The sequence below is a fragment of the Taudactylus pleione genome, unplaced genomic scaffold (assembly GCF_031769625.1).
Source record: "Taudactylus pleione unplaced genomic scaffold, aTauple2 ptg000199l, whole genome shotgun sequence".
NCBI classification, from domain to species: domain Eukaryota; kingdom Metazoa; phylum Chordata; class Amphibia; order Anura; family Myobatrachidae; genus Taudactylus; species Taudactylus pleione.
Window position 1 is genome coordinate 3,411,681 of NW_028284601.1, and position 60,948 is coordinate 3,472,628.

The 60,948-nt window shown below is 48.4% G+C and overlaps 1 protein-coding gene across 1 annotated transcript; it reads left to right on the forward strand.

Annotated features, from left to right (window-relative positions):
- Positions 1–23,248: 23,248 nt before the first annotated feature.
- Positions 23,249–60,713, forward strand: ECH1 (enoyl-CoA hydratase 1). Its single transcript, XM_088477164.1, has 10 exons — positions 23,249–23,375; positions 25,159–25,321; positions 26,589–26,677; positions 27,625–27,749; positions 28,560–28,608; positions 28,684–28,748; positions 45,016–45,086; positions 55,107–55,178; positions 59,314–59,464; positions 59,550–60,713. Exons 1-10 carry the CDS (start codon positions 23,339–23,341, stop codon positions 59,652–59,654), a joined length of 927 nt encoding a protein of 308 aa, XP_088333290.1. The 5' UTR covers positions 23,249–23,338; the 3' UTR covers positions 59,655–60,713.
- Positions 60,714–60,948: the final 235 nt, after the last annotated feature.

Sequence of the window (60,948 nt, forward strand, 5' to 3'; positions counted from 1 at the left end):
GGGGGGCTGCAGGAGCAGCCCCCTAAAGCTTTTTTCAACTTAGTTACATTTTTTTTTTTACTAGAGTTTTTTTCTCGAGAGCGCCAGCAATGGGCTGCCTGTACAGACGCCCACGCTGCCGCTCCTCCCTGCTGGCGCCGCGACGCCAGCACTGAACTGGGGATCGCGGCGGGGGAAGCCAGAGTCTGTACTAGCCGGACTCTGGTTTCCCCCGGGTCTGCTGCCGGAAGACGCCGGGGAGATTAAGGTAAGCCGCGCACCGCCGCTAATCAGTTCCTTGTAAATGCAGTCCCATGCCCCCGGTCTAGGGGACAGACCGGTGGCGGCGGGAACCCCCTCCAGCGGAGGCATACCCCGCCAGACCACTAGACCACCAGGGTAAATTAAGCGGCAAGCGGGATGCCGGCAACCCGGGGGTTAAATATGCTAGCCAGGGGAGGAAGCCTTCCCTGTCTAGCGGCTCCGCCCCTCAGCTCAACGCGCCTTTCAGCTCGTAGTCTGGCGTCGCTGAGCTGCAGCTACTCGGCCACTCCTCTGAGGTCTCCAGCAGCCATTTTCTTTAAGTGGCAGCGCAGAGCTTCAGGGAGCACGCGGACCGGTCCCCCTGTGTACCTCTCCCCCGACAAGGACAGTGTACACAGCACTATAGCCCTCCCAGACACTGAATCTGGGAGGTTGATTGTAGTGGAAAGGTGCAGTGAGTATATCTTCCTGCATGGTATGTGACTTTTTGCTAGTGCTGCCTGTCTGTGTCTTTTTTCTACTTACTGTCAGCCTATACCTATCCCTTTCCTTCTCCTACAAGCCCTATAGGTGTGCGGGGGAAGGGTGTATCTACAGACCTCACCTATATAAATCACGTATTTGTGAGGTCCGTCACATACAGTTGTGTGCTACACAGTACCATATTGTGGGCTGTTGTTCAGCACACTGGTGAGTGCGCACGTTTTCTTCCTAAGTCATGTCTGAGGAGGAGATTGAGCACTCCGGGGCTCCGGTATTGTTCTCCTGCAGGCGCTCTTCTGCAGGAGTGGATAGGGAGGATTTGTCACAGGACGGCCTGTGCGGACGGTGCCAGGCGCTCCCTGGTATGTCTAAACCTCCCATGTCGCAGGAGCCACCATGGGCGATGTTTTCCCAGGTGCTGGTGTTCATCGCGGACCGTCTGTCGGTCCCGACTGCCGCCCCTACTAGGGCGTTGCCCCAGCCTGCCATCCCCCATTCCCTGGGTGTCCCACAATTATTGCAGACTCCCCCGGGGTCTCAGCCTGTTGGTCCCTATGTGGGGTTGCCAATGTATATTCAGTCCACCCCTGTGGCACAGCAGGCTGTGGTGCCGTTTCAGGCTCCTGTGGCAGCTCCTCCACCCTGGGTGGTTGCGCTTTCCCACACTGTCCAAGATTTGGCGGCAGCATCTTCGGCTTTTCAGTCGATGTTGCGCAGTGACGTGCCCTCCAGGGCGTCTAAACGCTCAGTCATGGCGCAGGCTGCGCATCTTTCGGATTCTGAGGGGTCCTCGGATGATGGTGAGGTGCAGGATGACTCATCCTCAGATGCCTCAGTCCAGGAGGTAGACACTAAGTCTTCCATCAATGTGCGGGCTCTGGTTAAGGCGGTGCGGGCCATTCTTCTGATTGAGGATGAGGCACCCGCTCCCAAGTCGAGGTATCCTAGTTTTAAAAAAAGCTAAGGTTACTTCTGCAGCGTTCCCCTTGTCTGATCAGTTGACTGATCACATGGCGGTGGCCTGGCAGACTCCCAGTAAGCGTTTTCTGCCACAGAAATGCTTGGCGTCCAATTATCCATTCCCGGAAGCGCATTGTAAGAAATGGGAAACTCCGCCTGCAGTCGATTCCCATGTAACACGCCTCATCAGGAGTGCTACTTTGCCATTGCCGTCTATATCCTCGCTGAAGGATCCTACGGACAGGAAGGTGGAGACTTGTCTAAAGTCTATTTATTCTCTCTCAGGGGCTGTAGCCCGGCCGTCCATGGCCATCTCCTGGGTGACCAAGGCCATTGAGGGGTGGGCCAACTCCTTGGAGGACACGTTTACGGATGAAGCTCCGGACGTCCAGAGGGCGTTGTTAGGACAGATGAGAGATGCTGCCTCCTACATTGGAGAAGCATCGTTGGATGCTAGCCTGTTGACCTCTAGGGTTTCGGCGGCAGCAGTGTCTGCTCGTAGATCCTTGTGGTTGCGGTCTTGGAGAGCAGACGCGGATTCAAAGAAAGGCTTGGAGGCCTTACCTTTTAATGGAGAATTACTATTTGGTCCGGACCTGGACAAAATAGTAGATACCCTGGCAGAATCCAAGTCAGCCTTCCTCCCTTCAGCTACTACACCTGCTAAGGTCCGGAGCTCGGCCTTTCGCTCCTTTCGGGTTCAGGGCAAGGCAAAGGGTCAGTCCTTCCCGAGGCAGTCCGCACCCAAGACCGCCTCAAAGCCAAAGAAGCAAGCCTGGAGTGCTAGGCGCCCTTCTTCCAAGCAAGAAGATAAACCTTCTGCGTGATGGGACGGGCCTCCCTCTGGGGGACCCCAGAGTGGGAGGCCGACTTCTTCAATTCGCCCAGTGCTGGCACAATACCACCACAGATGCCTGGGTGCGAGAAGTGGTCTCCCAGGGGTACGCCCTGTCTTTTCGGCACAGGCCGCCTGGCCAGTTTTTTTGCACAAGTCCTTCTCAGGACAAAACCAAGGCCTTGCAGGTTCAGGAAGCCATAGAGGCCTTGCTGACGGCAGGGGTCATTATACCTGTACCACAGTCTCAACGTGGGATGGGGTATTACTCTACGCTGTTTCTGGTGCAGAAACCCAATGGCTCTCATCGCCCCATCCTCAATTTGAAGTCCCTGAACAAGTTTCTCAGGGTTCCCAAATTCAGGATGGAAACTTTGCGTTCCATCATTCTGGTGATGGAACCAGGGGACTATATGGTCTCCCTGGATATCCAGGACGCCTACCTCCATGTGCCTATAGCAACATCGCACCAACGGTTTCTGCGGTTTGCTATTCTCCACAACCACTACCAATTCAGGGCTCTACCCTTTGGTCTCTCCACGGCACCAAGGGTATTTACCAAGGTGATGGCGGTCATGGCGGCTCATCTTCGGAGCCAGGGAATACGGTTGCTACCGTAACTAGACGACCTCCTCTTGCTGGCAAGCTCCCCGGAGGTACTGATCCAGCATCTCCACCTGACGGTCGCTTGTCTACAGGCGCACGGCTGGTTGATCAACTGGAAGAAGTCCTCCCTCATCCCATCACAGCGGATGGTTCATTTGGGGGCCCTGCTGGACTCTCGTCAGCAACGGATTTTTCTAACTCCAGAGAAGGTCTCCTCCTTACAGCTGCGGATTCACAGTTGTCTGAGCAGTGGCAGAGTGTCGGTGCACTCAGCGATGAGAGTTTTGGGGTCCATGGTGTCGGCATTCGACATGGTGGAGTTTGCCCAGTTCCATTCCAGGCCCCTGCAGGGGCTGATTCTTTCGGAATGGAACGGATTGCCACACAGGATCCGCTCTCAGATGCTGGTGTTGTCCTCGGAGGTGCGTCTGTCCCTAGCCTGGTGGCTGCAGACGGCTCATCTCCTAGAGGGGCGCCCCTTTTGGATCCCGGAATGGGTTCTGCTCACGACAGATGCCAGTCTCCGGGGTTGGGGGGCGGTGACAGGCTCCTTGTCACTTCAGGGTCGTAGGTCGGCGGAGGAAGCGATTCTTCCCATCAACATCCTGGAACTGCGGGCACTATACAGAGCCCTGCTGTTGTCCGGCACCGCTCTTCACGGAAGGGCCGTTCAGGTGCAGTCAGACAACGCCACCATGGTGGCGTACATCAATCACCAGGGAGGGACTCACAGTCGAGCTGCGATGTCGGAGGTGTCCCGCGTCCTGGCTTGGGCGGAGCGCTAACTTCCAGTTCTCTCGTCAGTTTTCATCCCAGGAGTCCTCAATTGGGAGGCAGACTTCCTCAGCCGTTACGACGTGCATCCCGGGGAATGGTCGCTTCATCCAGAGGTATTCCAACTACTCGTGGACAAGTGGGGGCTGCCAGAGCTGGACCTGATGGCGTCCCGTCACAATCACAAGCTGCCTGTGTACGGGTCAAGGACAAGGGACGCAGGCGCAAGTCTGATAGACGCGCTGTCGGTGAAATGGCTGTTTCAACTGGCTTACTTGTTCCCTCCGATATCTTTGCTGCCTCGGGTCCTGCGCAAGTTCAAACAGGACGGAGGCACACTGATCCTGGTGGCCCCAGCATGGCCCAGAAGGCCGTGGTACTCCGATCTGCGGAGCCTGTCCATCGACGCTCCGTACCTCCTACCACAACGGCGGGACCTGTTGTCTCAGGGGCCCTGTCTTCACCCGGATCTGGGTCGACTATCTTTGACGGCGTGGCTCTTGAGACAGCCGTCCTGAGGTCTCGGGGCTTTTCTAGCTCCGTTATTACCACCATGTTGAGGGCGCGCAAGCCTGCTTCCGCGAGGATCTACCACAGAGTGTGGCACACTTACTTTCAGTGGTGCGAGGCCAGAAACTATGATCCCCAGGTGTTCCGGGTTTCGCGTATTCTGGCTTTCCTTCAGTCGGGTTTGGACTTAGGATTACGTCTTTCTTCGCTGAAGGTGCACGTGTCTGCTCTGTCGGTGTGGTTCCAGCGCAGGATCGCTGCTATGCCGGACGTACACACCTTTTTCCAGGGAGTTTTGAGAATCCAGCCTCCCTTTGTGCCACCTGTGGCCCCGTGGGATTTGGCGGTGGTTCTTCGGGCCTTACAGGGTCCGCCTTTTGAGCCCTTGGAGTCAGTGGAGCTCAAGTGGCTAACTTTTAAAACTGTTTTCCTCTTGGCAATTGCTTCTGCCAGGAGGGTTTCAGATTTGGGGGCGCTTTCTTGTCGTCCCCCTTTTCTGATTTTTCATCAGGACAGAGCGGTGCTTCGCACTAGTCCTGATTTCCTGCCTAAGGTGGTTTCCAGGTTCCACATTAATAAGGAAATTGTTGTACCAGCCTTTCAGTCGCCTGATCTTTCGGCTGGGGAGGCTTCCTTAGACGTTGTCCGTGCACTCCAGGTTTATGTGGACCGGACTAGTTCTGTGAGGAAGTCGGATTCTTTGTTTATCCTCTTTGGTTTTCACAAGAGGGGTTGGCCTGCCAACAAACAGACTCTAGCCCGTTGGCTTCGTTCTGTTATTATTGAGGCTTATATGCAGGAGGGTTTACCTGTTCCAGCCTCTGTTAAGGCTCATTCCACTCGGTCTGTGGGCCCTTCTTGGGCTGCTAGCCGTGACGCCTCTGCTGTTCAGCTCTGTAAGGCGGCCACCTGGTCTTCCATTCAGACCTTTTTGAGGTTCTATGCGTTTGACACCTTTGCCTCTCAGGATGCATCCTTTGGGCGCCGGGTTCTCCTATCAGCACAGGAGCGTCCCCACCCTTAGTTGGACTGCTTTGGGACATCCCCAAGGTCACCCTGTGGACCCCTATGGACCCTGAAGTAAAAAACAAGAGATATGGTAAGAACTTACCTTTGTTATCTCTGTTTCTACGAAGTCCATAGGGTCCACAGGGCACCCGCCCTGACGCACCTGCCTTCATATGGGCTCTGTGACTGGTCGCCGGTTTTCGGTCTCCCATTTCTGTGAGTATGGTTCTTGTGTGTTCCAGTCTTCCTTCTCTCTGTTTCGTCTCCTCCTCCGGCCTGGGCTGCTTACCAACTGAGGTGCCTGTGGCTCGGGGGCGGGGTATAGGGGAGGTTGGACCCTAGTGCATCCTGGGAGCAGCTAAAAGCTTTAACTCCGTGGTGCCCAAGGATCCAGCTATACCCCAAGGTCACCCTGTGGACCCTATGGACTTCGTAGAAACAGAGATAACAAAGGTAAGTTCTTACCATATCTCTTGTTATTCTTTCAGGAGCAGTTTCCAGGCCAGCTATGGCTATCTTCTGGGTGGCCAAGGCTATGGAGTTCTGGGCAGACTCCCTAGAGTAGTCTTTTCTGTCACATGCTACCACAGATCAGGTGGGTAACCCCGTGATTCAGCTACATATATCAACGAGGCTGCTTTTGGATGTCAGCTTCTTATCCTCTAGGATTTTGGCTGCTGTGTCAGCTCGCCGTTCCTTATGGCTGCGCCCTTGGAAAGCCGACGCGGACTCCGGATTAGAGTGTCTACCCTACAATTGTAAAATCTTGTTTGGTCCTGACCTGGACAAGATTGTGGATATGTTGGCAGCAGCTAAGTCTGTGTCTGCCTTCAGGATCCCGTACCTTGACCTTTTGGCCCCAAGGTAAGCCCTTTCCTAGACAGTCAGCCCAAGAAACAGGCCAGGAGTACCAGACAAGTATTCAGCCTGACCGGATGGGGAGCCCAAGGTGGGAGGCTGACTTCAGTTCGCCCAGTGCTGGTGTCAAACCACCACAGACACTTGGGTAAGAGTAGTGGTCTCTCACGGGTACGCCCTTGCTGTCCGCAGAAGGCCTCCCCAGCAATTCTTCAGCACAAGCCCTCTTGTCAAACAAAGACAAGGCAATACAAATCCAGAAAGCCATACAAACCTTGCTTCAAGCAGCAGTTGTCATCCTGGTCTCATTTCCTCAGAGAGGAACAGGTTATTACTCCAATCTCTTTCTGCTCCAGAAACCGAACGGATCCTATCGGCCTATCCTCAATCTCAAGTCGCTGAACAGATTCCTCAGGGTACCCTACGCTCAATTATACTGACAATGGAAACGGGGGATTTCATGGTATCGCTGGATATTGAGAATGCATATTCCAATTGATTCATCTCGCCAGCGTTTCCTCCATTTTGCTGTACAGCAACAACATTTTCCATTTTGGGCTCTGTTTGGTATCTCCACAGCTCCTCTGGTGTTTACCAAAGTTATGGCTTACATGGCATCCCATCTACTGCATTCTGGCTTCGCCTGTTGCCTTATCTGGACGACCTCTTGTTGGCAGGGTCTCCAGAAGTACTTCACCTTCTGCAGCTGACAATTTTGGTGCTTCAGACTCAACGGGTGGTTGATCAATTGGACAAATCCTCCTTGACTCCATCCCAGAGGATGCTCCATCTGGATGCTCTGTTGGATTCCCAACAGCAGAGAATCTTTCTGACCGCAGAAAAGATCTCCAATTTGCTGATGCGAGTACGCAGATACCTCCCCAGTCGCCGAGTGTCAATCCACTCAGCAATGCGAGTACTGGGGTCCATGGTAACGAAGATCGACGTGGTGGAATATGCCCAGTTTCTTTCCAGGCCTCTGCAGAAATTGATCCTCTCCAGGTGGAGCGGATTACCCCATCAGATAAAAGCACAAACTATGGTTCTATTTCCGGAGTTGCGTCTGCCTCTTACCTGGTGGCTGCAGACGTGTAGCTCACCAAGGGGTGCCCCTTTTGGATTCTGGAATGGATCCTCCTGACGACGGACGCCAGTCTCTGGGGTTGGGGCGCAGTGAGGTCCACACATTTCAGGGGTGGTGGACAGTAGAGGAGTCTGCTCTACCAATCGACATATTGGAGCTTTGGACGGTCTTCAGGGCCCTACAGCAAGCCAAACTCATACTTCACGGAAAGCCTGTGCAAGTTCAGTCAGACAACGCCATGATAGTTGCTTACATCAGTCGTCCAAGGAGGAACTCTTAAGTCAGGTGGCAATGACAGGTGTCACGCATTCTGCCATGGGCAGAAGGTCATCTCCCAGGCATAGCGGCAGTGTTAATTCCAGGAGTTCGCAATTGGCAAGCAGACTTCCTCAGCCATCACGACGTGCATCCAGGGGAATGGTCTCTTCACCAAGAGGTGTTTCAGCTAGGCTAGCTAGTGGACAAGTGGGGCCTTCCAGGCGTGGATCTCATGGCCCCCCAACACAATCACAAACTGCCAGTCTACAGGTCCAGAACAAGAGATACCGAAGCGATCCTGGTGGACGCTGTGTTGGTACAGTGGACCTTCCAGTTTGCGTACTGGTTCCCTCCAGGCTCCCTGCTTCCTCAAGTCCTTCAGAAGTTCAAACAAGGAGGTGGCACAGGCCTCCTGGTGGCTCCAGCGTGGCCCAGACGGCACTGGTAGTGGTATCTGTGGAGTCTCTCCATCGACACTCCGTTGCTGTTGCCTCAACATCCGGACCTGTTGTCTCAAGGTCTTTACCTGGACCTGGGTCGTCTGTCTGTGACGGCGTGGCTTGAGAACTCTCTCCTAAGGTCTAATGCAGTGGCGGCCAAACTCTGTCCTCGAGATCTACCAACAGTTCACGTTTTCCAGGTCCCCCAGCAGGTGCACAGGTGTAGTCATTACTCACTGACACATTTTGAAAGATCCACAGGTGGAGCTAATTCTCTCACTTGTGATTCTCAGAGGAGACCTGGAAAACGTGAACTGTTGGTAGATCTCAAGGACCGAGTTTGGCCACCCCATGTCTAACTTTTTCTAGCTCTGTTTGTAGATACTATGATCAGAGCATGGAAACCAGCCTCTGCCAGGGTTTACCACAGAGTGTGGCATACCTACTTCCAATGGTGCCATCCTAGAGGTTATGATCCCCGGACATTTCGGATTTTCAGAGTGTTGGCCTTCCTTCAAGCGGGTTTGGATCTTTGGTCTCCGTTTGGCCTCGGCTGTGTCCGTATGGTTCCAGAAGAAAATTGCTCCTCTACCTGATATCCAGACTTTCCTCCAAGGTGTTCTTTGGATTCAGCCTCCCTTTGTTCCTCCTGTGGCTCCTTTTGGGATTTGGCTTTTGGTATTTAGGGCCCTCCAATTGAACCCCTGGCTTCAGTGGATTTCAAATGCCTTACAGCTAAGACTGTGTTTTTCTTCTGGCTATAGCTTCTGCCAGAAGAGTGTCGGATATGGGGGCACTCTCCTGTCGCTCCCCATTTCTGATATTTCACCAGGACAGGGCAGTGCTTTGGACTTGCCATGGTATAGGGAGAGACCCTGCGCATCCTGGGAGAGAAAAATTTACTGTGTGGTGCCCGGATGTCCTTGCCATCGCCTAAACCCCCCAAGGTCTCCCTATGGACTTCGAAGAAAGAGACATAACAAAGGTAAGTTTCTCTACCATATCTCTCATTTTATTTTAGATTAATTCTACAAAGTAAGCCTAAAATGTTTACCTTGCAAATGTAACCTCAGAACTGGCAGGCTACGGGATGGGTATGGGATCTCGGTGGCATGCAAACACTCCCCGGTGCCTAACCCTAACCTCTCCCCCCCGACCTTTTAAGTTGTCTTCCAGTGAAGATGCAGTTCCTCCCTCTACTGATGCCTGGTATAGTAATTCAGGAAGAACTTACTGGCGCAGTGCATAGCATTTTATGCTCTCGTCTCCCTCTTGCAGATAGACATCAGTTTGTTTTTTTATTTTATAATTTTGCACTGATATTTTGTAGTGTACATGGTTACTGCTTCAATATAATTTGTAGTAAAGCAGACTTGCCAGGGGGGAAGTGTCTGCCATTTATATACAGCAATGGCCAAAAGTTTTGAGAATGACAGAAGTATTGATTTTCACAAAGTTTGCTGCTTCAGTGTTTTTAGACCTTTTTGTCAGATGTTACTATGGTATACTGAAGTAAAATTACAAGCATTTCACAAGTGTCAAAGGCTTTTCTTGACCATTATATTAAGTTTATGCAGAGAGTCAATATTTGCAGTGTTGACCCTTCTTTTTCAAGATCTCTGCAATTTGCCCTAGCATGCTGTCAATCAACTTCAGGGCCACATACTGGCAGATGGCCGCCCATTCTTGCCTAATAAATGCTTGGAGTTTGTCAGAATTTGTGGGTTTTTGTTTGTCCACCTGCCTCTTGAGGATTGACCACAAGTTCTCAATTGGATAATGGTCTAAAATTTCGATGTTTTGTTCCCCGAGCCACTTAGTTATCACTTTTGCCTTATGGCAAGGTCTTCCATCATGCTGGAAAAGTCATTGTTCGTCACCAAACTGTTCTTGGATGGTTGGGAGAAGTTGCTCTTTGAGGATGTTTTGGTACCGTTCTATATTCATGGCTGTGTTCTTAGCCAAGGGAGTGGGATCACTCACAATTTTGCCTGAGAAGCAACCCTACACATGAATGGTCTCAGGATGCTTTTACTGTAAGCATGACCTCAGTGCAGAGTTTGGCGGAATACCTCTACAGTCTTGAAGCAAATGCTGCAAAAAGAGAGACCCTTACCTAGTAAATCTACTAAACGTGCTGTTTTATCTTCACAGACCAGCCAGCTATCAGATTCTGATTTATCATCTGGGAAAAGATGCAGACCTCTCTCTGACTCCCCTTCGGGAGACGAGGAATCCCCCTCTATATTGAATATACTTGCACATGTGAAAGCTGTACAATCTTCTTCAAATAGGAGCAGGTTCTGTCTCTTCTAAGGCAAAACTGACATCTTTTAAATGACAAAAGGTAATTTTACCAGTGTTTCCTCACTATGATCAACTATCTGATCATATGGGTGAGGCGTGGAATATGCCCAGTAAAAGATTTCAGCTGCATAAGCGTTTAAGCTCCTAATACTCTCTTCCTGATACTGATTGCACTAAATGCCCCAGAAATGGATTCCCACATGACACGTCTAGTCAAAAATGCTACCTTACCTATCCATACTGCAGCCTCCTTGGAGGAGACTACAGATAGAAGGATGGAAGCTTGTCTAAAATCTATATACTATTACAGCAGCTATTACTCATCCTGCTAGGGCAAAAGCCATTGACAGTTGGGCAGAAGCCCTAGAAGAGACATTTCTCTCTGATGCTTTGAGGGAACAGCTGTCCTACATACTGTATCTCGCATTAGAGATGCAGCCTCCTATTTGGGTGAAGCAGCTATGGATACTGTTCTCCTAGCCTCCCAAACATCTGCCACTTCTGTAGTAGCCCGCCGTATTGTTTGGCTCCGCTCATGGAAGGGAGATGCGGACTCTAAAAAGGCTTTGGAGTCTCTGCCTTATTCAGGGGATATCCTGTTTGGCCCAGAATTGGACAAAATTGTGACTACCTTGGCAGCTTCCAAGACGGCGTTCCTGCCCTCTGCATGTAATGCGAAGCTTCAGACTTCATCCTTTTGTCCTCAAGGAAAAGCTAAAGGCCAGGCCTTTTTAAAGGCATCAAATAAGGCTTCCAAGCCTAGGACCAAACAGACCTGGGCTACTAGATGCCCACCTACCAAATCTGAGGACAATCCTTCAGTCTGATGAGGCGGGCCTCTCTGGGACTCCCAGGGTGGGTGTCCAACTTCAATTCACCCAGTTCTGGCATCAGACCACAACAGAAGCTTGGGTAAGAGAAGTAGTCTCCCACGAATATACCCTCTTCTTCCTGAGGGGACCCCCCCCAGCGGTTCTTTTGCACAGGCCCTCCTGCTCCAAAAGGCCATTCAGTCCTTACTGCCCTCAGGAGTAATAATTCCGGTCCCCTCCACGCAGCGAGGGAAGGGCTATTATTCTACCCTTTTCCTAGTTCAGAAGCCCAACGGATCTCATTGGCCTATCCTCAAGTCTCTGAACAAGTTTATTAAGGTGCCCAGGTTCAGTATGGAAAAGCTACGCCCTTATTATCCTGGCTATGGAGCCTGGGGACTTTATGGTGTCTTTGGACATTCAGGACACTTACCTACATGTACCTATAGCGCCTTCTCATCAACAATATCTCCAGTTTGCTATACTACAGCAACATTACCAATTTCAGGCTCTGCCATTTGGCCTTTCCACGGCTCCAAGGGTCTTTACCAAGATCATGGCAATTATGGCGGCCTATCTTCGTCAAGGTATCAGACTGCTCCCATATTTATAATCCCATTTTTTGAAAAAAATTAAATATAAATTTACACAATTGTTTATAGAAGTGAAGGAACGGCGCCTTCAGTGTGTCAATCTCATAGCAAATGTCCATACAGTCTTTGCAGTCCCAAGGTGATCTCCACGATAAACATCCCACGTTGTGTTTATCTCAAAGAAAATCAAAAAATAAAGAACATAGTGTAACCTGATAAATACAATAATAGTGCATATATATGCAGTGGTGTTCTCATTCAATAGATACCGTATATACTCGAGTATAAGCCGAGTTTTTCAGCACAAAAAATGTGCTGAAAAAGTACCCCCTCAGCTTATACTCGAGTCAAGTGTAGCGCTGACCGGACGGAGTTCGGTCAGCGCTACACACTGCCAAACACACAGCCGCCGGAGCCGGCAGCTGCATGTTTGGTGTAATCAGCAGCCGCTGAGAGTCTCAGACTCTCAGCGGCTGCTGCTGCTCCCACTGCGGGAGCCATCTTCCGGCTCCCGCAGTGGGTGATGGGAGACACGTCGTCGACGTCTCTCCCATGCAAAGCGGCCGGAGGAGCGGACAGCGCCTGGACCAGGAGTTTCAGGTAAGTGATTTTTTTTTTTTCTATTCTTGTCACGTCTCTCTACTGGGGGGGGATTACCACTGGGGGAACTACCAGGGGGGGATTACTACAGGGGGCACTACCAGTGGGGGATTACTACAGGGGGCACTAAAAGGGGGGATTACCACTGGGGGTACTACCAGGGGGGGATTACTACTGGAGGCACTGAAAGGGGGGATTACCACTGGGGGCACTACCAGGAGGGATTACTACTGGGGGCACTACCAGCTGCTGCCATTTCCCACACTAGGCTTATACTCGAGTCAATAAGTTTTCCCAGTTTTTTGTGGTAAAAGTAGGTACCTCGGCTTATATTCGGGTCGGCTTATACTCGAGTATATACGGTAAGTGATTGGTGTGACCAAATGACACTGTAGACAGCACTCCTCACATGCTCTTAATAACTGTGTTCAAAAGCACCAGTACCCATTCAGATAAAAAAAGCCTCGTACCAGCTGTATTCTTTCTATGGGTCAGCACCAAAGAGATCTTTCTCTGTGAGTTTTCATTATGTTCCAATTCATAAAACCATGAAGTATATGTCAAAGAGAAACAGAAAAAAAGGCCTCCAATAGTGTAATACGTTTTAAACATATACACTTTAATTACATACACAAAAAAGACTTGTACAATATAAAAGTAATCAATAAACTTATCTGTCCCAATGTAGTGGACAGATAAGCTTATTGGGACAGATAAGTTTATTGATTACTTTTATATTGTACGAGTCTTTTTTTGTGTATGTAATTAAAGTGTATATGTTTAAAACGTATTACACTATTGGAGGCCTTTTTTTCTGTTTCTCTTTCACATATACTTCAAGCGCGGGGTATGGAATGTCTTTCTTGAAGTTCCGCAAAAGATTGAGGAGTGAACCCACCTAAAATATGCCGAAAAAACTGGTAACTCCAGCTGAGGTCCAGATTGATGCCATGCGCGAAGACTGGCCCAGGGGAAATGAGGGGTGCTGCCATATAGGTGTTTGGGGGGATTGAACTTTGAGGCCAGAGAGTCCCATACAGACAAAGTAAGGGCAACTGGGGAGATCGATAATGCTAAAAAGGATCTGTGTTGGTATGATATTGCGTCCGCCTCGCTCATCTCGCCCTCCAGGTCCACCCAGCGTCTGGTACCCTAGGGGGGAGTGCCAGGCCACCAATTCACTGAGGCGAAGGTGGCCTGGTTTAAGATGGATGGCAGATCCAGGCCACCTTCGGAGGATCGCTGAAAAAGAATTTCCCGACGTAGGCGTGGAGTTCCAATTGAATTTGCCAAAGGAGGTTTGTAGGAAAGCAAGCACATCGGTGGGGACTGCAACTGCAAGGGTTTGGAAGAGAAAGCAATTTAGGGAGGACATTCATCTTGATTGCATGTATGCATCCTGTCCAAGATATATAGTATTTGTGCCATCTAGATATGTCATCCGATATGGCCCTAAATAGGGGGGGAGTTGGCATTGTATAGACATTCGTAGGACTTGATAAGGTGAATACCAAGGTATTTCACGGAATCTTTTCTCCAAGTGAAATGGAAGTTTAGTTTTAAAAGAGCTATAGTTGACTTTGGGATATGTAGAGACAGCGCCTCGGATTAATCGTGGTTGACTTTATACCCGTAGAAGAGGTATAGGTTGACAGTTCTTCGGAAGGGAAATTTAGGGGTTGGACAGAGTGAGGAGGACGTCATCGGCAAAGAGGGAAATTTTATAATGAGACCTTCCGACAGTGACGCCAGATATATCAGAGTTAGCCCGGATCCGACAGGCAAGAGGTTCGATAACTAAGGCGAAAATAAGTGGAGAAAGCAGACACCCTTGTCTAGTCCCATTCGAGATGCTAAAGTGAGTCCAATGGGAGTCCCCCTGCTAGAACAGAGGTAGAAGGATTGTGGTATAGGGCCCGTACAGCCTGTAAAAAAATTGCCTCCAAAGCCAAAATGCTGAAGTGTGTCTAGCATAAAGGGCCAGGAAACCCTATCAAAGGCCTTTTCTGCATCTAGAGCTAGGAGAGGGCAGTTTGACTACATTAATGTGGTGGATTAAATCTACAGTACGTCTGGTGTTGTCTAGGGCCTGACGAGATGGCACAAAAACCACCTGGTCTGGGTGAATAAGTGAAGGGAGAGTAGAATTCAACCTGATAGCAAGAATATTGGCAAACAGCTTAAAGGTCTGTATTTAATAAAGAGATTGGGCTATAATTAGTTAATAGGGAGGCTTAGTGCATTTAAGGTCGCGAGATCAATTTTAGGTAAGGCACAGGAAGCTAAATACTCTGTTATGGAAGGGGAGGAATCGGATGGGTGGCTGGAAAATTCAGGAGCATTATAGAGCTGACTAGTATTCCTTGAAAAGAGAATTAATTTTGGGAGGGTTATAATGAATGCTGCCTGCAGCATCTTTAATTGCTGATATGGTCGAAGCAGCTTTACTAGCCTTTAGAATGGTAGTGAGAAGGGAGTCAGCCTTATTGCCTTTCTCGAAGAAATGTTGGTTTAACCACCATAAGAACTTTTCAATCTTCTCAGCTAAAATTGCATTGAGGGCCGATTTTGCTATTGTGAGTTGTCTATAAATAGCATCCGTGGGGGTACCTTTATGTTGGGATTCCAATGAATGAACCTGATCTGTGAGATTTTGTGGATGTACTCGTATTTTGTGTTCTTTGTTTATGTGTGAGGCATAGCTAATAATATGATCGCGAAGAACAGATTTGTGAGCTTCCCACACTATGGGGGAACAACCGGATGTCGGGATATTTAAAGAGAAATAATCTTTCAAAATCGTTTTCATCTTAGATTGGAATTGGGGGATTTTTAAGAGAGTTTCGTTGAGGCGCCAAGGTGGTCGGGAGATCGGGGTGTCCAAAAAATTGAATGACGAGGTAATAATAAAGTGATCGGACCAGGAATTAGGGAGAATAGCGGCATTAGTAAGATGTTGAGAAACAGGGGACCACAAAAAACAGATCAGTCCTAGAATATGAACGATGCAGAGCTGAGTAGAAGGTATAGTCCCTAGAGGTGGGGTTAAGGGCCCGCCCGATATCAATAAGATCGGCGCCTTTTACATGAGTAACAAGGGCGTCGGAAAAAGGTCAATTACTGTGATGAAGCTGGGAGCAAGTTCGATCAACAATTGGATCCATAACACAATCAAAATCTAGAAATAAATATCCCTCTTGCCGTTTACAAAGCACATTAAAAAAAGATTTGAAAAACCGTTGCTGGCCAGTGTTAGCATATACTGTAGCAATAGTAACATCGAGGTGACCCAGCCTGCCAGTTAAAATAATCTAGCGACCATCTGAGTCGGAATACACAGAGCGCTGAACAAAGGGCAACCTGTTATGAATCAAGATAGCAACCCCTGTTATGTTTAGAGTTACTAGAGGAGTACAACGCTTCTAGATAGCAGCGATGGATGACCAGGGTGTTGAAAATGAGTTTCTTCAAGTAAGACAATATCAGTCTTAAGGGTCCGAAGGGAGCGGAATAAGTGAGAGCGTTTCTGCAGAGTGTTTAGATCCCGAACACTCATGGAAGCTATGGTCAATGGCATATTAGCGTCATCAAACTGATAGATGATTAAATAGAGTGCATGTATAATACCCGGCACACCTAGAGAGAAAGGAATGAAAAGGGGGAAATCAAACAAGAGGGGAGGAAACAATGAAATAGACTGCTCCCATATTTAGACGACTTCTTGCTGTTCGCCAGCTCCCCAGAAATTCTTCACCGCCATCTACATTGCCTTTTTACAAATACACAGTTGGCTGATCAATTGGAAAAACTCTTCCTTGACACCTTCTCAAAGAGTGGTACATCTGGGAGCCCTCCTGGACTCTCATGTGCAGAGAATCTTTCTAATGGCAGATAAAACTTTGGTGTTACAGCAACGGGTGCGCAGACTACTACACAGTCGCCAAGTGTCAATTAACTCTGCAATGCAGACCTTGGTGTCCACCTTTGATATGGCTCAGTTTCACTCCAAGCCCCTACAACACCTGATCCTCTCCAGGTGTAATGGGCTGCGTCATCCGCTCAGATCCCAGATGATGAGCCTCTCCCCAGAGGTTCGCCTATCTCTGGCCTGGTGGCTACAGAAGTTCCACATGAACGAGGGATGCCCCTTTTGGATCCTGGACTGGGTACTCCTAACCACGGACGCAATCCGCTGCGGTTGGGGCGTGGTGATCGGCCAGCACTATTTCCAGGGCTGCTGGACTCCAGCTGAGGCGGTCTTACAATCAACGTCCTAGAACTCTGAGCCATCTAAAGTGCTCTCACTCTGGCTCAGGATATCCTTCAGAGCAGGCTAGTACAAGTACAGTCAGACAACGCCACGGCAGTGGCCTACCTCAATCACCAGGGAGGCACTCGAAGTGAGGCAGCAATGGCAGAACTCTCCCGTATTCTCAGATGGACCAAACGCCATCTCATAGCCATCTCCGCAGTGTTCATCCCAGGAATTCTCAATTGGGAAGCAGATTTCCTAAGCCGTCATAACGTGCATGCAGGAGAGTGGTCTCTACATCCAGAAGTCTTTCAGCTCCTGGTGGACAACTGGGGTCTATTGGATGTGGACCTCATGGCCTCAAGACACAACCACAAACTTCCAGTGTATGGAGCCAGGACAGGGACCACAACGCGGCCTTCGTGGACCTGCAATTTTACGTGCCTCTTCCCTCCAATATCCCTTCTTCCTTGAGTTCTTCGGAAGTTCAAACAGGAAAGGGCCACAGTCCTGTTGGTAGCTCCGGCTTCGCCCAGAAGCCATTGGTACTCCGACCTTCAAAGTCTCTCCATAGACTTTCCTCTTCCAGACCTGTTGTCTCAGGGTCCCTGTCTACATCAGCACCTGGCCTGCCTATTATTAACGGATTGGCTCTTGAGACCTCCTTCCAAAGGTCTAAGGAATTTTCTAGCTCTGTGGTCCAGACAATGATCAGTGCTCGTAAACCGGCTTCTGCCAGGATTTATTACCAGGTATGGCATACATATTTCCAGTGGTGTGCCCCTAGAAACTATGAATCTCTGAAAGTGCACCTCTCTGCTCTGTCCATCTGGTTCCAGCGCAAAATTGCTGCTCTACCGGATGTTCACACTTTCCTGCAGGGTGTTCTACATATACAACCTCCCTTTGTCTCTCCTGTGGCTCTGTGGGATTTGTCAGTGGTTCTCCATGCACTTCAGGAACCTCCATTCTAACCCCTGGAATCAGTGGATGTCAAGTAGCTCACTGCTAAGACTGTGTTTCTTCTGGCTATAGCATCTGCCCATAAGGTATCGGATTTAGGGGCGCTTTCATGTTGCTCCCCCTTTTAATTTTTCATCAGGACAGGGCTGTTCTTAGAACCTAGCCCAGGCTTCCTTCCCAAATTGGTTTCTCGTTTCCACATTAATGAGGAAATTGTGGTTCCGGCCTTTCATTCACCAAACCTCTCGGTAGGTGAGGCTTCTTTGGATGTGGTCCATGGTCTGAGGATCTACATGGACCGTACTAGTTCCATCAGGAAATCGAACTCCCTCTTCATCTTATGTGGATTGCATAAGAAGGGATGGCCAGATGAATTTGCATGACTTTCTCACAGGCTTACACGCAGTCTGAATACACAAATAAATGTTCAGGATAAGCGCTCCCCTTGTTAGAAGTCAAATTAGTGTCACTTTCATGCAGAATCAGGTGCTTATTACCACAGTCTCAAAATTCACAGATGTGGGATCTTCCTGGTCCTGATACTTTATATAATGTATGGAACAAACACGCAGTCTGGCCTTCTTGTACCAGCTACAGTATCTGCTCGCTCTGTGGATCCCTCGTGGGCAGCCCGGTGTGGCGCTTCTGTTGAACAACTATGCAAGGCGGCTACGTGGTCTTCTGTCCACACCTTTTTAGGTTCTATGCCTTTGATACATTTGCCTCTCGGGATGCTTACTTCGGGCGCAGGGTTCTTCTCTCAGCTCAGGAGCATTCCCGTCCTTGAACAACTGCTTTGGGACATCCCCATTGTCTCCCTGTGGAGCCCTATGGACCCTGAAGAAAAAAAGGGGAATTATGGTAAAACTTGCCTTTGTTAACTCTCTTTCTTCAAAGTCCATAGGGTCCACAGGGCACACGCCCTGACACACCTGGCTTCTATGGGTTCTTCTCTTGGTTACTTGTTTCCTTCTCTGTGTGAGAGTGTGATTCTTCAGTGTACCAGTCTTTCTTCTCTCCTATGCTAATTCTGACTTGGGCTTGTTAACAAAAATGAGTTGCCCTCAGGCTGAGGACGGGGTATAGGGGGAAGGACCGGAGCATCCTGGGATTGAAAATCTTTGCTGTTGTTGGTGTCTGGTCCTTCAAGTCACACCTACACCCCTGTGGGCCCTATGGACTACGAAGAAAGAGAGTTAACAAAGATAAGTTTTACTCTCCTTTTGTGTGGCCCCTACATTCATTACACTGTTCCTTATTGCACGCCTCTGTTCTATAACCTGTTGTGTGGAAACCTACCTTGGAGTTCAGTAACATGTCTTTCAGGAACAAAGCAGGTGGGTGGTTGTGACATGGGTTTTACTAGAGCTGCCACCACAAAGAATATTAGAATAGCTCTCTTGCGATCGGCAGACACTTAAATCACACATAACAGTTCACAACTATTACGCAAATGTAACATGGGCTTCTCCAGGCACGAGAATTCATAGAGCACAAAGGTACACTGATACATTTTTAGGATTTATTGAGAAAATGTCTCCAGGGTAAGTTACAAGGAAAAAACAGGTATATAAACAAGACATGCACACAATTTCAAATAAAAGGATAAGAAGTTAACCCTAAATTACCTTACTCTGAATTGTCAGGCGATCTGTGTTGAGGGAGAGCACAGGAGACAGAAGATGGGGAGCACTCCTAGCACGAAAAGCTACTCCCTTGTAGAGTGTGTTGCAGGTCCTTATGGTTCCACAACTAGCCTCTCTCCCAGCAGCCCCCACACTTTACAGGCTCAAATGGACTGGCCCCTATTGTTCTCCCAAGGACATGTTCTATGTATTAGAACGGCTACAGGAACCTACTCCTCATATAACTCTGGGCTTTAAAGATATTTTATTGTAGGAAAGCTAATAAACTAAGGTGAAAAAATTACACTCTAGCAGCCAGTTTGTAGGGCTTGAACAGGGGCCCCCTACGGTGAAAAGCAAACACTCTTTCCATGAAGCTTTTGTCTTCAAAGGACCACCTGGCCCTCATGGTTCAGTCAGTAGCTGACACGAAGTAGACACAGTTTTGAACTACCAATTCATATCAAACAGACATAAATGAAATATATATTTTAGGAGAACTATAATAATACACATCACGCTCACACCCTGGGTAAAGTGTGCTCAAAGTACCATGAGCACACTTTACCCAGGGCACACAGAATGCACACTGTCATGACACGTGACTTTGAGGGATCGCCATAACCCATGGCAATGGTGGAGACTCCTTTGCTGCGTACATGTAGAAATTGTTCTGCTGGTCTTTCCTTACAGGACGTGGTCCAGGATGGTCTTTGTATCTGGTGTTGCACAGGCACGCAGCGAGAGGTCCCATCTACAGCTTCCAGCCAGGAACCGATGTGGGTGGCCAATCTGTCGTAAGTAATGTCGCAGTTGGTGGATCGTCTTACATTTCACTCCTTTTGCCAGCAAGGGAATGCCAGGGCACAGTACTTTTCTAGGTTCCAGAGTTTTTCCTCTAAGACCGCCAAGCCTAGAAGCAAGCAGTCCTGGCCTACCAGACATCTGGCTGCAAAGCCAGTCAACAAGCCTACCGATTGACGAGGCGGGCCTCTCCCTGGGGGACCCCAGCGTTTGAGGCCGGCTTCTGCTTTTCTCCGATGCCTGGATGGTGACCAGGATGGACGCCTGGGTTTGCGGTGTAGTCTCGCAGGGCTACGCATTGACCTTTCCGGAAGCGTCCACAGGCCTTCCAGGGGATCTGGGAAAAGCAAAAGTGCTGCTGGAGTCCATACACTCTCTGCTAGCCTCCAGTCATTCTGTCTCCCCTCTCCAGGTATTCTGTGTCTGCATTTCTCTCTTCTCTAGTCATTATGGCTCCACTCTCCAGTCATTCTGTCTCCTCTCTCCAGTCATTATGTCTCCACTCTCCAGTCACTCTGTCTCCAAGTCCAGTCTCCCTTCTCCAATCATTCTGTGTCCACGTCTTCCCTGTCCAGTCATTGTGTGTCTCCTCTCCAGTTATTTAGTGAGTCTTCATGTCTCCCATCTTGTCATTCTGTGTCTCCATGTCTCCCCTATCCAGTCATTCCATGTCTCCATGCCTCCCTTCACAATTTGCTCTGTGTCTCCATGTCTCCCCTCTCCAGTCATTCAGTGTGTCTCCATGCCTCGCATCTCTCCACTCATTCTTCACATCTCCCTTCTACAGTCACTGTGTTTTCATGTCTTTTATCTCCAGCCATTCTGTGTGCCTCCTTTTCTCCCATCTCCAGTCGCTATGTGTGTCTCCACATCTCCCATCTCCAGTCATTCTATGGGGGGGGGGATTCAAATAGGTGCAAGTTTGCAAAAGGCGATAAATTTGCACACTTCACCCTCATACGCGCACCCTTGATACGCACTACTGGCAGTTAGAGTGTCCAAAAAGCAAACAGGGTAAATAGTATGAAAAAGTGAGGAGACTTTCCTGGACCCCCCAAAAAAGTTATAACTTTGGCCCTGATTCAGAGCCGGACGCTCTGACCAGAGCGCTCGCTCTGAATCAGGGCCCGCCTCCATAAATATGGAGCGTCCTCCTGGACGCTCGTATAGCTGTGGGTCACCACCCACAGCATATACGAGCGTGCAGGATGATGGTCGCGATGGTCTTGACCATCGCGACCATCGCCACTGCGAGCCGAAGTCTGCGGTTGAGTTTCTCAACCGCAAGGCCAGGAGTGATTTTGGCTCTAGTCCTTCGCTCGTCGTGTCTCGCGCATGCGCACGACGGAGCTCCCTCCGTCGTGCGCATGCACAGTGCAGACCATCGACCCACTTGCGAGCGGGTCTGAATCAGGCCCTTTGTTAGCAGAATCATGCAGGGTAGAAAACTGTTACTGATCATAAGGAAAGTACTGTACATTTTTAAAAGGTGTCTGGCTGAATTGTGCATTGTTTAAAAAACAGTAAAATTATGTAAAAAGCTGTATATTTTCATTTAATTACAAAGAAATTAAACGGAAAATGCAAAAAAAGTAAATTTGTGAATTCACCTTGCAGGACCAAACTCGCACCTAATAACCCTTTCAGACATACTGAGATTCCCAGGACAGTGGCCTGCCTCGTCTGAAAGACACCTACCCGGGAGTATGTTTCCGGGTAGCCGACCCTGCAATTGACCATGGGGTCCCGCAGCCGGCCCCTGCAGTTTAGAGGAAGAGGCCAGGAAATCTACATCAGCCGACGGAGATCCTGGCTTCTTTCCTCCCCCGCAACGGCACGCCTCTGTTTCGGGAAACGGAGGGCATCGGTGCCCCCTCCCTGACCCCAAACGGCAGCAGACTGTCAATCACTGACAGTCTGCTGTCAGTTTATAGGCTCGCAGGCCCATTCTGCACATGCGAATAACGGGTCTGGCGCTTGTTGCAAACATCGAGAATCTGCTTTCAGCAGTGCATGCTGAATTAGACCCTCATAGCGTGCGCTTAAGCAATTCCTGAGTGAGGTCTGACCTGCCTTTACTGTGCATATGGGTCCGATGCTACTCGATGTTACTGATTGTTTCGCTATGTTGCCCAAGTACATACCTCCCAACTGTCCCGCATCCAGCGGGGCAGTCCTGTTTTTCTCAGACTGTCCTGCTGTCCCACCCGCGGGCCGCAGTGTCCCCCGGTGGAGGGGAAGTTGGGTGGAACACAAACCGCTGCTCTGCATAGCAGAGCAGCGGGTGTGCAGGAGGAGAACAGGTGCCGTGCTGGGCACGCCCTCAAAGTGACGTAAACAGGGGAAGCCGTGAGGCTCCGTCCTGTTTTTCATAGACTCCACCCCCTTTTACAGAAGCCCCCCCTTTTCTGACACACGCACCTTCAGCGCACGACCTGTCCCTCCACAGGATTCCTAAATGTTGGGATGTATGCAAGTATACGGATACGGATGTGAGTAAGGGGAAGTGGGCATCCTTATGTTAGGCTGCAATCACAATACGAATGAAGACATTTACATATCGCCGCTGATATTAGCAACTGCGCTGCGTGCGTATAAGCAGAATAGCGATCCTTGCTGAATCAGGCCCAGAGTATCTCCATGTCTCTCATCTTCAGTCGCTAAGTGTGCCTCCATGTCTCGCATCTCCAGTCATTCTGTGTGTCTCCATGTCTAGTCACTGTGTCTCCATGTCTCCCATTTCCAGTCACTCTGTGTCTCCATGTCGCCCATCTCGTAACTCTGGGGTCTCTTTACAGCCTGTGAGATGGCAGTTAGGAGCTGATTGGCTGGCACCTTATCACTCTGTCTCCTTACACTGCTTAGTAAATAGTCTGTCTCCATGTCGCCCATCTCCAGTCCTTCTGTGTCTCCATGTCTTTCCTCTCCAGTAACTCCGTGTGTCTCCTCTCCAGTCATTCTGTGTGTCTCCATGTCTACAATCACTGTGTCTCCAATCTCTCTGTGTATGTCTCCGTGTCTAGTCACTGTGTCTCCATGTCTCCCAACTTAAGTCGCTCTGTCTCCATGTCGCCCATCTCCATTCATTCTCTGTGCCTCCATGTCTCCCATCTCGTAACTCTGTGTCTCATTGTCTCCCCTCTGCAGTCATTCTGTGTGTGTCCATGTTTTTCCTCTCCAGTAACTCCGTGTGTCTCCATGTCTGTCATCTCCAGTTATTCTGTGTGTCTCCATGCAATGGGAGGAATCATTTGCCAACCATAAAATGGCGACGCCCATTTACTGACCCGTCTTTCTCTTACATAGGAAGAAAGTGACATCTCATGGCTGCTTCAGTACTCAGGGGACTCCTGAGGCGAGGTGAGGCTGAATTGCCAGGGCTGTCAGTTTGTCCTCTCCTAACATCTATATAAATGGGTGATCATTACTGTCACATTAGAGGTCAGCTTTATAGAGGCTGTTTGCTATATTACCGTGTTCATGTTGACGTAACCCTGCAGCTGTCGTTGAACTACAAATCCCAGCATGCCTTGCAACAGTCAGCATGGCCAAATAGCGAAATTGTGGCAGGGCATGCTGGGATGTGTAGTTCAACAACAGCTGGGAGGCCGTCTATTACCCACCCCTACCTTGCAGTCTTATGTTATAGATCAGGTGATCGGGAACATTACTTTACCACAGTATTCTGGGGTATTTATTTTTTTCTTTTAAGAATGATCATACCATAAAGAGAATTGTGACATAGGGGGGAGATGTGAGAAGCTCAGAAGCGGTATCATTGCACGTTATGTGTGCGGATACTGCTTCTATCCTGATGTATGATCGGGGGTTTGGCGGCAAATGACAGGGGCGCTAGCCTTGGCCATGTATGAACGGTCAGATCGCCTGACCAGTCGGCCCGCTGTAGCTGTCGCTACTGACAGCTACAGCCTGGCGCTGCCCTATCCCCACAGCAGGGACAGCCGACTCCAGGGCTGCACGAGGGATCTCGCGATACTTGCGAGATCCCGCGCATGCTCAGTGGAGCCGGCCAGGACTGAGACACATGCTGATGCGCTGCGGTCTATAGCGGGTAGCACCGGAGGGAGGAGTTATCGCTGCCCTGCTCCGGCCGATGAGATGTTTATACATCTCATTGGTAGTGCTTCCTGCTTTGCGTCGGTAAAGAGGCGAATCAGGAATTGATATAGCGTCACATCAAGTGCCGCTATAATAAATCAACCCCATAAACTCTTGGAAAACTTGTACAACGGTAATATGTTTTATATTATGTTATTTGTGTGTGTATATAATATTATACAGCATACAGGGGTAGATATATTATAGCGGCTCTTAACGTGCCGCTATTTTGCTTCCTGCTTCACCTCTTTTCCGAGGTGAAGCAGGAAGCATTACCGATGAGATGTATGAACATCTCATCGGCCGGAGCGGGGTAGCGATAACCCCCCTCCGTCGCTACCCGCTAGAGACCGCAGCGCATCAGCCTAGTGCTGGTGCGATGTGTCTCAGTCCCGGCCGGCTCCACTGAGCATGCGCAGGATCTTGCAAGTATTGCGAGATCCCCGCTTGCAGCCCTGGAGTCGGCAGCCACCGCAGCAGGGACAGCGCTGTCCCTGCTGTGGGGATAGGGCAGCGCCAGGCTGTAGCTGTCGATAGCGATAGCTACAGTGGGCCGAACGGTCAGGCGAGCTGACCGTTCATACGTGGCCCAGACTATCTTGTAGATAGCAGTGCCGATAATGACAGGGGCGCATATATATATACATATATATTTTTTTTTTTTCTCATTTCACTTCACCAAATTAGACCATTTTGTGCAGATCCACCATATAAGATTCAGATAAATAAAAATACAGGTTGTAATGTAACAAAAGAGGTAAAAAGCCAAGGGGGGGTGAAAACTTGTGCACGGTATATATATATGTACATATGTGTGTGTGTGTATGTATATGTATGTCTGAGGGCATGCAGTCTGTTAGTCATGGAACGTTGTACCTTGTTTACTTTGCCTCTCGGCAGAGTCTGTCCTCTCCACCTCCCTCCCACACTGAACTTTACCCACTTCTTGATAAAATATAGAACCACAGAGTTTTAGATCTCTTCTGATGATTGAAACAGACTGACTTGTGTTTGTGATCTTTAGACCTCCTGAAGCTGACTCTGGGACAACGGAACATGGCGTCTGAGGCTGGACTGGCGTCCTATAACTATGAGACGCTGAAAGTAACAACACCAGCGGACCACGTCTTCCATGTGGAGATGCATCGTCCAGACAAGAGAAATGCAATGAACAGGGATTTCTGGAGGTAGGCAGGCAGGCAGGCATGCCATATACCATGACTAACTGATTCAGAATATATTCTACACAATAAGAGTATTACTACAAGCTGCCGAGCTAGGCTCTCTTACCTCTGTACCATTATCTGCTTTTATTATTGTGTTTGTTCCCAATTGGAATGAGCTGTGGAGTATACTGGATCTACATGTATGTGTGCTACTATTGATACGATTCACCCTTTAATGCTATACACCCATGTTGATACTAACCTGAAAACCTTTTCCTGTCTTAAAACGTTCACCCTCCATATCCTATTTACCTATAATGGGACTGACCAAAAACACCTTATACATAATGCATACTGAGAAACCATATACACCCTCCGTACAACATGTGCCAGAACTGAGACTGACGTAAAACGCCATCCTGCGTCTGATCCACAGTCAGATTGCGTGCACAGAAACCATTATGGATATTCGCCCGTATTCAAAGTCTGACGCATCTCTGCGGCCGCACCATCCGCTTGTGAGAGTAGTCGTCATCAGCACGCACTTGCACAAGTCCTATCCGTCTATAATCGGCTGGGTCTCTGCACGTGCGCCCACCTCGGAATAGCACACCATTCCATGTACACGCCAACAACTCGCTCCACTTAACGTACCTGTGAACGCTCAGATGCCAGTCAGGGACGCTCATTCAGCCACAAATGGACATGCATGTTGCTACTATGAATTGGCAGTAGATTGCAAACACCAGTGTGCGTAGCGTGGAAAATCGCAGATGCGGCTGCTTGCGTGCTACTCTGAATCAGGCTCCCTATGTATGCCCTCCATATAATGTATACGGAATACATAGAGACTGGTAGTCGGGATGCCAGTGTTCAGAAGACCAACAGTGGCATCACGATGCTCAGAACCCCGACAGGGGTTTGGTAAGTATCCCAACCCTCCACCCCCAGGATTACCCTTACCCAGCCGGTGGTGCCCCCGTCTTCTCCGCGGCCTAAACCCTCCATGCCCCGCTATACTTCCGTTCGGGATGCCGGCGTCAGCATCTCGGCTGATGTCAGAATTCCGGCGCCGGGATTTCGACCGCCTACATCCCGATCGCCGGCATCTTAACTGCATCCCGTGTATACCTATGCTGGTATTGACCAAATATGACTTTTGCCTCCCTACTAATTTCTAAGAGGTCATGGGACACGTGGCATTGCCATTGTTCTGTAATCTCACTGAAGGCCTGTTCTTAATCCCAAATCCTGTACATTAAAGCCAGTGTTCTCTGTTTCCACACAGGGAGATGGTCCTCTGCTTCCGTGCTCTCACAGAAGATCAAAATTGCCGAGCTGTTGTTATTTCTGGAGCTGGGAAAATGTTCACGTCAGGTGAGCACTGAATATTCTCATGACTAGTAATTCAGGAATCTTGTACTGTCGCCAGCACTCTAGTAAGTGCTGCAGGCCGTCACGTTGGTCTGTGGGGTAAGCAGTCATTATTTCGACACTGCTTGTGTCGGCGGCAGTTTCCCGGCACCAGTGTATGGACAAGGTTTAAAATCTGCTTCCTGCATTTTAACGGTTTCTCTAGTATGTTTACAGTCATTTTAGCGAACACTGTTATTGCACAAAGTAGCATTTAAACCTGCATATTGGTGCCGGGAAAGTGCCACCTACGTAATGACTGTCAACCTGCCGTATTCAGTCCATGGTATCATTACCAATTCAAGTGAATGAGAGGGGAAACTGCTGAAGACTGAATTCACAAGCTGAATATTCCTAAAACAAACCCCCATTTATAAATCTGGACAGTAAAAGCGCTATTCCAATCGCTATGTGTCACAACATACTTGGGTGCTGTGTCTCAGACTAATGGTAAATTTTCTACGTCCATTATTTCAGCCACAGAAATTCAGCATTTACCGCCTGCATCTAACTGCATTTTGCAGGAGGTACAGTATAAACTCTGTTCCTGTAGAATGCTGGCTGCAAATCTAGGGCTGGATTTTATGCAGTTTACATGGAGCAGTATATTTACTAAAGTGTTGGAGATGTTGCCCATAGCAACCAATCAGATACTAGCTATTATCTTCTAGAAGGTGCTAGATAAATGTTAAGTAGACTCTGGTTGCTATGGGCAACATCTCCAGTTCTAAAAACCTGCACTCTAGTAAATATACCCCTAAGCTTGAATCTTGCAGTGAGTGTTCAGACTGAATCCAAAGAAAGTTCTTTTCGTGTGTTTATCAGGCAGAGAGAGCTGTTCATTCTGCAGGTTTGTTGGTGATAAATTGGCTTGATGTTCATCCTTTACTGCCTGTGTGTCCTATTCACAGGAATCGATCTTCAGGACATGGCTGCTAACTTTTTACAGCCAGAGTCGGACGATGCTGCCAGAATCGCTTGGGACATACGCAAGAAGATTGTTGCGTATCAGGAATCCTTTTCTGTCATTGAGAAGGTTCGTGTTCTCGTCTAGTGGGTTCTGCATGAGGCTGGAACATGGAAAAGAAGCAGCCACTTTGAATTAATTATTGTGGTATATTGTTATTTTTTATATTCATGATGACAGTATGAAGGCACCCATGGTGGAGCTTTTGTTGGATTGAAAATTCCAGGACCAAATCAGTGGTATGAGCCCCATCTACATCCAGTTGCACCCAGTAATGAGAAGAGGTCTCTTTTTGTCTGGTTTCTCTCCTAGGGTCAGCCTCAGTTATCCAGTAGAGAGACAAGACACATTATACACTGGTGTTTGTAATATTGGGATAAGCCCCAATTAGTGGACTGAGCCTCTCTCTTCTGATTGGTAGCCCCCAGTAGCTGGATGAGTCCTTATCTGACTCTCACATCGGATCCCAGTAGTGGTAGCCCAATGGCGATCCCTATGAAATACATCTGCGTTTTTGGCTTTTGACTCTCACCCCCATGTAGAGGATTGAGCCCTATTTTGATTTATTTGTTTTAGAACATTGGTCCCCCCAACAATGTGTTAAACCCTGTTTTTAACTGGAATAAGCCCCCTTTTTTTTTATTAGTGTTTTCCTGTAGTAGGATAGCTTCTTGCTGATTGTATATTGTGTGCATAGTGCTGTAATTGTATATTGTGTGCATTGTGCTGTTTCTTTGTCAACTTTTCCATTGTTTAGGACGTCACCCAGCAGCACCTGAATCCCTTTGTGCCCTAGAACAGTTCATGTGAATTCAGAGTATAAATGTGTTACGGAATTAAGACGCACAGTTGTCACATTTTATGCTTCTTCACTTGCAGTGCACAAAGCCGGTGATTGCCGCAGTACACAATGGATGCATCGGAGGAGGTGAGACACCGGCAGGATCACCCTGGGGGTATCTCACTGCTGTGACTTTGTTACTAATGCTGTGTGTCCCAACAGGTGTGGATCTCGTCTGCGCCTGTGACATCCGTTACTGCACTCAGGATTCCTATTTTCAAATTAAGGTGACTACTCTCTGACAACTGAAATTTTTAGTGCTGTAAGAACCACAGCTCTTTAGGAAACAGGATTCCGTCTCTCTCCTGTTCTTGCAGCTAAACTCCTTTCATCAGATTAATCATATTATTATCATTTATTTATATGGCGCCACAAGTGTTCCACAGCGCCTTACAAAGTACATAAACAAATAGGTTGACCTGTGACTTACAGTACAATACAATACAGAACGAGGACAAGGATAATATACATTGTTACATTAGCGACCATAACACCCAGATAAACAACAGAGCATAAGCAACCAAGTGTTAGGTGGGGCATAAGAAGTAGATGAAAGTAAGGAGAAGCACAAGAGGGTAGAGGGCCCTGCTCTTAAGAGCTTACATTCTAAAGGGGAGGGGCAGACAAACAGGTGTGACACAGATGGGGTAGACGGAGGAAGGAGCATTTAGCAGCAAGTTAAGATGAGAGCTGGAAGGCTTTGATGAAGTAGTGGCTTTTGAGAGCCCGTTTAAAGGATTGTAGAGAGGTGGAGAGTCTGATGGGAAGAGGGAGAGAGAGTTCCAAAGGTGGGGAGCAGTGCGGGCAAAATCTTGGAGGCGGGAGTGGGAGGAAATATTCAGTTGGCATGAGAGGCGGCGTGCATTTGGTGAACGAAGAGGGCAGACATGAGAGTGAAGGGAGAAAAGGTCAGAGATGTAAATGGGAGAAGATTGGGTGAGTGCTTTGTAAGAGAGTGTGAGAACCTTGAATTGGTTTCTGAAAGGGAAGGGGAGCCAGTGGAGGGCTTGTAGGAGAGGGGAGGCAGATGCTGAGCGTTTGAGAGGAAGATGAGCCGAGCAGCAGCATTGAAGACAGACTGGAGAGGAGAGAGATGGGAGTTGGGGGAGGCCAGATAAGAGGAGGTTACAGTAGTCCAATCTGGAGATGACCAATGAGTGTATGAGGGTTTTAGTGGCATCCTGGGTGGGAAAAGGTCTAATCATGGAAATATTTTTAAGATGGAAACTACAGGACTGCGAGCGGTTCTGGATATGTGGTTTGAAAGAGAAGGAGGAGTCCAGGATAACTCCAAGACAGCGCACTTTGGGGCTAGAGTAGATAGTTGTGCCAACAATGATAAAGAAATAGTGGGAGGTGAGGTTATGTTGGAGGGTGGGAAAATGATCAGCTCAGTCTTGGACATATTAAGTTTAAGAAATTGCTGGGACATCCAGGAAGAGATAGCAGAGAGACAGTTGGAGATATGAGTGAGGAGAGAGGGGGGGGAGGAAAGGTAGATCTGAGTATTATCAGCACAGAGATGATGATGGAGGTAAAAGAGCTGATGAGTTCACCTAGAGAAGACATATAGAGGGAGAATAGGAGGGGTCCAAGAACAGAACCCTGGGGAACAGCTACTGTAAGAGGCTGGGGGGGGGGAAGAGATAGAGAGAGGAGTCATGAGAGTAGACAGAGATGGATGGGTCAGAGAGGTAGGAGGACAGCCAGGAGAGGGCAGTGTCACGTAGACCAAGGGAGTGAAGGATTTGCAGCAGGAGAGGGTGGTCCACAGTGTCAAAAGCAGCAGAGAAGTCAAGGAGTATGAGCAGAGAGTAGTGGCAAGGAGGTCATTGCTGACTCTTGTGAGGGCAGTTTCAGTAGAGTGGAGAGAACAGAAGCCAGACTGAAAAGGGTCAAGGAGGGAGTGGGAGGAAAGAAGGTGGTAAGGTGGTTGTAAACAACACGCTCCAGCTTGGAGGCAAAAGGGAGGAGAGAGATGGGACGGTAGTTGGAGAGATCAAGGGTAGGTTTTTTTAAGAATGGGGGAGACCAGGGCATGTTTGAATGCAGAAGGGCGAGTGGAAGAGATTGAAGATGTGGGCAAGATGGGAACAAGCACAAGGTGAGAGTTAGCGGGAGATGTTAAGGGGGGGGGTTGGAATGGGGGAGGATCGGATGAATATCATGACTTCCTCTCCAGATACAAGGGAGAAGGATGTCAGAGTCTGTAAAATGGATGGGTAGAGGTGATCCGGGAAAGGAGGTGGAGAGCTTGGGGACTGTTGGGATATATTGTCCTGACGTATGGAATCAATTTTAGATGAAAAGTAGGTAGCTAAGTCAAGGGCAGAGAGTGAGGAGTTGAAGGTGGTAAAGAGACACTGGGGATTTGAGAACAGGGAGGAGATGAGGTTCTTGAAATATGACTGTTTAGAGAGGGAAATGGCAGCACTGTAGGATGAGAGCATACATTTGAAATGGAGAAAATCTGCCTTAGAGCGTGATCTTCTCCACTCTCTCTCTCTCGACGGTTCGTGAACACTTTTGCAGGTATCTGGTGCATTTGGAATGCCAGGGTTGAGGTGTAGATCTGCGAGGGTGAGAAGTGATTGCCGGAGCATTAGAGTCCAGAGCAGAAGTGGCATTGTATAGGGAAGCAGCTTGTACAGGGCAGGAGAGAGAGAGAGAGCATAGAGGAGAGAAGAGTCAAGCAGGGAAGAAAAATAAACGGTGACAATAGCCTCAATACGCATAGTGATGGTGGCCTTAGGAGGTAGAGGAGGGGAAGGAGAGCGGGTTCGGTTAAAAAGAGAGATGGTGATGGTCAGAGAGGGGGAATAGGGAATTGGAGTAATTAGAAATATCACAACGGTGAGTGAAGACCAGGTCAAGCGAATGCCCACTCACATGGGAGGGTGAGGAGGTCCATTGGGAGAAACCAAATGAAGATGTGAGGGTAATGAGTTTGGAGGCAAAGGATTCTGTGGGGATATCAATTGGAATATTTGAGTCACCTAGGATAATGGAGGGAGGGTCAGAGGAGAGAAAGTGAGGGAGCCAGGAAGCAAAGTTTTCAAGGGATTTGGAAAGAGGACCAGGGGGAAGGTAGATGACAGCTACTCGCAGGTGTACTGGTTGGAAGAGGTGTATAGCATTAACCTCAAATGTAGAGAAAGTAATGGATGGTTCAGAGGGTAGGAGTTGGTAGGAGTAACCTGGGGATAGAAGGACCCCCACGTGGGGGTGGGGAGAGTTTAATGAGATTTGGATGGAGGTGTGGCGGGGTGACATGGAGGAAGTTTAGGGGAGGGGTTAGTGGTGGGGTAGTAGGAAAAAGGAGGGGTAGAAGAGAATGAAAGTGGAGTAATGAAAAAGGAGAGGGAGAAAGGCAGACAGAGGAGAGGAGATAAAGGAAGGAGGAGGTGGAGGAGACAAGGTGGAAATGATAGAGGTGGAAGAAGGGGGCAGAGCAGAGGATTAGGTAGACAATGAGTGGAGGGGGAAAGGAAAGAACACATGGTAATAGTATGGCTGAGTTGAATAGGGGGAGGAAAACTAGATGTAGGAATTAAGTATGAATGTGCAGGAGATTTGCAGAGAAGCCAGTAAAAGTACAGTGGAGGAAAAGGTGTCTGCACTATTACAAAAGTTTATTATTGAGCGGAGGAAAAGTGGAGATTTAATGGTGAGCAGAGCCGGCCCTAGGCATAGGCATTCTAAACCAATGCCTAGGGGCGACTTGAATGCCTAGGGGCATTCGGCTCTGCAGCTCCCCCGCCCCCCCACTGCAACGATTGGAGCTCCAATCGGGCAGTGCAGCCTCTCAGGTGACTCTGTGGTCACGGTGAGGGCCGGCCCGAACATTGCGTGCACCCTCCACGGTCACAAGAGCGCCAACTCCCCCCATGATCACAACACCCCCAGCCGCGGGTACACCCCCTGTGTGATCACAACAGCCCACCCACCCCCGTGCCTGCTGCCGCTACCACAACAGCCCTCCCCCCACGATCACAACAGCCCCCTGCGGGTACCCCCCCCTCTCTACGATTACAATAGCCTCCATGTGGTAACCCCCTCCCGCTATTACAACAGCCCCGCCCAAGATCATAAAAGCGCCTCCCCACGTGATCACAGGGGCACCCTGACCGATGATCACAGCTGCACGGACCTGCAGGTAGGTGCTGATGCTAGAACCCCAGTGCAGTGCAGTGCTTAGTTGATTGAACATGAATATTTGTGTATATACAGGTGTTGTGTGTGTGTGTGTGTATATGTATGTGTGTATATATATATATATATATATATATATATATTATATAATTTCTACTTCAGGGTCCATAGGGTATCCACAGGATACCTTGGGGTATAGGTGATGACGTCAGGCATCGGGCACCATAGAGTTAAGCTTTCAGCCTCCCAGGATGCACTAGGGTCCCCCTCCTATACCCCGCCCCCGAGCCAAGGCATCTCCGTTTCGTGTGGTGCCCGGCCGGAGTCGGATGCACCTGCTAGAGGGGGGCTTAGAAGAGCCCCTGAAGTTTTCTTCTTTGCAGCTGTGGCTGCACATCTGGAAGTACAGCATGGCCTGTCAGTACTGACGTCCATGCTGTCTTTCCTACACCCCCGCCGGTACCAGAACGCCGGTACCGATCCGGGGATGCTGGTAAGCATCTGGGGTGACCCCAGATGTTCTGGGCCATGGCCGGATTTAAGGGGGATTACAGGTAAGCAGCAGGGGTCCTGCGGTGGGACCCTGCTGAACATGGCCCTAAGTTCCCAGGCAGGGGGCTCCCTGGGAACTGGCTGCAGCGTGGAGCCAGGTATTAACCTGCGCTTCCACTACCCCCCTGGGACAGCGGACCGCAGCAGAGCGGTAGCGCTGCGGCGTCCCAGGGGTTAAATGCATGCCAGGGGAGCGCACCTTCCCTGTCTCACAGCCGGCGCCTCACCCACACAGCCCTCTCTGCACACGCCGACTGGCCCTGTGGCAGTGCTCCTCCCCCAGGCCAGCCTCCTTTATGCTCCTCGGTGGCCATCTTCAGAACGCATGGTGAACGCTGCTGGAAGCCTATGATCGGAGGCATCGTGGTCTGGGTCCCCCCGCATACCTCTCCTCCGCTGTGGTCAGGTCTGTGTATGCAGCGCTGTGTCCTACCAGACTCTGTGTCTGTGTAGTTGAGTATCAGCGCTGATAGTGCAGGAATTCGTTTTTCTATGCATTGTATGTGACTGTGCTAGCGCTGCTGCCTGTACTTTTACTTTCTTACTGTCAGCCTTATCACTATCCCTGTTCTTTCTGCTAAAGCCCTTGCGGTGCTGCAGGGTGGTCTCTCGCTATACTAAAAGTATTGGTGAGAGGGGTCACATACTTTCCACCATCATGTCTGAGAGTGACTTTCCTCTCCAGCTTCAGTGTACTACGTGTAAAGTACCTATAGCGGAGGGGCTATGCCGGCAGTGTTTTTTATTGGCGCGGCCAATTACGGTCACAGCACCGGTACAGGAGCCGCCCTGGGCTTGTTTCGCTCAGGCGCTTACAACCTTGGTGGGTCAGTTAGCTCCGCAGCCCGCGTTCTCACAGATGGGATTGTCCCAGCAATCAGTGGTGTCGTCACCCATGCAGGGTTTCCGAGGCAATTGATGGTACCCCACAGTCTCCCTATCTCCCCTCTCGGTCTCTCAGGACCCGGCGTGGGTTAATTCCCTGATTAGTTCTGTACAGCACTTGTCGGATGTGTTATAAGGGGAGTCTGTGTTGCGGCCACATAAGCGGCCGGTGGCGTCTGTCTGCTCCTTATGAGGATGACGAATTGACGTCTGACGATGGGGAGATTCTGGATCTTTCCGACCAGGAACCTCTCCGTACTAAGGAGGCGGACGCTAGGTCCAAGGTGTATATTCCTGGACTTATTCGGGCAGTCCGCACAGCTTTGGTGACGAAGTTCCTCCGGTGTCTAAATCTAAATATGCCTTTTTTAAGGATGTTAAGGGTGACGCCACCGTGTTTCCTCTTTCGGGTCAGTTGGTGGACCATTTAGAGGAGGCGTGGAAACAGCCTGGCAAACGATACCAGCCGCAGAGGCGTTTGGCGGTGGCTTACTGTTCGGCTGAACAGACGGAGTTGATCGGCAATCTCCGGGATTCGGCAACTTATATCAACGAAGCGACCTTGGATATTAGTACCCTGGCGTCTCGGATATCTTCGGCAGCTGTAGCTGCTCGTCGCACCTTGTGGTTGCGATCTTGGAAGGCGGACGCTGATTCCAAAAAGGGCTTGGAAGCGTTGCCTTTTAATGGAGAAGTTCTATTTGGTCCGGACCTGGACAAAATTGTAGCCACGCTGGCGGCAGCCAAATCGGCATGTCTCCCGTCTGCTGCAGTTCCTTCCGGTTCAGGTACGTCGTCCTTTTGGCCTTATAGGGCCCAGGGTAGGCCTAAAGCACAGTCCTTTCCCCGACAGGCTGGCCCCAAAAAATCGGCCAAGCCCCGGAAGCAGGCCTGGAGTACCAGACGTCCGGCCCCTAAGCCAGATGACAAGCCTGCCGCCTGACGGTCCGGGCCTCCCTTTTGGGGATCCCAAAGTGGGAGGCCGCCTGCTGCAGTTCACCCGGTGTTGGTCGGTCACCACGACAGACACTTGGGTTCTCGAGGTGGTCTCCCACGGGTATGCCCTCTCCTTCCGGCACAGACCCCCGTCTCGATTCTTCTGCCATCAGACCGGAACAAAGCCACGGAGCTGCGAAAGGTCTTGCACACTATGCTCCAGGCTGGAGTTATAGTGCCTGTTCCATTCTCCCAGAAGTGCCAGGGTTTCTATTCCAATCTCTTTTTGGTGCAGAAACCCAATGGGTCGTTTCGTCCGATACTTAACCTCAAAGCTCTCGACAAGTCTTTGCGGGTATCGAAGTTTCGGATGGAGACCCTACGGTCCATCATTCTGGCGCTGGAACCTGGGGACTACATGGTGTCATTGGACATACAGGACGCTTACCTGCATGTCCCTATTCTTTTACGCCATCAGCAGTTCCTCAGGTTTGCAATCCGCAGCGACCACTTTCAATTCCGGGCGTTACCTTTTGGCCTGGCGACAGCACCACGTGTTTTCACCAAGGTGATGGCGGTCATGGCGGCTTCCCTGCAGCTGCAGGGAGTCCGCATGTTGCCGTACTTGGACGACCTTCTCTTAGTGGCAGGATCTCCGGAGCTCCTTCTACGCCACTTGGACCTGACCATTGCGGTACTGCAACGGCACGGCTGGTTAATCAACTGGCAGAAGTCCACTCTGATCCCGTCTCAGCGGATTCTGCACCTCGCAGAGGTATATGGTCCCAACAGCAGCAGCATTGTACTGTATGGAGATGTGTCCCGCTGGGGACACATCTCTGATCTGCGCTGAGAGGGAGCATCGGATTCCTGGCGCCGGCCAGGGTTGAATGCGGCATCGCCCCCTTGCCTCTGCCAAAGATGCTGGGGGTATATGTGGCACAGGGAGCATATGGGGAGCAGATGCTGTGGTTATTTTGGGGCACAAAGTGACATTTAGGGCAGAGGGGGGCATGTGGTTAACAATCCGCAAGGGGGCAGATGTTGGGAGGATTTTGGGCTCTTGTGGGCATGATGGAAACACAGTTCTGGAGGGTGGCAGATGCTGGGGGTATTTAGGGCATATAGGTGAGAAATACCTGGCTGCAGAGGGGGCATGTCAGGGGGAACCTGGGGCCATGTGGGTCAGATTTGAATTTTGAGGGAAAATCTGGTGGCAAGGCGTAACATTCAATTGAAGGGATGGGCATGTGAGAGAGGTGGTGTTCAGCTTTATGTAATTGATAGTCTAGACAGGGCTATGTGTCCAAAGAGCTTTTTGCATACCACCTCTACTCATCCACTGTCTCACACATTCACTCACCAACCATTTCACCCACCATGTATACAACCACAGTTTAATCGACCAGAGCCTCCATCTTCTGTGTGTCTTTATATGTAATGTCTCTATATGCCTGTATGTGTGTGTAAGTACTGTTTTTTATTTTTTGTTCTTATCTGTGAGAATGTAGTTTTTCTACATCAGGGTCCATAGGGTATCCACAGGATACCTTGGGGTATAGGTGTGACATCAGTCATCGGGCACCATAGAGTTAAGCTTTCAGCCTCCCAGGATGCACTAGGGTCCCCCTCCTATACCCCGCCCCCAAGCCAAGGCACCTCAGTTTAGTTTGGTGCCCGGCCGGAGTCGGGTGCACCTGTTGGAGTGGGGGCTAAGAAGAGCCCCTGAAGCTTTTCTGCATGCAGCTGTGGCTGCACATCTGGATGTACAGCATGGACAGTCAGTCCTGACGTCCATGCTGTCTTCCCTACACCCCCGCCGGTACCAGAACGCCGGTACCGATCCGGGGATGCTGGTGAGCATCTGGGGTCACAGCTAGCGGTGACCCCAGATGTTCCGGACCATGGCCGGATTCAAGGGGGACAGCAAGGTAAGCAGCGGGGTCCCGCGGTGGGTCCCCGCTGTTACATGGTCCAGAGTCCCCAGGCAGGGGGCTCCCTGGGGACTGGCTGCAGCGTGGAGCCAGGTAAGAACCTGCGCTTCCACTACCCCCCTGGGACAGCGGACCGCAGCAGAGCGGTAGCGCTGCGGCGTCCCGGGGGTTAAATGCATGCCAGGGGAGCGCGCCTTCCCTGTCTCACAGCCGGCGCCTCCCCCGCTGCACACAGCCCTCTCTGCACTCTGCCGACTGGCCCTGTGGCAGCGCTTCTCCCCCAGGCCAGCCTCCTCTCTGCTCCTCGGCGGCCATCTTCCTGAACGCATGGTGAACGCTGCTGGAAGCCTGGACGGATACATCGTGGTCTGGGTCCCCCCGCATACCTCTCCTCCGCTGTGGTCAGGTCTGTGTATGCAGCGCTGTGTCCTACCAGACTCTGTGTCTGTGTAGTTGATTTATCAGCGCTGGTTAGTGCAGGAATTGATTTTCTTTGCATTGTATGTGACTGTGCTAGCGCTGCTGCCTGTATCTTCTATTCTGACTGTCAGCTTTATTACTGTCCCTGTTCTTTCTGCTAAGCCCTTGCGGTGCGGTGCTGCAGGGTGGTCTCTCACCTCTTTAAAATACAATTGGTGAGAGGGGTCACATACTTAGTACCATCATGTCTGAAAGTGATTTTCCTCTCCGGCTACAGTGTACTACGTGTAAAGTACCTTTAGCGGAGGGGGAGGGTAGCGCGGAGGGCCTCTGCCGGCAGTGTTTGTCAATGGCGCGGCCTATTACGGTTACAGCACCGGTACAGGAGCCGCCCTGGGCTTGTTTCGCTCAGGCGCTTACAACCTTAGTGGGCCAGTTAGCTCCGCAGCCCGCGTTTACACAGATGGGTTTGTCCCAGCAGTCAGTGGTGTCGTCACCCATGCAGGGTTTCCCAAGACAATTGGTGGTACCCCACAGTCTCCCTATTTCCCTGCTCCCGGTTTCTCAGGACCCGGCGTGGGTTAACTCCCTGACAAGTTCTGTACAGCACTTGTCGGATGTGTTACAGGGGGAGACTGTGATGCGGCCACATAAATGGCCGGTGGCGTCTCTGTCGGCTCCTTATGAGGATGACGAAGGGACGTCTGATGATGGGGAGATTCTTGATCCTTACGATCAGGAACCTCTCCATACTAAGGACGCTGACGCTAGGTCCAAGGTATATATTCCTGGACTTATTCGGGCAGTCCGCACAGCCTTGGTGATTGAGGACGAAGGTCCCCCAGCTGCTAAATCCAAGTATGTCTTTTTTAAGGATGTGAAGGGTGACGCCACAGCCTTTCCTCTTTTGGGTCAGTTAATGGACCATTTAGAGGAGACGTGGAAACAGCCTGGCAAGCGATACCAGCCGCAGAGGCGCCTGGCAGTGGCTTATCCGTTCGCGGATAATTATTTTGCTAAGTGGGAATCCCCTCCACAGATGGATTCTCATGTGACACGTCTTGTCCGTAGTGCCACATTGCCGATGCCATCCATGTCCTCCCTTAAGGATGCTATGGACCGCAAGGTGGAGATCTGCCTGAAGTCCGCTTATTCCCTTGCGGGGGGGGCAGCGCGGCCGGCTATAGCCATTTGCTGGGTTGCCAGAGCGATGGAGCGCTGGGCGGATTCATTGGAGGCGTCCTTTGATTCCGACTGTCCGGCCGAACAAACGGAGTTGATTGGTAATCTCCGTGATTCGGCCACTTATATCAATGAGGCGGCCTTAGACATTAGTACACTGGTGTCTCGAATTTCTTCAGCAGCGGTGGCTGCTCGTCGCACCTTGTGGTTGCGATCCTGGAAGGCGGACGCTGACTCCAAAAAGGGTTTGGAGGCGTTGCCCTTTAACGGAGAAGTTCTCTTCGGTCCAGATCTGGACAAGATTGTGGCCACGCTGGCGGCAGCCAAATCGGCATGTCTCCCGTCGGCCGTGGCTCCTTCTGGTTCAGGACCATCGTCCTTTCGGTCTTATAGGGCCCAGGGCAGGCCCAAACCACAGTCTTTTCCCCGACAGGCTGGTCCCAAAAAATCGGCCAAGCCCCGGAAGCAGGCATGGAGTACCAGACGTCCGGCCCCTAATCCTGATGACAAGCCTGCGGCCTGACGGTCCGGGCCTCCCGTTGGGGGATCCCAAAGTGGGAGGCCGCCTGCTGCAGTTCGCCCTGTGTTGGTCGGTCACCACAACAGACTCTTGGGTTCTCGAGGTGGTCTCCCACGGGTACGCCCTCTTTCCGGCACAGACCCCCGGCTCGATTCTTCACCATGGGTCTACCATCAGACTGGAACAAGGCCACGGAGCTGCGGAAGGTCTTGCACACTATGCTCCAGGCTGGAGTTATAGTGCCTGTTCCATTCTCCCAGAGGGGCCAGGGTTTCTATTCAAATCTTTTTTTGGTGCAGAAACCCAATGGGTCGCATCGTCCGATTCTCAACCTCAAAGCTCTCAGCAAGTCTTTGCGGTTGCCGACGTTTCGGATGGAGACCCTACGGTCCATCATTCTGGCGCTGGAACCGGGGGACTACATGGTGTCATTGGACATACAGGACGCTTACCTGCATGTCCCTATTCTTTTGCGCCATCAACAGTTCCTCAGGTTTGCAATCCGCAGCGACCACTTTCAGTTTCGGGCGTTACCTTTTGGCCTGGTGACAGCACCGCGTGTATTCACCAAGGTGATGGCGGTCATGGCGGCTTCTCTGCGGCTGCAGGGAGTCCACATGTTGCCGTACTTGGACGACCTGTTATTAGTGGCAGGATCTCCAGAGCTCCTTCTACGCCACTTGGACCTGACCATTGCGCTGCTGCAACGGCACGGCTGGTTAATCAACTGGCAGAAGTCCACTCTAATCCCGTCTCGGCGGATTCTGCACCTCGGAGCCTTATTGGACTCGGGACAGCAAAGGATCTTTGTGACGGAGGAAAAGATCTCTACTTTACAATCGAGGGTGCGCAGTTGTCTGCACAGCCGTCGGGTGTCTCTACACTCGGCGATGAGGTTACTGGGCTCCATGGTGTCGGTGTTCGACATGGTGGAATATGCCCAGTTTCACTCCAGACCTCTGCAGCACCTGATCCTGTCCAAGTGGAACGGGCTGCCTCAGTCTCTAAAGTCCCAGACGATAGTGCTCACCCCGGAGGTTCGCCTGTCCCTTGCCTGGTGGTTGCAGACGACCCATCTCAGCAAGGGACGTCCGTTCTGGGTACCAAATTGGGTCCTGTTGACAACGGACGCCAGTCTTCGGGGCTGGGGAGCAGTTTCGGGTCCACACTTGTTCCAGGGCAGGTGGACGCCGACAGAAGCGGAGCTTCCAATAAATATCTTGGAACTCTGTGCGGTCTTCAATGCTCTCCAGCAGGCACATCGGGTTCTCCAGGGTCGTCCGGTACAGGTCCAGTCGGACAACGCTACCACCGTGGCCTACATAAACAGGCAAGGAGGAACCCGAAGTCAGGCGGCTCTCGTAGAGGTGTCTCAGATCCTGGTATGGGCGGAGCGCAATCTTCCGGCCATATCAGCGGTCTTCATCCCGGGAGTGCTAAATTGGGAGGCGGACTTTCTAAGTCGCCAGGACGTTCATCCGGGGGAATGGTCCCTGCACCCGGACGTTTTTCGACTGCTGGTGGACAGGTGGGGTCTTCCAGAGATCGAGCTCATGGCGTCCTGGCACAACAACAAGTTGCCGGTGTACGGGTTTCGCACAAGAGACGAAGAGGCGTCTCTGGTGGATGCTCCGTCCGGTGGACGTTCTTGTTCGCATACCTGTTTCCCTTCTTCCACGGGTAAACCGGAAATTCAAACAGGAAGGAGGGACGCTCCTGTTGATAGCTCCCGCGTGGCCCAGACGGCAACGGTTCTCAGACCTTCAGGGTCTGTCCGTGGACAGTCCTCTGCGGTTGCCGCTACGACCGGACCTTCTGTCGCAGGGTCCTTGTCTTCACCCGGACCTGGCTCGGCTGTCTTTGACGCCGTGGCTGTTGAGACAGCCATGTTGAGGTCCAGGGGGTTTTCCAGCTCTGTGGTGCGTACCATGTTGCGAGCTCGGAAACCGTCGTCCGCGAGGATATACCATCGCGTGTGGCATACGTTCTTCCAATGGTGTCGACCGAGAGGTTATGCACCGCGGGAGTTTCGTCTGTCTAGGATACTTGCCTTCCTACAAGCGGGACTAGATCATGGGCTTCGCCTTGCTTCTTTGAAGGTACAGGTTTCGGCCCTGTCTGTCTGGTTTCATCGTAGGATTGCTACAATCCCGGATGTGCGCACCTTTCTGCAAGGTGTTCTCCGCATTCAGCCGCCCTTTGTTCCACCTGTGGCGCCTTGGGACTTGGCTGTGGTCCTGAGGGCTCTCCAGGGAACGCCGTTTGAACCACTGGGCTCAGTGGATCTTAAATGGCTAACAGACGTGTTTCTGATTTAGGGGCCCTCTCTTGTAGACCCCCTTTCTTGATTTTTCATGGGAACAGGGCAGTGCTCCGCACTCGGCCTGAATTTCTTCCCAAAGTTGTTTCCCAGTTTCATGTTAACGAGGAAATAGTTGTTCAAGCCTTTAACTCACCTGGTCTTTCAGTGGGTGAGGCCACTTTGGATGTTGTGCGGGCCTTAAGGACTTATGTTGACCGCACTTCTTCGTTTAGGAAGTCGGACGCCTTGTTTGTCCTCTATGGCTTCCGTAAAAAGGGTTGGCCTGCTTCAAAGCAAACTTTGGCAGCCTGGATCCGTATGGCTATTTCTGAAGCTTATCTTCATGAAGGTCTGCCGGTTCCTCCTTCTTTGAAGGCTCATTCCACTCGGTCTGTGGGTCCTTCGTGGGCAGCTCGACGTGGTGCCTCTGCAGTCCAGATTTGCAGGGCTGCTACGTGGTCCTCTGTCCATACCTTCGTGAGGTATAACAGGTTTGACACCTTCGCCTCTCAGGATGCTTCCTTCGGGCGGCGGATTCTCCTTTCAGCACAGGAGCGTCCCAACCCTTAAAGGATACTGCTTTGGGACATCCCCAAGGTATCCTGTGGATACCCTATGGACCCTGAAGTAGAAAATATGAGATATGGTAAGAACTTACCCTTGTTATCTCTATTTCTACGAAGTCCATAGGGTTCCACAGGACTCCCGCCCTGTCGCACCTGTGCTGCAGATGGGCTTTACTCTGGTCACCGATTTATCCGTCTCCCTCTGGTGAGAATGTGATTCTTGTGTGTGTCCAGATCTTTTTTTCTCTCTCTTCCTTCTCCTCCTCCGGCCTATGGCTTGGTAACTAACTGAGGTGCCTTGGCTCGGGGGCGGGGTATAGGAGGGGGACCCTAGTGCATCCTGGGAGGCTGAAAGCTTAACTCTATGGTGCCCGATGACTGACATCACACCTATACCCCAAGGTATCCTGTGGAACCCTATGGACTTCGTAGAAATAGAGATAACAAAGGTAAGTTCTTACCATATCTCATATTTTTTCTGTGGGTGTATATGTATTTGTTTGTTTATCATATCGGGGCAAATGTGTTTTTTTTATTTATTTTTTTTATTATTGGCCCACTGTGTTTGGTTATTTTTTTCCTATGTGGGCTAATGTGTTTTATTTTTTCCTGTTGGGGGCCATTGTATTTTATTACTAAGGATTCTGTATGGTAATGGAACACTTTTGAAAAGGGAGCCCAAATTTATATTACTATTCCACCTAGAAAAAGATTATTACTAACTGCACAACTATTTATATTGGCTATGCATGCCAAAATGTGATCTGAACAGATAAATATAAGGGTTTATTCATTAAGGGGTACCAAAATCTTTTTCCGCTTACCAACAAAATTAAGCTTGGCTGGCCCTGCGACAGCCACGTCATACAGGTCTCTATATATAATATATTTGCTGGTGGGATTATCTGCTAGGGGGCACCAGCCAAAATTTTGCCTAGGGCACCAAATTGGCTAGGGCCGGCTCTGATGGTGAGTAAATGTATTACAAGATAAATGACAGGCTAGGCAAATAACTAAGGTAGGAAGACATTATTTCTAATGCCGCTTTTATACCTAAATTCTGGCTCTGACCCGGAGGTTGGTACTGGGTTCCAAACTGGATCAGACCCGAAATTTAGCCGGCGCCAACCCAAGATATTCCCGAGTCGGCGCCGTTCACACCGGAGCCGGGTCTGCAGTGACCCGGCCCTTCCGGCGTGGAAGTGGGCGCTTGGAGATTACGTCATCTCCAAGCTCCACTGAAGCCGGCCAATTGGCCGGCATGCGGCGCACTCCAGGTCATCGTGACCCGGATCGTGCCGTTTACACTGCAGGGTTTCACGGATCATTCCTGCATTAAACCCTGCAAGTGACCTGGGTTGGATTGCCGGGTCACTCGACCCGGGAATCCAAACCTGTCCCTATTTAGACCAAGGAGCTACCCGGGTTAACCCTGCAATAAACCAGGTTTTAGCTCTGGTGTAAAAAGGGTATATGAGAGAGACTGAAATTGGCACAGAATAGAGTAGTCTTTGAAGTGTTTGTGAAACCAGAGAGCCAGCACAAATATTAGCAAGTAAAGTGTTAATTCTTATAGTGAGCAAACAGAGGGCCTGATTCAGACCCACTCGCGAGCGCATTGCGCTCACAAGCGGGTCGATGGCCGGGCAGTGCGTACACTGCGCTTGCGCGACCCCCGGAGCGAGTGAGAACTTCACTCACTTCGGGGCTCGCTACAAACGGGGCGGCTGTCGATGTTGATCGACAGCTCTCCCTGCTTTGTAGGAGGGGAGGGGGCGGTGGCTGGCCAAACGGAGGTGTGGAACGCCTCCCGTTTGGGGGCGGTCCTACTGACATCACACGTGATGTCAGTAGTAAACTTCCTGTTCTATTAGAGCAGGAAGTTCACTGGGGCTCGCAGGAACGAGACCCTACCACAAGGGTCTCGTCGCAAGCACGATGGTCGCGACCATCACCACCTTGCCGCCCGCTAAAGCTGTGGGTGGGCACCCACAGCTTAGTGAGGGCCGGGAGGCCGAACAAGAAAAAAGAAACAACCGCCCTGATTCAGAGCGAGCGCTCGCTTTTTGCGAGCGCCTCTGAATCAGGCCCAGAGTCCAGTGATGAATGTCCAGGTTATGCAGACAGCAGTTGCTTGTAGTGAAGAGATTGTGAACTTACATTTCTTGATTATACTTTGTCCAAATGTTCTGGTTTTAGAATGGTTTGAAGTTAGTGTTCTTCTGTTTAACTTCAGTATAATGCCAAAATGAAATTATGCACTTGTAAATGTTATGCACCAGCAGCCAAGGCCTGCAGCCCAAAATGAAACTTAAATAGTGATTGTTGGCATGTGTATGCAATGATTACAATCAATCGTATTACTCTCCCACTAATATGACTAGCAATAAATGTACTAACGCAAACAAACAAGGAATACCACATAGCTAAGAAGAGCTAGGTCTAGTTATCTATACAATGTGCAAATGGTTCAGATTAAGATCCAGCATTGCTGCAGAATATCTCAGATTACCTAATATACTATACACTGTGCAAATAGTTCAGAATGAGATGTTCTGCAGCAATGATGGATCTTAGATTACCTAATATACTATACACTGTGCAAATGGTTCTGAATGAGATGTTCAGCAGCAATGATGGATTTTAGATTATCTGCCGGTGAAGAAGAGAAAAGGTGTCAATTCATAGTCAATATCAGATGAAAATCATCTAATAACGCCGGTATAACGGCAAAATTTGGTCAGAAATTTAAAGTGCAATAATTATACACTTAAAAATGTTATTCACCAGCAGCCAAAGGCCTGCAGCACAACTGTGCCTACCCCACAGCCAGTTAACAACATAATATTTCCCAACATCCATTTAAGTTTTTCTTCTACCATAAGTTCATTTGTTTTTGGCAAGAAATAGTATGATGGATCTGCACTGTGCGATCACCGAGCAGCCTGTCCCCTTGTACTACCCGAAGGCACAGGTGTAGGGTGCCTGATGTTAAATCCAGCTGTACCCAACAAATCATGTCTGTCTTTTTTTTTTTTTTTAAAGGAGGTGGACGTGGGTCTTGCGGCCGATGTAGGAACCTTGCAGCGTCTGCCGCACATCATTGGGAGCAAAAGGTATGTGTGAAAGTTAAGATGCCAGTGGATGTAAGTCGTGTAGGGACTAAAGTTAGTATGCAGCCTTTTTCAAAGCTGCTGAGTCTTCGGTGGTTTTAGATTTAAAAGGACACAGGAAGTTCTCTTCTGCCCTTAGTGTGTTGGGCCTGAATTCCTTAGTGAACTCGCCTATTATACTGGCCATTATTTGGGGAGTGAGGGCGGGGCGGTTTGAATAGGTGCCATAGATTACAGGGAGGTTGTAGAGGTGCCAGAGCGTTCAGCTGTGGGGCTCTGCATCGTACTGGCATATCCCCAGCCCTTATTCTTTGGCTATTTATTGTGTAATATCCTCAGAGGTTGTGAAAGTTATTTGTATAGAGCATTTCATTTTTCCACCACTAGGTGGAGACAAATCTTTGTTCATGCAATATGTTAATTGCTCATTTTATTTTATTAGCAGTTATTTATATAGCGCACACATATTCCGCAGTGCTTTACAGAGCATATTTGGCCACTCACATCTGTCCCTGCCTCAGTGGAGCTTACAATCTATATTCCCTACCACATGCTCGTAAACATACACACTATGGTCAATTTTGAGGGAAGCCAATTAACCTACCAGGATATTTTTGGAGTGTGGGAGGAAACCGGAGTACCCGGAGGAAACCTACGCAAGCACAGGGAGAATATACAAACTCCACACAGTTAGGGCCGTGGTGGGAATCAAACCCATGACCTCAGTGCTGTGAGGCAGTAACGCTAAGCATTACACCGTCTGTGCTTATTTGTGATTTTATATTATTATTATTCTCATTTATATGGCGCCACAAGTGCTCTGCAGCGCCTTACAAAGTACTTGAACAAATAGATGACCAGCGACTTACAGTACAATACAATACAATACAATGCAAGACATATAAGCAACCAAGTGTTAGGTGCCCTAGTGTGGAGTAAGAAGTGGATGAAAGTAAAGTAAGGAGAAGCATACAAGGTTAGAGGGCCCTGCTCGTAAGAGCTTACATTCTAAAGGGGAGGGGATATATATATATATATATATTATATATATGCATTGTTTTTACTTGAACATTTCTACTTAAGGGGTAAGATCGGTATACTGTACATGCACAATATCTGTTATACATTGTTTAGCCTACAGCTTGTGAATAGTAACATCCTGTTTCTACACTCCTTCCCAACAAGTCACAGTATACCAAGTAAAGCTTATGAATATTCACTGGCAAACAATATTATTGTGGCTGTTAATAGAATTAATTTCCATAAAAAGCTTCGAAATGGGGAATAATCAACCATTCTAAACTGATTTAGCAAAATCTGCATCTGTGTCCTGTTTCCAGATCGGCAAACTGTGGTCCTGATTCAGTATGGATCGCAGCTGCTGATATGCTAATTCCTGCCTAAGCTTAGTCGGCGTAAAGACGGCGACACTGCTGCTCTCTGATAGCTGTCCAATCTCGCTTTTCTGCATAAACATCGGTACCATCAATGCACAACAGCCACTCGCAAAGCATTTACAGCAGGTCTGACCAGCCGCAGACGCGGCTAGTCTCCTCGCACGCAGAGGGCTCTCATGCTGCGTATGCAATCGCAGTAGCTAATTTATGCACGCTCAGGAAACTGCGTTCAAACGGACATGCACACCGGCAATTCTCCGACCACTCCTCCACGTCACCACCCCCCAAACGCTGACTTCCTGTCGCTCACTCTGCTATGGGTTCCTCTGTGCGTCCGTAATCGCATTGCGATTCCAGCGCACGCGCAGTGTGGCTAATAAGCATGCGTAATGGCACACAATCGCTCAATGCGCGTCTAGCTGAACTTGTGATCTGTTCTGAATCCGGCCCTGTGTACGGAGTGTTCTAGGGACGTGCGGTCGTAGTGTACTTGCAGTTACAGATGCATTGAATCTAGGATTCAATCAGGGATTGTGCCCAATGCTGAAGGGCTTTAGCAGGATTCTGTTTTGCCCGAAGCCTGATCTCTCTGCCAATTATTTTTTCTGGGTGTTTAGGAAATGCAGCTCTATATCCTACTAGGGTGACCTAGGGCACGATTCAATTAAACGCAAAGCTATTCAATTCTGCGAGAAGTTAGGTCGTGGAAGTCTCGTTCTCGCGCCTTATAAGGTGATTAGGTGCGAGAATGGGCATTCTCCAACTAAACTTCCCGTCGCGATGCTGTTTTCCCGGCGCTAAGGGCAGAAAACAGCATCGCACCTGGACTTTTGTCGGATATCTGCTCGCAGGGGGGGGGGGGTGATGCGAGAAGAAATCCTTAGTTTGGCTTAGCAGCGCAAATGAATTGAATAGCTCCGGGAGCTGATTCCCCGGCGCTAATCACTTCGCGTTGAATAGAATCGTGCCCATCGATATTTAATAATTTAGGCTCTTCTATCTTAGGGGCATTTTCAATTCCCGACGAAAAGTCCCGTACTTTATCGCATGCTGGACTTTTAGCCTCCTTTCAATGTGAAAAAGTAACGCGTGCGTGCACGCTTTTCGCTGTATTCAATTAGAAATCGGCGAAAACGGGAGCCGGCGAAACTGTAACATGCGAAAAGTGTTGTCAGATTTGGGGAAATTAGCCTGACACCCCCCAAATGATGCACTGACATTGGGGTTCACTCTAGATACCCTCAAATAGGCCTGCTGAAGGTATTTGGGGTACTTAAATGCTCTCAATAGCTGCTATTCACGTCTTTGCATAAGTGGTGAAGAATAGCATTTAGCAGTTTTTTAGGCTCAAAATAAATAGTCCCAGCAAATTTGGGGTACCTGAAAATGGGGGCTAGCATATTTTTAAGTTGCTAAAGTGTAGTTTTAAAAACCCACCTGCCACAAGCACCTGCAAATTTAAAAACACCTGGGGCATACTTGGGACCCCCCTGGAGTCTATTTCGCTACTTTGTAAGTTTGTCCACCAACTATTGACTTTTTCGCCCCCCAAAACGAAATTAATTTTTTGGGGTGATCTAAAGACTTTTTTTTTTTTTTTAAACTTTTTTTTTTTTTTTAAACTTTTTTTTTTTTTTAACGCAGTTTACCTTTGGGGACTGTCCCCAGGGTGCAAGGAGGGTTCCTGCAGCTTTGCACCCCAAAACCCCAATTCTGCACTTTTTTTCGACACCTACAGTATTCATAGGCAAAACTCTTTTGCAGGTCCCATTGCATTGAGTTTCCGCATCGGCGAAAACTCTTCGGAATTTAATACGGAGGAAACTTTTCGCATGGCGAAATTACACCACTCGCGATACTTTTCTGCAGAAACTGACTTATCGCGGATAAGTGAATACGGCCCTTAGAGAGATCTGGTTTCCTTTGTGATAGAGGGTCTGATTCGGAGGTGGATGTAAGTAGGGTCAGTGCACCGTCTTCGGCTGGATCGGTGCAGAGAAATTATGGTAACGCTGAAGGTGGCGTCTCTGGCTTCGCTGATTTTTGCTGCCTTTGTCATTATACGCAGCACCAGATCACCATCGGCGACATAGTGGTGAACACACTAGCGCACACGGGGGTGGGTGGTTTTGAGTACCCAGACACCCCACTGACAGACTAAAGAGCTATCACCATCTTCTTAAGCCCCGCCCCTTGCTGGAATATGCCGCGATTCGCGGGTCAGTCTGGAGGAGGCGGAGCCAATATGACGTGATCCCATTAGAATCGCCCCGTCCCAATTGACCAGTGAGTCATGGCATTTTGGGAGGGGCCCAATGACAGGTAGCCGGCTTCCCGACTGCTTTGTCCCGGCGTGGAATAAATGACCGGAGTCTATATCTAGACGCCTGTCATTTCCCCGACGCCGGGAGACCGGCGCCCGGCATCCCAATGGAAGGGATGCCGGGCGCCACGAGCGGACAGCCGCGCGGGGGGGAGAGGGTTAGGTTTAGGGCACCCGGGGGGGGACTTAGGGTTAGGCTAGGGGGAGGGAGGGTTAGGCACCCCCGGGGGGGACCTAGGGTTAGGCAGCGGGGAAGGGGGGGCTTAGGGTTAGGCACTTGGGGGGAGGTTAGGGTTAGGCACCCCTAAGGAGGGTTAGGGGGTTAGGTTAGTTTATACTTACCTTAGCGACGATCAGAATTTACTGATTGCTAAAAATATATATATATATATATATATATATATATATATATACACACACACACACAAGTAGGGAGGGCGCTAATTATAATAATTGACATTTAATCAATCAAATATTAACCATACTGCTCAGAATTCGAATAATGAAATTTTGTTGGTGATGAATGAAGAAATTCTCTCAGAACTTGAATTCTTCAAGATGTTTCTTGAATAATTCACCAAAATGGGGTTAGTTCACGAAATTGACCATCAGGCAAGTTAATTGAAGATGGTATTATTATTCCTTATGGTTATCTGTAAATATACCATTGCACCAGAAGAAAAATCACCCAAGAAGTAGGCCAAAGACCAAATATTAGACAATATTTAAAAATATTTATTACGCCTAAAACCAAATTTGACAATGTTTTCAAAAAACATGCTTAAATCAATTTTGTAACCTAGGGTGCTGAGTTCAGGCCTCAATAGGAAGATGTCACCAGCCTCTGTCGCACCCTATGGGTGTGAGCTCTTGACAGTGGGAACCAAATTGTAATGGCATTAATCAAGTGCCGTTCACACTACGCGTTTCATCCCATTACAGGACTTCATCAGCGGGTTAATCACATTGTTACAAATAACCTTTAAATCACAGTCGGAGGCGAGTAGCTTCACAGATAATAAACTTTATGATGTGGAGTACTGCACTGGCAGAGACTTGGGTGCTGTACTCCACATCATAAAGTTCATTATCTATTCAGCTACTCTACTCCGACTGTGATTTTAAAGGTTATTTTATTATTTACCTATATGGATTTACCTATTTTTGGGGGGGTAAATTGTTCATTGGGATTGGGTTGGATGCTTTTTCATTTTTCTAATATTGGATTTTATTTTTAGTAGGTGTAATCTCCCAGGGGTATTGCGTCCTATAGACCTATTTACGTGAATGTTTGCTACAAAGTGATCATACGTAATAACTGACATGAGGTATGAGAAAAAAATGATGAAAACCGAAGGTGAACGAGCATTTAAAAAAGGTTTTAAGAGCACGGCCTTAGGGGCTTGTACATAGACCCGTAAAGCTGTAAGTCACTAATGGATGGTACCTGACTGCTGATACCCTTGCACCCGCCACCCCTTTGCACCCTAATGCCCCTTTATTGTGCATAACCGCATTAGAGACCGAAATAACAGGACCTGCATCCAAGGTAATTTCTTTATTACCAAGAGACATAACTGGTGTGTTTAGTTCTCTTTTACTTTTTACCCCAGTGTGTTGGCTGATTGCTATGTCAGCTGCCCATATACCCGATGTGAGTAATGGAGCTGGTACGTGCCGTGACATAAACGCACAGTTTGCTTTGCAGTGATAGAACATATGGCCCAGGTCGCTGGCTTTTTAAAAAGAAAAATAGAAATATTTTTTTTTTTTTAGGAATGCATTGTAATTTCCAAAAAGGAAGTAGAACAGTGTCTTATAGCTTACAGATGTGTCCTCCTACTCCTTGCAGCACGAGACGCCTGTCGCGAATGAGGCGCCAGCTGCAGTGTGAATCATCAGCTTGCGCCAAGCGCCTTTCTCATGCCCCTTAGTCTCTTACAGATGAGACAAACCACTTCAGGAGACTGCACTGATTAATCTAATATGCGGCACTTGTACATCTCTGTGAGGCCGAGTCCGTATACGAGGCACCTTGGTGTGGAAGAAAGCCGTGGCCTATGTATCGTAGCACTTCATATACAGATTTAGTAGCACACCTATATATGATTAGCACGGGATCTGGCAGCTCACTCGCACCAGGCGTCTTGCATCTTGCCGTATTGAGGCTTGCGGCTAAGACACTTTTTCAGGAAAAAGCAACCCGAGGTCCTGACGCACTGAAAGGGGCTGTTTTGGCTTACCTGCCGCTATAGTGTATAAGGACATATTTGTACTTTGTTCTTGCAAGGCTATTTATTTCCATTGCAGTATATCCATTATAAACCCATCCCTTATGCCCTTCCCTCTCTCTGTGTATCAGTCCCTTTTTTGGTTAATGTTTAAAGAAAAACTTGTTAAAAAAAATGAGTATCTATAGTTAGTGCCGTGTAGTCATAACTTTTATATACGTGTAGTAAGTATACATACATGCAAGGATATGATTGGTGGCATACCGTGAATGGAGTGTCTAGCATTCATATAAACCTGTTTTATAATATTGTTTTAGAAATAAAGCTGTTGTATTTTATGCTCTTTATTTGGAGTTTGTTATCTTTTACCTTTTGCCATACAGGATATCTTCCTGTATTCAGTAGACTTCATTTAAATCAGTGTTTTTTTTTTTTTTTTTTTCTCAATACGTGGGCCCGATAAAGAGATGGACGCAATAGGCTTTGCTAAAAAATTCTAAATTGATAAATGATACCCTGACATTGAATTATGTGTTTTTGGAGGATAGTTTATAAAAGAAGGGGAATAGAAAATTCCCCTTAACTTGTATTTAGAATTCTTATACAACTTCTTTGTACTCTAGACCAGAGGTTCTCAAACTCTGTCCTCAGGACCCCACACAGGTCACGTTTTCCAGGTCACCCAGCAGGTGCACAGGTGTGTTCATTACTCACTGACACATTTTAAACGATCCACAGGTGGTTATAATTATTTCACTTTTTGATTTTGTGAAGAGACCTCTGGAAAACATGTCCTGTGTGAGGGTCCTGAGGACCGAGTTTGAGAACCTGTGCTCTAGATGATTCTATAACGTTATATCACCATTTACCTCTTCGTATGCTAAAAAGTGAGAATTAGGTGTAACTTGGCTAATGCTGTAATAAATTTCCTGTAATGTAAAGTTGTTTGTTTTAGATTTTTATAACTATTTTGTCTAAAGGTGTGTGTGTGTGTGTGTGTGTGTGTGTGTGTGTGTGTGTGTGTGTGTGTGTGTGTGTGTGTGTGTGTGTGTGTGTGTGTGTGTGTGTGTGTGTGTGTGTGTGTGTGTGTGTGTGTGTGTGTGTGGACATTGACAGAATTTTCATATTTTGTCCTCTATTCACCACCACAATGAGTTTGAAATTAAACAAACAAGATGTGCTATAACTGCAGACTTTCAGATTTAATTTGAGGGTAATTACATCCAAATCAGGTGAACGGTGTAGGAATTACAACGGTTTCTATATGTGCCTCCCACTTTTTAATTGGCCAAAAGTAATGGGAGAAACTACACAATCCTAAATCTAACTTTCACTTTTTAATACTTTGTTGCAAATTCTTTGCAGGCAATTACAGTCTGGAATGCATAGACATCACCAGACGCTGGGTTTCATCCCTGGTGATGCTCTGCCAGGCCTCTACTGCAAATGTCTTCAGTTCCTGCTTGTTCTTGGGGCATTTTCCCTTCAGTTTTGTCTTCATCAAGTGAAATGCATGCTCAATAGGATTCAGGTCAGGGGATTGACTTGGCCATTGCATAACATTCCACTTTTTAGCCTTAGAAAAACTCTTTGGTTGCTTTTGCAGTATGCTTCGGATCATTGTCCATCTGCACTGTGAAGCGCCGTCCAATGAGTTCTGAAGCATTTGACTGAATATGAGCATATAATATTGCCCGTAACACTTCAGAATTCATTCTGCTGCTTTTGTCAGCAGTCACATCATCAATAAATACAAGGGAACCAGTTCCATTGGCAGCCATACATGCCCTCCCCATGACACTACCATCACCATGCTTCACTGATGAGGTGGTATGTTTTGGATCATGAGCAGTTCCTTTCCTTCTCCATACTCTTCTCTTCCCATCACTCTGGTACAAGTTGATCTTTGTCTCATCTGTCCATAGGATGTTGTTCCAGAACTGTAATGGCTTTTTTAGATGTTGTTTGTCAAACTCTAATCTGGTCTTCCTGTTTTTGTGGCTCACCAATGGTTTGCATCTTGTGGTGAACCCTCTATATTCACTCTTGTGAACTCTTCTCTTGATTGTTGACTTTGACACATATACACCTACCTCCTGGAGAGTGTTCTTGATTTGGCCAACTGTTGTGAAGGGGTTTTTCTTCACCAGGGAAATAATTATTCTGTCATCAACCACAGTTGTTTTCCGTGGTCTTCTGGGTCTTTTGGTGTTGCTGAGCTCTCCGGTGCGTTCTTTCTTTTTAAGAATGTTCCAAACAGTTGATTTGGCCACACCTCATGTTTTTGCTATCTCTTTGATGGCTTTGTTTTGATTTTTCAGCCTAATGATGGCTTGCTTCACTGATAGTGACAGCTCTTTGGATCTCATATTGAGAGTCAACAGCAACTGATTCCAAATGCAAATGTCACACCTAGAATCAACTCCAGACCTTTTACCTGCTTAATTGATAATGAGGGAATAGCCCACACCTGTCCATGAAATAGCTTTTGAGTTGATAGTCCCATTACTTTTGGCCCCTTAAAAAGTGGGAGGCACATATAGAAACCGTTGTAATTCCTACACCGTTCACCTGATTTGGATGTAATTACCCTCAAATTAAATCTGAAAGTCTGCAGTTAAAGCACATCTTGTTTGTTTTATTTCAAAGCCATTGTGGTGGTGAATAGAGGCCAAAATATGAAAATTCTGTCAATGTCCCAATATTTATGCACCTGTGTGTGTGTGTGTGTGTGTGTGTATGTATGTATATATATAAAATTTATTCCATTATATTTTATTTAGGATAAAAAAAATAAAAATAAAAGAAGATTCCATATATACTAGGTACACATGATGTAATGAAGCAAAATAACATCTCTGAGTTAATAAGGCCGGGTACCCTCCGACTGGGCTTAATATGTTGGAGCTTTATTTATATATATATATATATATATATATATATATATTTTTTTTTTTTTTTTACTTCAAGGGCGCTTCAACAAGCTTAATAATACGGACAATCCTTATATTCTTTGTATATAACAATCCCTTCAGGGTTTATAGGTTCCAATTCTTTCCGTTTTATGGATGTAGATATCAATTTTCGTGCTCGCTTTTCAGAGCTGATCGAAAAGTTCATATGATAGAACTTGTTTTATCGTCGTCCTTGGGGTTCTAAAATATACCCTCACACCAGAAAAACGCCCAAGATAGGCCCAAAGGCCAATATTAATACACTTTAAAATAAATTTTATTAAAAAATTTGAAAATTCAGATGGACAAATATTTAATCTTACCCTCCAACATGTCCCGTTCCATTAGGTACAAAATACTCTGCTCCTGGACTTCCCACCTAATGTATGATTGCTGTCACCTGTGTTTTAACAATGTAATTGATGAGTCAGGTGTTTCACCACAGGTGTCTGCAATCATCAATTAAGAGGGAAGTCCGGGAGCAGAGCTTTTTGTACCTAATGGAATGGGTCATGTTGGAGGGTCTGATTTAATGATGGCCCAGGCGAATCCCTCACGGATCTCGAGGTCGGCCATTACAACATACAGTGTGTACCCAACTTAAGTTAAAATTGCTGGCACATTGGGACCTGCTATTAGGAAGACCTGCATGAACTGTCCAGCTCTCCTATAAATGCTGCTGAGGATAATGCTGTACATAGGCGTTACTGGGTCTGGTAACACAGTCTGTGCCCGAAAAGGGGTGTGACCTAACATAAAGGGCGTGGTCTCCTGGGAAATCCCTTTCACAACACGGGGGGGGGGGTGGGGGGGGTTCCAGCCTCCCTGGAGATGCTGGGCTGCCCCCGGAGGCTATTGCCTGTACTGTCAGCTCCTCCTCTGTGACAGGAGCCCAGTGCTGCAGGGGAATGTCGCACAGCAGCAGCTGTCACTGAGGAGGAGCTGGACATTTTGGTCAACCCTCAGAGGGTGACAGCCGGGTGCGGCCCGCCCCTCCGCAGTGACGCCACTGCTACAGTAAGACCTTGCAGCAATTGATGGGAATTATAGACCCATGGAAACCTGCGGATGTGTACCAGGTGATCTAATCGACTTCTCATTCTCTTTTCCCTCTGCAGCCTGGTGAATGAGCTGGCTTTTACTGCTAGGAAGATGATGTCCGACGAAGCTTTGGGTAGCGGTTTTGTCAGGTATCTTCTTTGTCTCTGCCCCTATGTTTGTGTATATAGCTGCTCCTTGCCCCTGTGTAAACAGATGTGGAGATATTTGTTGGTATCATTACAGCTCATTGAAACAATACTTCATCCCTCCTGAAAAGTGAGGCAATGAAAAGCTCTCGTCTCCTCCTGTAGACCTGCATGCCTGTGCTATGTCCTAATAATGCAGCCTTTATAATGATAAAGGCTGCAGATGCAGAAACAGTGGGCAGATGTTCGCATAGACGTTCTGATACTTGCGTCCAATTCAGAATAATACCCCTGCGACCGTAATGCGATTGGCAGGCTGCATACTGAGAGACCCAGGTCCTTTGCAGCCATATGGGGGTACAAAGAAGCGTTCTAGCACGTCAGTGCGGGCACTGTTGCTGACTATATTTCGCACTGGTGTGTGATGAAAGGGTGTTTTGAGGACCATGGCAATGATATTATTACATGGTTAAATATATTTTAAATTAAGATAAAGTGCATAAGACTTATACACTAAAAAGTGTATATATCTTATGCACTTTCTTTATTTAAAATATCTAGAACTATGTAATAATGACAACTTTTACCATTATTCTCAATACACCACACACTAGTGCTAAATATACATAGCAATAGCTATAATCACATTTAACAAATGGACCTTCGTGCTTATCTTATTTGACAATTAAAAAAAATAGGGGTAAAATAAATATTTAAAGTACATATATTCAATTTTAAGTACTATTACCACTGACGCTACAGTTCCTCAAGGCTTTAGCCTGTGTCACGGACTACTAGGAACAGAGGAGACTTCAAGTCAGACAGGATTCTCTTTCGCGCTGTGACTCGTGGAGGAGGCAGTGGGGCCGCAGCACAGCAGGGAGCCGGCTTTTCTGTGTGAATGGCCGCGGGCTGCCCGACCAGCTGACTTGCTGTTGGGTCACCCACCATCCAGTCACACTGATGGCAGCGATTGGGGTCAGCCCGACATGTCCGGAAGTGCTGGGCACGCCCCCAAGAGTGACGAAAAAGGGTATGCGTCTAAAAAGACACATCCCTTTTCCTTTCGGGTGTGCCCTTTCTCCAGATTCGGCGCCTAGAGTGAACACTACGTGACTACAGTTCCAAAGATTTATTAAGAAGTTTATAGTCAACCACCCTGGAAGTGGCATCAAGAGGGAAATCACCCCTAGATTAAACAGAAAGATACTGAGAATGGTAAAAAAAAAAGAGCCAAACTTCCAAAGATATACAAGCTGAACTCCATGGTCAAGGTATGTCCAAGTCTGTCTGGCCATACAGTGGTCTCCATAGAAGAAGACCCTGGAGGACTCCACCTTTTGGAAGAAAAAAAACAGAAAAGAGCCGGACTGGAATTTGCTCCTTTGGGCAGATGAGTCAAAACTGGAGCTCTATGGCAAGTCACGTAAGTTCTATTTTCACAGACGGAAAAATGAATCTTTCTAGGAAAAAAAACGCCATACCTACTGTGACACATGGTGGCGGCTTAGGTATGTTTTGGGGCTGCTGTGCTGCCTCCGGCACGGGTTGTCTTGAACCGGTGCAGGGCACATTTAAATCACAAGGTATTCTGGAGTGAAACATACTGCCTAGAGTCAGAGAGCTCTGTCTCAGTCTCCAGTCATAGGTCCTACAAAAGGATAATCACCCAGAACACACAATAAAAGAACCCATGAAAGGAAAAGAACAAAACATTGTGCTATTCTGGTGGCCTTCTATGAACCCTGATCTCAATCCTATCAAAGGTCTATGGAAAGAGCTGACATACATACAGCCTGGGGCAGGCACCCATCACACCTGGGATAGCTGGAGCAGTGCACTCAGGAAGAGTGGGCCAAACTACCCGTTGGCAGGCACAGGAGTCTATTGCAGTGATAACCTAATATTTTGTTTCACAACCTATAGAGACTAAGGGTCCCATAATTTTTGTTTGTTTTATTATTTACATTATTCTTTTGAATAAAAAAAATCCAATGCAAAGTCTTGATTTATGTTGAATATAGAGTAAACCATGATGGATGCTAATTACATTTGCCAGTTTAATATTTTGGAGAAAAATTTGTGTGTGGAAGGGTACCAACAGATTTATACACGTCTGTAAAATAGCTCTGCTCCTGTGCCTGTGTGTATGTGTATATAGCTGCTCATGTGTGTGTGTGTGTGTGTGTGTGTGTGTATATAGCTGCTCCTGTGCCTGTGTGTGTGTGTATATAGCTGCTCGTGTGTGTGTGTATGTATATAGCTGCTCCTGTGCCTGTGTGTATGTGTATATAGCTGCTCGTGTGTGTGTGTGTGTGTATGTGTGTATGTGTATATAGCTGCTCGTGTGTGTGTGTATGTGTATATAGCTGCTCCTGTGCCTGTGTGTATGTGTATATAGCTGCTCGTGTGTGTGTGTGTATATAGCTGTACCTGTGTGTGTGTGTATATAGCTGCTCGTGTGTGTGTGTGTATATAGCTGCTCGTGTGTGTGTGTATATAGCTGCTCGTGTGTGTGTGTATGTGTATATAGCTGCTCCTGTGCCTGTGTGTATGTGTATATAGCTGCTCGTGTGTGTATGTGTATATAGCTGCTCCTGTGCCTGTGTGTATGTGTATATAGCTGCTCGTGTGTGTGTGTGTTTGTGTGTATATAGCTGTGTCTGTGTGTATGTGTATACAGCTGCTCGTGTGTGTGTGTGTATAGCTGCTCGTGTATGTGTATATAGCTGCTCCTGTGCCTGTGTGTATGTGTATATAGCTGCTCGTGTGTGTGTGTATGTATATAGCTGCTCCTGTGCCTGTGTGTATGTGTATATAGCTGCTCGTGTGTGTGTGTATATAGCTGCTCGTGTGTGTGTGTATGTGTATATAGCTGCTCCTGTGCCTGTGTGTATGTGTATATAGCTGCTCGTGTGTGTATGTGTATATAGCTGCTCCTGTGCCTGTGTGTATGTGTATATAGCTGCTCGTGTGTGTGTGTGTTTGTGTGTATATAGCTGTGTCTGTGTGTATGTGTATACAGCTGCTCGTGTGTGTGTGTGTGTGTATAGCTGCTCGTGTATGTGTATATAGCTGCTCCTGTGCCTGTGTGGATTAGGGTTAGGCACTGGGGGGGGAAGGTTAGGGTTAAGCACCCCTAAGGGAGGGTTAGGGGGCTGAAATAGGTTAGTATATACTTACCTTTGACGATCGGTATTTCCTCCTCTGCCGGGATCCCGCTGTCGGGATTCCAACCGCCGGGCATGGGTCCGGCAGTAAATCATACAGATTCCGCCCCTGTGTGTGTATGCAGGCTGTTGCTCTGCCCGTGTGTGTGTGTGTGTGTGTGTGTGTATGCAGGCTGTTGCTCTGCCCGTGTGTGTGTGTATGCAGGCTGTTGCTCTGCCCGTGTGTGTGTGTGTGTGTATGCAGGCTGTTGCTCTGCCCGTGTGTGTGTGTGTACGCAGGTTGTTGCTCTGCCCGTGTGTGTGTGTGTATGCAGGTTGTTGCTCTGCCCGTGTGTGTGTGTGTATATGCAGGCTGTTGCTCTGCCCGTGTGTGTGTGTGTGTGTGTGTGTATGCAGGTTGTTGCTCTGCCCGTGTGTGTGTGTGTGTATGCAGGCTGTTGCTCTGCCCGTGTGTGTGTGTATGCAGGCTGTTGCTCTGCCCCTGTGTGTGTATGCAGGCTGTTGCTCTGTGTGTGTGTGTGTGTGTGTGTATGCAGGCTGTTGCTCTGCCCCTGTGTGTGTGTGTGTGTGTATGCAGGCTGTTGCTCTGCCCCTGTGTGTGTATGCAGGCTGTTGGGGTGTGTGTGTGTGTATGCAGGCTGTTGCTCTGCCCGTGTGTGTGTGTATGCAGGCTGTTGCTCTGCCCGTGTGTGTGTGTATGCAGGCTGTTGCTCTACCCGTGTGTGTGTGTGTGTGTGTGTGTGTGTGTATGCAGGCTGTTGCTCTGCCTGTGTGTGTGTGTGTGTGTGTGTGTGTGTGTGTGTGTGTTGTGTGTATGTGTATGCAGGCTGTTGCTTTGCCCCTGTGTAAAGCTGACTGTAACTCTTCTCCTCCGTTTGTGCACACAGAGCAGATTTCCTCTTGTTATTACCCCAGCTCTGCAGGTTCTTTTGGTCACTTTTTCATTTTTCTCTCTTCCTCTCCACCAGCCGGGTGTTCCCTGACAAATCGTCCCTCCTCCTCGCTGCTTTTGACCTGGCCTCTGAGATCGCTAGCAAGAGCCCCGTTGCAGTTCAAGGAACCAAAGTGAATCTACTGTATTCTCAGGACCACTCGGTGCAGGACAGTTTGAATTACATGGTGAGTCCACTTCCCTGTCGTACAGCTACTTGCTCCTTGTTCCCTCACAAGCCTTTATCATAACTATGTTCTGTCCATGTTACAGGCAACCTGGAACATGAGCATGCTTCAGACACAGGATATCATGACATCTGCACAGGCCGTAATGCAGAAGAAGCCAATAACAGATGTCACATTTTCTAAATTATAGTAGTAACCCTGTAGTGCTTTACACATGATTGACCAATCTGACATGACAGCTAGGATGTAACCTAACGTGACCGGGACAGAAGCATCCCACTCTGTGACACACAAAGGCCTGTTCATTTTCCAAATTAATAAATTAATCTGATCAGTTTGAATGACTGGATTTACTCTGCAAACTCATAACAAGTGGAATTATAAATGTCCAATAGCAAGAATGGATACTGGACAGAGGGCCTAGGCACCTTCAGGGTTAAGCTTGGGGGTTATGGTCATTTTCCCAGGGTTCCACTTTCCCTTCTCCGGGGGTTATTTACTAACATAGCATGTAGGTATAAACAATTCATTGAAATCCAGCAGCCAATCGGCAATTAGCTTTAATCTGTCTGGTGCAAATTACACAATATAAGCAAGTGTTTCATTGGCTGCTATCGTTTAGTGCAGATTTTGCACCTGAAAGCAATGCTAGTAAATCATCCCTCCTGTCTTCTCAGGAATCGCCCTCAGCCAGCAGAAACGTTCTGAAAAGCTCACAGCCTCTAAAAGTCAATACTGAGGGAAAACCTCACTGTATTATAGATTTTTTTTCAGGCTTTTCCTCTTTTGCGGAGATTATCAGACATTATGGGGCCCATTTAATAATGATCGCATTGCAATGCGATCATTATACCGCAAATATGAAATGATAAATGGGTCCCTAAAGCCCAGTGATCCACAGTATTTCTGAGCGACATGTGGTATTGTAAGGCAAACACAGATGTTGGTGCATAAGGTGCATAGCAAATACGCGATGCAATTTACAGTGATTTACTATCTCCACACAGGGATTTATGGTATATTCTGCCAAGGACAGGAAATGACTGATTAACGAGACATGGACTTGGTGAGGGACAAACTACTAGTGACATATTCAACTGAAGAAATATTAACCTTTTAATTTAAGGAGATCTAAATCCTACCCCATCTTTATCTGCCATTTTATTGAATTTCAGTTTTTGCTGCCCGAATGTTTGAAGCGCAGTTTATTGTTTATTACGAAGTCATTAAAAGTTTAAATTGAATGATTTGTGCTTGTATAAAAAACTTTTGTTTCTGTTATTATTCTGAATGGAGCAGTCCATGCGTCTGGGGAAAAATACAGGCCCTAGAACTGTGTAGTTGTGGAACTACACATTCCAGCATGCCCTGTCACAGTTTTAGCATGCCCTAACACCAAAACTGTGGCAGGGCATGCTGGGCTGTGTAGTTCAATAGCAGCTGGAGTGCCACAAGTTGTTTAACCCTGCCCTTGTAAATGTTCA

What these genes read in the sequence shown, in the direction of transcription:
- ECH1 (XM_088477164.1), top strand. Translation starts at nt 23,339, where the DNA reads ATGGCTGCTTCAGTACTCAGGGGACTCCTGAGGCGAG. An exon ending in CAATGGATGCATCGGAGGAG is followed by an intron (nt 28,609 to 28,683) that starts GTGAGACACCGG and finishes GTGTCCCAACAG; the next exon opens with GTGTGGATCTCGTCTGCGCC. An exon ending in AGGACAGTTTGAATTACATG is followed by an intron (nt 59,465 to 59,549) that starts GTGAGTCCACTT and finishes TCCATGTTACAG; the next exon opens with GCAACCTGGAACATGAGCAT.